General features: G+C 52.4%; 6 protein-coding genes across 7 annotated transcripts in view; 3 read left to right on the top strand and 3 right to left on the bottom strand.

Moving 5' to 3' along the window:
* Window positions 1-10989: 10989 nt before the first annotated feature.
* On the bottom strand, window positions 10990-13372 carry LOC131093011 (tetraspanin-18-like). Its single transcript, XM_058040011.1, has 7 exons — window positions 13316-13372; window positions 12876-13070; window positions 12256-12498; window positions 11924-11989; window positions 11663-11842; window positions 11377-11460; window positions 10990-11037 (listed from the first exon to the last, which is right to left on the bottom strand). The coding sequence occupies exons 1-7, from the start codon at window positions 13370-13372 to the stop codon at window positions 10990-10992; spliced, it is 873 nt and encodes a 290-aa protein (XP_057895994.1).
* Window positions 13373-14918: 1546 nt separating this feature from the next.
* On the top strand, window positions 14919-21488 carry ADIPOR1 (adiponectin receptor 1). Its single transcript, XM_058039689.1, has 7 exons — window positions 14919-15219; window positions 15866-15982; window positions 16606-16777; window positions 17699-17885; window positions 18882-19069; window positions 20260-20453; window positions 20747-21488. Exons 1-7 carry the CDS (start codon window positions 15058-15060, stop codon window positions 20873-20875), a joined length of 1149 nt encoding a protein of 382 aa, XP_057895672.1. The 5' UTR covers window positions 14919-15057; the 3' UTR covers window positions 20876-21488.
* Window positions 20962-34591, bottom strand: TIMM17A (translocase of inner mitochondrial membrane 17A). The gene is made up of 6 exons (XM_058039690.1): window positions 34504-34591; window positions 29976-30075; window positions 28530-28593; window positions 27641-27769; window positions 26990-27100; window positions 20962-22727 (listed from the first exon to the last, which is right to left on the bottom strand). Exons 1-6 carry the CDS (start codon window positions 34527-34529, stop codon window positions 22657-22659), a joined length of 501 nt encoding a protein of 166 aa, XP_057895673.1. The 5' UTR covers window positions 34530-34591; the 3' UTR covers window positions 20962-22656.
* Window positions 34592-41071: 6480 nt separating this feature from the next.
* Window positions 41072-61049, top strand: LMOD1 (leiomodin 1). 2 transcript variants are annotated; one of them, XM_058039893.1, is made up of 3 exons: window positions 41072-41454; window positions 58301-59890; window positions 61023-61049. In XM_058039893.1, exons 1-3 carry the CDS (start codon window positions 41194-41196, stop codon window positions 61047-61049), a joined length of 1878 nt encoding a protein of 625 aa, XP_057895876.1. In that variant the 5' UTR covers window positions 41072-41193. The 2 variants fall into 2 exon arrangements, with proteins under 2 accessions (XP_057895876.1, XP_057895875.1); XM_058039892.1 differs by lacking the exon at window positions 61023-61049 and having other exon boundaries at window positions 58301-59941.
* Window positions 61050-63095: 2046 nt separating this feature from the next.
* On the top strand, window positions 63096-66390 carry LOC131092839 (myb-related transcription factor, partner of profilin-like; the record flags this gene model as incomplete). The annotated part of the gene is made up of 2 exons (XM_058039765.1): window positions 63096-63555; window positions 65512-66390. Coding segments are annotated over 2 exons (987 nt in total), but the record flags the coding sequence as incomplete, so codon positions are not given.
* A 319-nt stretch (window positions 66391-66709) lies between these two features.
* Window positions 66710-68353, bottom strand: part of SHISA4 (shisa family member 4) — a 3976-nt gene continuing 2332 nt past the window's right edge. The window contains exons 3-5 of the mRNA XM_058039749.1: window positions 68152-68285; window positions 67186-67368; window positions 66710-67101 (exon numbers count right to left, since the gene is read on the bottom strand). Coding sequence (XP_057895732.1) covers window positions 67055-67101; window positions 67186-67368; window positions 68152-68285 — 364 coding nt within the window. The 3' untranslated portion in view covers window positions 66710-67054. The remainder of the gene's footprint in view (window positions 67102-67185; window positions 67369-68151; window positions 68286-68353) is intronic.

Here is a 68353-nt window from a genome sequence, read left to right as displayed (position 1 = left end):
AATTACATTAATTCTTCTAAGATCATGAAGCAATTTCCAAGAGTCAGAGTTTTTCTTGTGTATGAAAAATACTGGTGAATTCCAGGGGATGTTTTTTGGTTTGATGTGGCCCTTTTGCAGTTGTTCATGGACCAATTTTTTAAGAGGACTAAGTTTCTTATCTTCTAGGGGCCACAGGTCCACCCAAACAGGATCGTTGGTTTTCCACGACAGCTTTAGAGTGGTGAGTGCTGTCGTGGCCCCCATCAAAAACTCATTTCTATTTTTGTTCCCCGCTGGGACAGCAGGTCTCTTCCCCACACTTTGATGGGTTTTTGTATGACAAAAGGACACATGGCTGCTGTTTTCCTTTCAGGCCCTGTAACAGTAATCATATGTTCACTCTGTAGTCCTATTTTGGCTCCCCCAATCACTGTGAGAGAGTGTTATTAACTTCCAATCTCTCAGCCAAAACATGTGAGATATAATTGGGACATCTGTGCCAGTGTCTTACAGGCCTGTAATTGTAATTGTCTGGTTATTATGCGTCAGTAGCAGGTCATCTGTAGTTGATCACGGCCGATGCACTTTTTCCAAAAGACATCAGTCTCCATGTCAGAGCTTTCAGGTGGTGACTGGCATTTTGTTAACCAAACTCACTCAGCCAGGTTAGCTGGTAAAGCAGTAGCTGTTACTATTGGGATCTTTTCTGGAATTACTGATGGTGGTTGATATGCTTGAGTTAAGACTGTAAGTTCTTCATTACAGTTAGCTGAAACAATGGTTGGATAAACAACAAACCCTAGAAAGCAGTTTCTGTCTTTCCCCATAATTAAAAAATCTTGTCTTTTCTGTAATTTTCCAGTAACTCCTGTGGGAACTGCAACATGAATCTCATTTGTAAAAAGTATGAATTTGGAAGTTGCCAGTTCACTTTGTGCCTCTGGGAGCAACAACTTGGGGTTGCTTGCAAAATTACTGATGATTTCGCAAATGGTTTCTGGCCAAAGTTTCCAGTTTGATTCACCCTTATGAAGTTTTTGGGTTGTTGGGCTGCCACTAGTGGTGTCGTCACGCAGTGCTGCTGCACGTTCAGTTTTGAGTTTCCCAACAAAGGCCTCCCAGAATCATCAAACTTTGAGTGGCATTGACTCATAGTATCTTCCTTTCCTGCACTTAGGGCAAAGAGTATGTGGTTTTGTGCTTTCTGCGGGCTCTGAGCAGCTTTTTATTACATGTCCAGGCTTTGCACATCAGAAACCTACTTTTTTAACAGTCTCTGCTTGCATTACTGCCTTAAAAGTATTCTGTTGAGGTGTTAAGAGCAGTGAGGGTTTTTATAAGTTACTGGTCTATCACTTCCGCCTGTGGTGCAAAGCCTTCTTCAAATCTCTTTCCTAAAGTGTCTGCTTGGTTTGCAACTATATGCTGTGGACCGCCTATTTTACTACAGGCTTCAACCATCTGAGGCAGGTCTGGCTGTATATCAGCCAAGGCACAAATAATCTTTTTACGTTCTTCATTAGCATTTGCAAAGGCAAGATTACAAAGCATACAAGCATATGTGGAAGGACTAAATATCGTCATCAGATTGCCTTTCAATGGCCTGTGTTAAGTGATCTATGAAGGTGGTGAATGGCTCAGACGTTCCTTGCCTTCTTTGTGTGTTGACTCTTCAGGGCTCCCTGCCAGCTGAACTTGCAGAATAGCCTTGCGAGCAGCATCTTTAATGTCAGCAAGCACAACCCTAGGTAATTGAACTGCTTGATCCTCTGCTCTGTTGCGAGGCCGACCTCCAGCAGGAGGACAGAGATAGAGAGGAGACAGAGGGGGACAGAGAAAAAAAACAGAAATTATTGCAAGGGCAGGCCGCCCTGACCCAGGAATTCTTTTTGATAAAGAGGAACTGGCGATAAATGTCACGAGGAGTCCATAAGAATGAATATGTATGAACCTATTGTGAAACTGTATGCATGTGTATTTGGAAGGGGAGATAAAAGGAGATCTGAAGTTCTCAGAAGCACGCATGCACTTTTAGGGAGAGAAATCTCCGCATGCGTCCAGCGCTGCAATAAACAAACATACCAGCTTTACAGCTTTTACAAAGTTGTGGAGTTCTCTTCTTTTCTCCACAAAACACCTGTTCCCCAGAGCTCACCTGTGCTCTCTTTGCAGGTGATCCAAGTCGAGCTCAGGCCGGGCTTGATCCAGCAAGCACAGTTATACTGCTGCCTCTCAGCAGCCAATTAGAGCTCGACTCAACCTCATCTCAGGTGTACATATTCCACAGAATCTGCTTCCTTTCAGCAGCCTTTTAATTGTCCTCTGGGGTAGTCCCAAACTGAGACAAAATGTTCTTCCTCACATGGTGGGCAACAATTGTTTGCTCTACAGAGTACACAGGGTCAACTGATGAGGTGATTAAAATATGGTTTATTGCAAAATCAGTCTCATGAAGGTGAGACCATAAGGTTGTTGCATCCAACATCATCACACCAGAAGCTGTTTTAATTCTAGTTACAATGTCTTTTAGAAATTTCTTATCCAATCAGCTACTTCCACAAAGCTCACTAGCATCTTCATAAAATAATCATTCATTGCTATTTTTTATACTATTTTGCCGTAATGCGTCTTTTTTATCCAATCATATAACTCTACAGAAACTTATTGCTCTATCTTCTACTTTTTACTAGCTCTATAACAAGTTCCATTACTAGACTAAAATTTTCTACTATCTTGCTAACATATTTATTCACTTACATGAGGCATATTTCTCCTTGCATAAAACGTTTTTCTGCTTAAACTACAAATCTTTATTCTTACTTTGTGTCTGTTTCAATTTTTTATTCTAAATCTTCAAGCCTTCTCCAAGGTCTTAGGTCAAACACTGTATCCATCTCTATCTCCGAGCTTGTATGTTTGAGGCTTTGGGAGCTCTCTGTGCTTGCATTCCTCACATCAGAGTAACATCTCACCAGCAATCAAGATATAAGAGGGGCTCCACCAAGGAGAGGCACAGAGGGCTAACAGACAGACCTTGGGAGGAGCCAAATGTGCTTATAAGAATGAGGTCATGGACCCCAGGAGGAGCCAAGTATATATATATATTTATGTATGGGTAAAGCCACAGACTTTACCCACTGGGAAGTGCTGGGAGGACATAGAAGGACTGTGTATGACTACTAATGTGGCTGATGCAACCTGGAGTGCATAAAAGGCAAAGATGCCATTTTGTGAGCTGAGCCTCTGGTGAGCAGAGAGAGTGTCACTATGCTCCTAGCACTGTTTCCTCTTTGCTTTGTAACTTTAACAGATTCTAATTAAATTTTATTTAGTCATTCCCACCTGGGGTCTGAGTCATTTCTAACAATTTTGGGGAGACTCGTCTGGGATATTTCCACTGATTATGAGGACCCCTCAGGTCACTTACGTGGGGAGGCTGGCCTCACTGATTTCAGCAGCCCATCCCTGGCCTCTGGTGGGCCCTTGGACTCTAGCTGGATAACTGGGAATGAGGAGAACCCATAAAGCAAAGGTAAAAGTCCCTTTTTTTGCTGTGGTCATTTTTTTTTACATGGATGGAGACCCAACACGAGCGGACAGGAGAGGTTTGGCCAGTGCCCCTAATCCAGGTGTGGGAGCCACAGCTCCAGCAGCCTCACACAGGACCTGTACCAGAGTACATCGGAGCAAGGGGACACTGGACGGTTGGGCGGGTAGCTGGAGAGGCAGGAGCCTCTGGCGCTAGGTAATAGGGAGGTGGGGAAGCCCTGGGCAGCAGGACACTTGGGATGAAGGCAGGGAGACCCGAGGAGGCAGGACATTTGGGATGAAGGCAGGGAGACCCGAGGAGGCAGGACACTTGGGATGAAGACAGGGAGACCCCAGGCAGCAGGACATTTGGGATGAAGGCAGGGAGACCCGAGGAGGCAGGACACAAAGGACAAAGGTGGGCAGACCCTGGGAGGCAGGACACTCCAGATGGAGGCAGGGAGACCCCAGGAGGCTGGAGGCAGAAGACAGGGAGCGGGGAAACCCCAGTGGTGGGGAGGTAGAGGAGGCAAGGTGGTGGCCACTGCAGCGGGAACATGCGGGAAGTGCGGAGGGCACGGACGCGGGGAAGCGCGCAGGACGTGCAGAGCAAGCACAGCAGTGATCAAGCGCATGTCGGGAGGCAGAGGAGATAGGGCAAGCCACAGAGGGAGGAGTGCAGCCACAGGGGACCCCTGAAGAGGGGGCTTGGTTACCAGGCAAAGGGGCAGTGGTGGCGGAGGAGGATCCCAAGTGGGAAATCTTAACTGCTAGACAACAGGGCAGAGGCAGGAGGGGAAGCAGAAGGTAGTCTCAAACTAATAACATGGGGCAGCGAAAGAGCAAGGAAAGACTTAGGAAGAAATTAGGAGGGTACCTCGGAGTATACCATCTGACAGCCCCCTGGAACTAAAACTATCTCAATGGGAGCATCCTTCTGATACAAGGGGGAAGGATAAGGTAAAAATTATACGGTACTTCATGATAGAGTGGACAAAGGAGGAAATACGGCCCGATCATATCTTTTAGCCTCAGTATGGGTCACTTGAGGGGTGGATTTGCCAAGCCCTGCAAATACATGTTAATGCCAAAGAACCATACAATCAGGAGGAAGGTGAATAGGTGCCCTGCTGGAAAGAGGAGATTTTTTCTCCTAGAGGTCAAAACCTTTAGTCACAGAAAAAGGAATGGGATCCTCTAGATAACTTACCTCTGCCATTTCCCATGGCCCCGGATGCACTGGTACTTTCAGCAGTACCAGCCTGCCCTATTGCCCAAAGTGCACCAATATCCCCAGATGTACAAGTGTCCCCAGAGAAGGTGGTAACCCTAGATGGGCCTAGCCAGAATACCAGAAGTAAAGCAAAATCAAGGTGTGAGAATGAGAACAAGAATCATCAAGTCGGGGTATATCCCCTTAGAGAAGTACTGGTGGGTGGGGTGCAAGGGGGGGATGGGGTTTGTGAGTGCTCCTCTCAACCCTTCTGCAGTGCAGCCTTTTAGGAAAGAGTTTAAAGGATTGTTAGGTGACCCTATTGGTTTGTTGGAACAGGTGGATCAGTTTTTAGGATCAAACACGTATACTTGGGACAAAATGCAATCCTGGGCATACTATTTACCCCAGAGGAAAGGCAAATGATCAGGACAGCAGGTATAGGAATATGGGATAGAGAGCACCGGAATGGACCAGAATGGGGAAGAAAAGATGCCCATCCAACATCCCCCCTGGAACCACAACAACGAGGAGGGGAGATGAAATATGGAAGATTATAGAACATTGATAATTAGAGGAATAAAGGAGGCTGCTCCACAAAATCAAAATGTGAGTAAAGCTTTTGATGGAATGACAGTGGAAGGATGAAACACCCACAGAGGAAAGACTCAGAAGGAATGTGAGACAGTACTGTGGCATCAACCGGGAATCAGCAGCTGGCAAGACACTATTAAAGGTTAGTTTTGTCATGCATGCTTGGCCAGATATCCAAAGAAATTACAAAAGCTTGAGGTTTGGCAGGAACGAGGATTGAATGAACTGTTGAGAGAGGCTCAGAATGCTTATGTGGGAAGAGAAGAGGAGAAGGCAAAGACAAAAGCCAAGGTTATGGTGGAAGCAATAAGAGAAGGGAGTCGATCTGTTAGGAGTAGGACCCCTCGAAAGGATAGAGGGGGATGTCAACCGAGGATATTCAGGGACAGTGATAGGCAGGTGGAGCGGTAACGACAGAACAAGATCAAGGCTTCATGTTTTTTTTTTGTAAGGGAAAAGGACATCTAAAGAGGGATTGTCCTCAAAGAAATAGAGATCTGGATAGTGGAGTGAGAACAACAAACCAAGACCAGAATTTCAGGTGTTCTTATTGTAGGACAAAGGGACATTTGAGGAGGGACATTTGAGGACAAAGGGACTAGAGGTGTCAGGGGCTCTATCTTCTGGGGACAAAATACCATCATGAGCCCTTGATAACCCTATACTTAGGTCCCCTCAGAGAAGAAGTTTTTGAGTTTTTAGTTGACACAGGAGCTGAGAGAACATGTGTACAGAAGATTCAAAAAGGATGTGAGGAGAGCTGAGAGTCTTTGCAGGTAATAGGAGCAAAAGGAGAAGGCTTTCAGGTGCCTGTTATCAAACAGGTAACCTTTGATGTGAGTCATAAAACAGGAATGAGAGACATATTATTGGTACTGGGGGCAGGATCATCTCCTTGGGAGGGATTTGCAAGTACAATTAGGAATTGGGATGTTACCAAAAGAAGGAGAAATGGTAGTGAAACTGTTCAAATTAAAAGGAGATGATGAAAAGAAAATAAACCAAATTTTATGGGCAGGACTCAAGAATCAGGGAAAACTGGACATGATGCCCATTGCGATTACAATAACTGATGAAAGTTGCCCAATCCAAGTTCGTCAGTATCCTATCTCCTTGGAAGGGCAAGGAAGGTTACAACCCATTACTGACTCTCTGATCAGGATAAAACCCTGGAATCATGAATGTCTCCTCACATTACCCTGATTCAACCCATTCGGAAATCAGATGGTGTACCTACAGACCGGTACAGGATCTGAGAGAAGTGAATAAAAAGACTATTGACTGATATCCCATGGTTCCTAACATGTACACTCTCTAAAGTAAGATTCCACCTTCATATCAATGGTTCAGTGTAATAGATCTTAAAGATGATTTTTGGGTTTGTCCTTTGGCTGAGGAGAGTTGGGACGTCTTTTCTTTTGAGTGGGAGGATCCTACCATGGGAACAAAGCAACAACTGAGGTGGATGAGATTACCCCAAGGGTTTATGGAATGCCCGAATTTGTTTGGGCAGGCCGTAGAGGAGACCTGGCCCTCCTCTACCCTGAGTCCTGAAATTAAACTCATACAATACGTAGATGACTTGTTACTTTCTGGGACTGAGGAAGGAGAAGTTAAGGAAGCCACAATAGGCCTTTTAAATTTTCTAGGAACTCAGGGATTAAGGGTCTCAAAGAAAAAAATCCAATTTGTGGAACAGATTTGGGTCATAGAATTAGTAAAGGCAGCTGACAGTTACATCCAGGAAAGGAGAAAACCAAAAACAAAGAAAAGATAAGACAGATTTTAGGATTACTAGGATATTGTTGATTGTGGATTGAGGGATACACCAAGGCTGTTAAGTTTTTGTATGAAAAGTTAGTTGAAGAGGAGATAATCTGGACAGAGGAGGATGAAAACAGATTTGAAGAATTAAAACAAAAATTAGTAACTGCCCCCACCCTCAGCCTTCCTGCTATAAAAAAGCCCTTTCACCAATTTGTGAATGTGGACAATGGGGTGGCCCATGGGGTCCTAGCCCAGGATTGGGGAGGATCTAGAAACCTGTGGCATACTTGTCAAAGTTGTTGGATCCTATCAGCAGGGGGTGTCCCTTGTGCATTCAAGCTGTAGCTGCTGCATCACTGAGGGTAGAGGAGAGCTGGAAATTAACCTTTGAGGAAGAGTTACGAGTATATACTCCCCATTCAGTAAGAAATATCTTAAACCAAAAGGCTGAAAAGCAGCTTACAGACTCTTGGATACTCAAATATGAGGTCATATTAATAGATGGGGATGATTTGGAATAAGTTACAGATAGGTATTTAAATCCAGCTCAATGGGGAGCCAGTCAGAGAATTAGAACATGACTGTATGGACATAATTGAATACCAAACCAAGGTGAGGGAGGACCTGACTGACCAGCCCCTCCAAGGAGGAAAGATCCTGTCTATAGATGGCTCCTCAAGGTATATACAAGGGCAATGGAAATCCAGGTATGCCATCAAAAATGAACAAAAGATGATGGTAATTGAAAAAGGGAACTTGCCCTCTGCCTAGTCCTCTACCCTAAGCTTGTGAGTTGTATGCTTCAGTCCAGGCTTTAAAACTACTAGACCATGAAAAAAGGACAATCTATAGAGACTCAAAATATGCCTTTGGAGTAGTGCACACCTTTGGAAAAATAAGGGAAGAAAGAGGGCAGCTTAACTCAAGAGGCAAGGGACTGATACATGAAAAGTTGATCCCGGAAGTCTCAGAAGCCCTGAGGTTACCAGAAGATGTTGCTGCAGTCCATATTAAGGGGTCACCACAAGGGAATGGCCATAGAGAATCAGAGGAAACAATCTGGCCAATAGAGAAGCAAAGGATGCTGCAGAAAATAGGGAGGAGAGAGTGATGATAGTCCTAACATCAAAAGACAAAGAATCAGGGATTCCAAGGTTTAGTAAACCAGAAGAGGACAGATTGAAGGAGATAGGGGCAGAGAAGAATGATGCAGGTATCTGGAGGCTCCCAGAGAGAAGTCAAATGTTAAATAGACCCCTTACCAAAGAAGTATTAGACAGACTACACCAAAAGACCCATTGGGGTACCCAAGCCCTCTGTGATGAGTTTTTAAAGAATTATGGGTGTATAGGAGTCTTTGGAATAGCAAACAAGTAATTGGTAAGTGTGGAGTTTATCAAAAGGTGATCAAAAAGGCAATGAGAAAAGTAACCTTGGGAGGTCAGGAACTAGCCCTAAGACTCTTTCAAAGTATACAAGTGGACTTTACTGAACTTCCCAGATCCAGTGATGGAAATACTTACTGGTCTTAGTGACCATTTGACTCGCTGGGTTGAGGCTACACCTGCTGTGTGCTGTTGTATTGTCTCCAAGATGCTGTTAGAACAAATTACTCCCCTGTACAGGATGGTGAAGAGGATTGATTCAGATAGGGGGACACACTTCAGTTCCAAGGTTTTACAACAGATAGTCCAAGCAGTGGGAATAAAAAGGGATTCACATACACTATGGCACCCACAAAGTTTTGGATGGATTGAGAGGATGAATCAGGCCCTTAAAAGAACCTTGATTAAGTCAATGATAGAGACTCAAATGTCTTGGATAAGATGATAACCCCTAGCGTTACTATGGGCTAGCATATAACCTTGGTCCGACCTAGGTGTATCCCCTTATGAGATGATGTTTGGGTTACCCTTTTTAGCTTCAACCCATGAAGCTGCAACCTACGAAGAGGGGGAAGTAAATGTCATGAAATATGTTAAGACCATAGCCAAAACCTAGAGGACTTACGAAAACAAGGAATAATTCTCCAAGTTTCCCCTCTAGACTTCAAGATACATAAAACCTGGGGATTGGGTGTTAATTAAATCCTGGAATGAACAACCATTGATACCGTAATGGGAAGGTCCCTTTCAAGTGCTAATAACAACCAAGACGGGCGCCAGAACTGCTGCACGAGGGTGGACCCAAGCCGAGTCAAAGAACCTGTGGAAGACCCCAAGGAGAAGACTATAACATCTGAACCAGGTGATAAAACTGACTCTTAAACAGGGATTAAGAGGTAATGAACTGAGGTGATCCAAATAATCCAGAGAATGTTCCAAGGAGCACAGAAAATGGGGAAGGACAGCCAAGTTTGTATGGACTCTGAGACACCTTGATTTCACACCAGGGAAAGACACTTCAGCTCCCAGCAGCAAGACCAGGATTGTATTTGTCAAAAGGGAGGAGGTGTAACGTATTGACATTAGTATGTGACGTATTATTGTGGTTATCTCTCTCTGTGGATGGAAACTACTAGAGTCTGTTAAACGGGAAGGGCTCGGAGGACCAGGAAAAGATCATGATGGAAAAAGTACTAAAGGCAGCTAAAATTGTAAGGTGGCAAAATTGGGAGAAGTAACCAAGGGATGGAGGGCAAGACCGGGTTGGCCTCTGTACTTGCCACCAGGAAAATCATACACACCTGCTATAGGTAGTGACCCTATAAGGCATGTTGGGTGGAAGTAAAAGCCATACCAGACCTCTGTTACTCCCATTTTTGTCTGTCACTTGCCTTTTGTTACAGAGGACTACCCATGCCATGAGAGCCAGCAATCATTTTCTCAGGGAGACCCAAGGTTTTTGCTGCCCTCAACCATGTCAACAGATACTGTTAGGACTCATTCAAGTATAATCAGATACAAGGAGAACAAGTTAAGAGAAGTTGATTTTCCTAGACACTATATGAATTGGATGTTGTAATATGGTCGATATTGGGTTGGAAAATTTTAAATAAATACGGTTAATGTTGGGTTGGTCAATTTCAAGTGTTGTAATAAAATTGGAAATGAGACTCATTTGCATGAGCCAAATAAATGAGGTATCAAGAGACAAAGGGGGGGATTGTAATGAATAAGGTGTAGTGATTGGCTCATGCAAACAAGGAGTTATTAAGTACGGTAAGAAAAAGTTCTGTTAAGGTTTACAGTTCTTTTGACAGGTACTTTTGTTGTTCCAGTTTGGTTTTGAACCGTTTTCTGCTCTCCCTCCAAGCCTCCCCTCCCACAGTGTGGTTGCTGCCTGGCAGCTTTGGGCAACAGAGCTGTCAAAATGTGGGGCAGGGCCACACGGATACCTGCCCCTTGCAAGAGGTGGCAGGGACTGGGGGACACTTGTGGTGGGACTCTTGGCAGGATAACATCTCACCAGCAATCAAGATGTAAGAGGGGCTCCACCAAGGAGAGGCACAGAGGGCTAACAGACAGACCTTGGGAGGAGCCAAATAAAATATACTTGTAAGAATAAGGTCATGGGTCCTAGGAGGAGCCAAGTACATATATATATATATATATATATATATATATATATATATATATATATAGGTAAAGCCACGGACTGTGGGAAGTGCTGGGAGGACATAGAAGGACTGTGTATGACTACTAATGTGGCTGATGCAACCTGGAGTGTATAAAAGGCAAAGATGCCATTTTGTGAGCTGAGCCTCTGGTGAGCAGAGAGAGTGTCACTGTGCTCCTAGCGCTGTCCCCTCTTTGCTTTGTAACTTATCAGGTTCTAATTAAATTTTATTTAGTCATTCCCACCAGGGTCTGAGTCGTTTTTACAGTGATGAGCTGGTCTCTGCTGGGTGATGGAAGGCTGAGGCCTCGGCTGCTCCCAAAGCCCTGGGCGTGTCCCTGTCCCACTCAGTCGAAGTTGTAGTAAAGGCAGAAGGCGAAGAACATGGCAAAGATCTGGAATGATGGAGATGGGAAAGGGTCAACCCCACAGCATGGCCGGGCCAGGCCAGGGGCAGAGAGGGCCTGGAGGATCCCTGGCCTGGGGCCATCCTGTGCCCCTCGAGGGGTCTGGGCCAGTTCTCCTGGTGCTGCACAGGGACGCCAGGGCAAGGAGATCCAGGGGGAGTAAAACAAACCCTTCCTTGTTCCTTCCCCTGCCCTGTCTGCAGCAGAGAGCAGGCTCTGTACCCCAAGACAGACCTGAGCCCATTTGTGCTCTCTTTGCTCACTGAGCAACCCCCTGCCAAAAGGAGTGGATGTTCCTCCTGCCCTGTCCCCGGCCCCCCTCATTACCTCAATGCCCAGCACGGCTAAGCTGCAGATCCCAGGGAGGGAGATGTACCTCTGCAAGGTCCTGCCGAAGGTAGAGAAGCAGCCCTGGGGCAGAGAGAGGAGGGAACGGCTCTCTCATGTTCCCCATGGCCACAGGGAGCCCAGAGGACGAGCTGAAGACTTTGGGAGCCACTGGACTGTAGAACCACAACCAGGCAATGTCCCTGGTTTCTGTCCCTCGTGCTCTCCTCCGTGAGCCTGGCTGAGGCTGTGACACGTACACACACTCAGCAGAGTTGTGCCGTACCTGCTCATGGATGTAGCCAGGGCTTCTGTCCCGGCACTGCTCCCAGCCCAGGAGCTCTCCCGCCTGCAGAAGCCCATCCCGGGCACAGCATGCCCGTGGCCATGGCATCCCTGGGTGCAGCTCTTGGAAGCGGGAGCCATTCCCAAAATCTTCGGGTCCTAAAACACCACAGCACGAGAACTGGAACAGAAGGGAAACATCATCACCATGGTCACCCTTGGTGGATCCTGTGCATAGCCCAGGAGCCTCCCAGCTGCTCACCATGACCATGAGGGTGTTCCAGGTTGTGGAGAACACCTCAGCACCCTCGTCCCCACCATAGTTCCTCTGCAACTCAGACAGGAAGTGCTCAGGCTGGACCTGCGGAATTGGTGCCAGGGCTGGGACTGTTCCTCTCCCACTCTGCTCAGGAGTAGCTCCCTTTGAGGGGAATTGGGCACCCAGTGGATCCCCTCCACCTGCTTTGCAGTTTGTGTTGTGCTGCTGGTGAGGGGAAGGGTGTCCCTCCACCAGCCCCAGTTGCCTGGTGGACTCAGAGCCACGAACATGGCATGACAGAGGGAGGCTGGTGACACTGGGGATGGTGTTGGTACCTGTTTCCAGTGCACCAGGAAGAGAACGGCCCCAATGAGCTGCATGAGGAAGACGAGGCTGACGAGGATGAAGAACTGGAAGGCAGCAGGTGAAGGAGTCAGAGACCAGCGTGATCCCACCAGCAGCTTGCTCACGTCATCCCTGCCCTCCTCTGCACCATCCCTGCCTGTGCCCTGTGTCCCCGAGACCAGGGACATGAGTGCAGCTCCTGGGGATGGATGCCACATCTCTGACCACTGTGGCTGCAAGACAGGGGTTAAAAACAAGCAGGGTCTGCAAGGAACTGATGATGCCGAAGAAATGGGGGTCCTGGTGCTCAAACAGGTGTTTTTCTGCCCCTTACCAGCAGCGGGGTCATCTTGGAAATGCCGTGTGAGAGAAGCGAGTGGCTTCAGAGAGAATTGACCCTACTTGGTGGCTTTATAAATCCTCTGGGCTCTAAATTGAGACTCACGAGGTCAGGAGTGGATGGCAGGACATGTTGAGGATGAGGAGCACCAGCTCCTCGCTCCCACAGGAACACCTGCATCCCAGGAACGCCCCCATTCAGCCCGTGACTCCTGCCCCCAGTGCCCCTGGCATATCCTGCAGCCCTTCCCGCCCATCTCCCTTGTCTCACCAGCAGCAGGAGCGGGCGGCTCCGGCGCAGGGCCCCGCAGCAGCCCAGGAAGCCCAGCAGGGACAGGGCGATGCCCACGGCCAGCAGCAGCCACGCGCCCGCGCTCAGCACGGCCCTGGCGGCCACGATGCCCTGGAAACCAGCCGGGTCCACGGCCACCCAGACTCCCATGGTTGCCAGGCACGTTCCCCCAGCCTGCAGGGGAGGTCAGGAGATGATCACGGGCTCAGGGCATGTCCCAGGCTTGGTCCCCTCCCTGGGAATGGATGTCACCCACCCCTGAGCCAGGCAGAAATGTCACCCCATGTGGATGGGGGATGCTTCAGCCCTTGGTTCCCTCCCTGGGACTGGTGTCACCCACCCCTGAGCCAGCTGGAGTTACTGGTCCCCAGGCACAGTTCCCTCCACCCCTGCACTCCACAGGGCCCAGGGGGACTCACAAACACCAGCACGTTGAAGATGAACATCAGGTACTTCATGCAGCTCAAGACACCCATGGGGACACTGGGAGGGGACACACGGCAGTATTTGTCCCTATGGAGAGGAGAGCAGAGCCCTGACCACAGCCAACCCTGACTTGTCCTGGACCCCATGGCTCCAGCAGAATGTGGGGGGATGCAGCTTCCCAAAATTCCCACATCATCTTCTATTCCCACCATCTCCCATAACACCCCAAAAAGCCCCAAACCTGTGTCCTCTGCAAATCCGTGTCCCCTCCCAACCACATGTCCCCTTCAAACACCATGTCTCCAGTCTTCTGTCCCATCTAAACCCTGTGTCCCCTCCAAATCTTGTGTCCTCTACAAACCCATGTGCTCTACAGACCTTGTGTCCCCACCAAATCGTGTGTCCCCTACAAATTCCATGTCCCGTCCAAACCCAAGTCCCCTCTAAATCCTGTGTTCCTTTCAGCCCCCACATCACTCACCCTGCAGGGACAGTGGGCGACCCAGGTACCTCCAACCTTCCCAGGTGCTGCCAGCACCTATATAACATCACGAAGGTCGGAAAATCTCTCCCCCCTTGCTACTCCAGCAGTCCCCAAGAAATCTCTTCCAGCAGCAAGGCCATGAATGATTGATGGGGAACAGGATCCACCATTGTGCAGCCGGCGGCTGGGAGTCTCCTGCTCTTGTCAGCCAAGGAAATTAAACCTGTGGGCAGGGAAAGACGAGCCGCCCCACCAGGCCGGGGGTGACCTCGGCCTTTGATAATTGCTGTGGCCATTCGGGAAAGCCCACACGTGGGCGGGCAGGTGGTGCTGCAGGGCTATCGGCTGTTGGGACGCAGGGACATCCCAGGTGGATGACAGGGTCTGTTTCCTCTTGTTGCCTACTTTAGGAGCTCTCTAAACACAGAGTCACGTTAGAAAGGAAACATCATTTATTCTGCACCCGGAACAAAGAGGAGGTTTCCACAAATCAAGCACACCGAGGGGTAAAAGGTTAAATACAGCAAAATTCACATGAACTCGCATATCTAAAGCATATTCTTCACCTGCCTAATGCGTATTTGTTTTGGTGATGTGACTTTAGTCAATGCTTGAAACACAAAGTTCTTAATTACACATCTTCTGATAGAGAAATTGAATTATGACAGTTACGTTTGCAAGAGGTGAGAGAATCCATCCCGGGGGCCGATAATTCCTCTGGACGGCGGTGTCGGTGTCACCGCGGTGTCACCCGGGCCGCTCGGCGCTCCGTCCCCCCGCCGTACCCCGGGTTGCCACCAGGGGGCAACGGAGCGCGGAGCCACAGAGCTGCGCCGCGCGGCCAGAGCGGCTTCCGCCGGCACCCCAGCGGGGCGGCTCGGCCAATCGCAGCGGGCGGCGGCCGTTGGGGCGGGAGAAAAGAGAGACAGACAGTAATCTCGACCAATCATAGAGGGTTTTTCGGGGCGGGGCCCTGGTGGGGGCGTGGCCCCGAGGCCGGAACCAGCGCTGTGCGTTCCCGTTCCCTCAGCGTTGCTTCCGGTGCCGCCGCCGCCGCCCGCGGGATGTAGCGGCCGGTGAGGGACGGGCGGGGGAGCGGGGCGTCCGCTGCTTCCAGCCCCCGGGGAGAACCCTGCCGCCGGCCCCCTCCGTCCCGGTAACTGTGTGCTTCTTTCCCCCCCAGCGCGGCGGCAGAAGGACGCGGAGGGACCTTCACCGGCTGCCTCGGAGCCGCACGCAGCCGCCGCCCCGATGGCGTCCCGCAAGGCCCCCGCCGGGGCGGGCAGCGGGCTTGCGGCCGCCGGCCGAGACCGGGAGCGGGACCGGGAGCGGGAGCGGGCGCACCTGGAGCTCGCCGAGCTGGGGCCGCTCCTGGAAGAGAAGGGGGACCAAGGAGCCACCGGCGCGGCCAGCGTGAGCCCCTCCGAGAGCCCCGGGCGGGAGGGATCCCGAGCCACGCTCAGTCTCCGCGCTCCGTCTTCGCGGATTATGCCGGGAATCCGCCTGTTATCCCATTAAGAGCTAGAGGAGAAGGGCTCCGTGTTGCTCCTCGGGCCGGTCCGTTTTCCGAGCAGGCCTAAACTGCTCCTGCCAAGCAGGCATGGAGCCGGGATAGTCCTTCCCAGAGATGTCACCGGGATCGCTGTGTCTGTACCGGCTGTTTCCAGTGCCCCAGCATTTCCACAGGGCCGGGAATCGCCTTCCCGAATTCCTTCCCGGCTGAGGAGAGCGGGAGCTGTGCCGGGACCCAGAGCGTTCCCAGCTCGGAGCCGCCTCTGCTTGGGCGGGCTAGCTCGGGTCTCCCGGCTGGGCCAAGCGGCCGCTCCAGCCTTGGTTGTAGGGATGAAGATCCCTGGTGCTAATCCCACTTTTCGACAGGATAAATCTGGGATTAGCATGCCCGGGATGGGTCAGGCAGCAGTGTGTTGCATAAACGAGGGTGACAGGCGGGTCTTGCCCATCCCGTCAGAGGGATGAAGCGCCAGGTGCTCTCAGAAGGGCAGGGATGATTCCTCTCCCGGGGGCTGGAACGATTCCCTCCTGGCTCTTCTCGCTGCAGGCTGAGGACCCGCCATGCCCAGTGGCCCGCGAGGAGGAGGAGGAGGTGGTGCGGGTGCTGACCCTGCCTCTGCAGGCTCACCATGCCATGGAGAAGATGGAAGAGTTTGTGTACAAGGTACCAGAGCCTATGGCAGTCCCCCAGTCTTGATTTTGTAGCAGATGCTTCAATCCCTGGGTTTGGGGTGACAGGATGTGTCCACATAAAGCTCCACGTGGCTGCAGCTGGCTCCAGCTCTGCTGGGCTGCTTCCAGCAGCATCCCTGGGAATGGTGTAGGAAGGGGATGGCTGGATGATGGGGATTGGCCCAGCCATGGTGAGTGGAAACCTGGGAGCAATTCAGATGTTCCTGCAAGCCTGAGTGGGGCCCAGGGGTCCAGGTGCCAGCTGAGGTGTCACCCAATGCCTGCAGTCACTGTGGCTCCTGTGCTTCTTCCCTGATCAAATGGGAATTCCCACTGCAGGGAACAGTCTGTGGATAGGGAAGGGTTAAATCTGAGGGTATTAATCACCCCTGACTTCCTGGGGAGTCCTGGAATCACTCAGTCTTTGTGGGAGCTGAGGTGGGGGTACAGTCACTGCCTGGGAGGTTTTGGAGAGCAAAGGGCAGGATGTGGGTGAGTGCCTTACAGCGTCCCACCTGATGTCAGGGAAGCCAAACTTGCTCTCCCTGAGGAGCATCCCGGGGCTGGGCCGTTGCCGTGGGTTCGGGGCTGCCCTGACCCCCCGGTGCGTTGCAGGTGTGGGAAGGGCGCTGGCGCGTGATCCCGTACGACGTGCTGCCCGACTGGCTCAAGGACAACGATTACCTCCTGCACGGACACCGGCCCCCCATGCCCTCCTTCCGCGCCTGCTTCCGCAGCATTTTCCGCATTCACACTGAGACCGGCAACATCTGGACACACCTGCTGGGTGACTGTGGGGAAGGGGGAGCCCTGGGGCTGGAGGTACTCACATCCTGCATCAGGGTCACAACGGGCTTGGTGCCGGTTCCTCTCAATGCCCAGGGCTCCTGTGCAGATCCTGTGCGTGCATGAGGATCAGACATGGAGTGCCTGGAGCTCCTGGAGCCCTTTGGGAGAGAGGGACCAGGGCTGGCTCAGCCTCTGCAGGAGTGGGACAGGGAAATGTGTCCTGGGCAAAACAGGGGAGCCTCAGAGGATGTTCCTCTGAAATGAGTCAGAGGAGGCCACAGAGATGCTTTGAGGGCTGGAGCTCTTCTGTTGTGGAGCTGGGCTGGGAATGCTGGAAATACTTAGCCTGAAGAAAGCTCCAGGGAGACCTCAGAGTCCCTTCCAGTACCTAAAGGGGCTCCAGGAGAGCTGGAGAGGGACTTTGGACAAGGGCCAGGAGTCGCAGGACAAGAAGGAATGGCTTCCCACTGCCAGAGGGCAGGGATAGATGAGACAGTGGAAGAAATTCTTCCCTGTGAGGGTGGTGATGCCCCGGCCCAGGTTTCCCAGAACAGCTGTGGCTGCCCCATCCCTGGAAGTGTCCACAGCCACTTGGAGCAACCTGGGATAGTGGAAGGTGTTCCTGCCATGGCAGGGGGTGGAATGTGGTGAGCTTTAAGGTCTCTTCCCACCTAAACCAGTTTGTGATTCCATGACCCTGTGAAACAGCAGCTCAGCAACTCTTTGCCCTGTGCCTGCCCCTTCCCCTGACCCCAGCCCTTCTTGTTTGCACAAACAAAGGCCTCAGCCAAGGACCCCTTGGTGGGTTACTGAGCACCCCTGGGATACATCCAGCACCTCCAGGAGCATGGCCGGGGCTGTTCTTATCCTGGCTTTGCTAAAATTCCCCCCTGACTTCCCTCTCCATGTGTTCCTGCAGGGTTTGTTCTGTTCCTCTGCCTGGGGATCCTGACCATGCTGCGGCCCAACATGTACTTTATGGCTCCTCTCCAAGAGAAGGTGGTGTTTGGGATGTTCTTCCTGGGAGCAGTGCTGTGCCTCAGCTTCTCCTGGCTTTTCCACACTGTGTACTGTCACTCAGAGAAGGTCTCACGGACTTTTTCAAAGTGAGTCAGCATGAGTGTGGTTGTGTGGTTTCCTGGGAGGTTTTGGGTTTTTGCAGCACTTCCTCTTGGAAAGCACTGCATTCCCAAATGTTTTATCCCTGGGGGAAGAGAGCATCAACCCAATCCAGCATGGAACTGAGGGGAACCATGACAGGGTTCTGGAGGGTTCTGCCTGAGCACCTGAAATGTGCCAGGGCAGGGGCCTCGGGTGCATGATAAAGATCCTGGGACCCTGCAGCTCCCAAGGGAGCAGGATCCTGGCTCCCACAGGAATGGCCTCTGTGCTCCCAAGGGAACAGGCTCTATGCCCCTTACAGTAGTGAATTGAGGAGGGGTCTCGCTCTCACGGGGCAGCTGGGGGCCACAGCCAGTTTGGCAGGTTCCAGTTTACTGGGTGCTTTTAAAAACTTTTGGTTTGGATCCAGTTTGGACTGAAGCCAAATGGAAAGAAGAAACACAAACGGGATTCCCAGGAGAGTGGGAAGGCTGGTCAGTGGTTTATGCCTGTTCCTTGGCTGCTCCAAGGGTCAAGCTCCCATCAGCCTTTGCAGTGATGCTCTCAAGTGACATTCTGCTCCCATATGGCTGTTAAAGGCATTTATTTGGGTGCTGCTTGCTGGGAATCCTGCCCATCCCCTTTGCACAACCGCCAGAGATCCCATGGGATTCTGTCTCCAGAACAAATCCAGCAGGAATGCCCTAGTGTGGCTGGGAAGGCAATGGGGGCAGTTCAGGGGCCATGTTTCTGTGGTGAGATGAGTAGAGGATCACAGATCCATGTGCACAGGGATTTGTTCCCAGTGCTCCATCCTCCTCTTGCCACCCCCCAGCATTCCCACTGTGCCCAGGCCCTTTCTCCTGTCACACCTGCCCAGCACACCCCTCCTGCCCAGTGACTCCACTCAGGTGCAGGCTGGACAGTTCCCACACATGGAGGGGGTGGATTTTGGGGCTCACCTGTGGCTCTCTGTCATTGCACCCTTCCTGTCATTGCAGGTTGGATTATTCAGGAATTGCACTGCTGATCATGGGGAGCTTCGTCCCGTGGCTCTACTACTCGTTCTACTGCTCCCCACAGCCAAGACTCATCTACCTCTCCATCGTCTGTGTCTTGGGTATCTCTGCCATCATTGTGGCACAGTGGGACCGATTTGCTACCCCCAAGCACAGGCAGACCAGAGCAGGTAGGAGCTCCGTCCTCCCCCAAGACCTGGGAGGCACTTCGGGCCAATCCCATGTGGGAGAAGCTCTGGGCACCTGCAGGATTCATTCCCCCTGAGCAGCACACAGGACTGCAGGGAGTGGCCTCCTGTCTTGTCTTGCTGCACTGGGGATTCATCTCCTGAGCAGAGCCTGAGGCTTGGAGTTTAAAAATAGCCCTGGGCAGGCTGGGGCTGTGCCTTTTCTGCCTTCTCTGGGAAGCAGTTTAGCAGCAGGAACCTGCAGCTGGGGTGGAGCAGGAAGGCATTCCTGAGCTCTTGATACCAGGCTGGCTGGTCCCTGCCTTCCTGCCTTCCTGGGGGTGGAGTGGGGGGCTGCCTCCAGCCCTACACCCCAATTTACCCCAGTCTTAATGACAGATCCCATCAGACACCTCCCTCCCCAGCTCCCAGGGGTCCTGAAGCAAATGTCTCTCAGTACACTGTCCTGGCTACGTGAGTGAGGAAGGACCAAGCTGAGACAGATGCCACCTGAGAGCCCTCAGATGAGGGCAGGGGACAGACAGGACTCACATCCCCATGGCTCCTCCCCACTTTGTCTTGTGCCCCCAGCATGAGCAGGATGCAGCTGAATGCCACCCAGAGCCTCCCCAGGCCAGTGTCACTATGGTGCCCCTTGTTCTCTGCCAACTCATCAGGCGCCAGAGTTGAACATTTCAGCTACTGCTGAGCTCCTTCCTCAGGAGCTGCAAGAAATTACTTTCTTGGAAGGGGTGGCTGTGTTCCTGGTGCAATCCAAAAGGCTGGCACCTTCCAAAATGTCCATTCCCGTAGCCAGGAGCAGGAGCTGCTGCAGTCCTGCATAAGAAACACTGGGTGAGTTCTGCCCAGTGAGCATCGGGGCTGTTTACCTGGGATGTGGAGCTGTGGGCCCCTCATTTTGTGAAGGATAAGTGCCATGAGGACTGGAGAGGTTTAAGTGCTTGGACAACGCTTTCAGGCACTGGGTGAGATTGTTTGGGGGTCTCCAGTGCAGGGCTAAGAGTTGGACACAATGATCCATATGGGTCCTTTTCAGCTTGACATATTCTATGAATTCAGTGAAGAAAAGATGCTTTCCTAGCACAGGATGAGGGATCAAGGGGAGTTTGTGGGAGGAGTGGCTCCCCCTCCACACTTGAGCTCTTTTCCCTGACCTCCTCTCTGGGCCGCAGGCGTGTTCCTGGGGCTGGGACTGAGTGGGGTTGTGCCCACCATGCACTTCACCATTGCCGAGGGCTTTGTGAAGGCCACCACGGTGGGGCAGATGGGCTGGTTCTTCCTCATGGCTGTGATGTACATCACGGGCGCTGGGCTCTACGCTGCCCGCATCCCTGAGCGCTTCTTCCCGGGCAAGTTTGACATCTGGGTGAGTGTGGGGGTGAACAGGTTGTCTGGGGGCAGCTCTGGGGTCAGGGGAGGGGGCACTGAGGGGCTGGAGGCTGGGGGTGTCCAGCTGTGCCTCAGCACATGCTGGCAGCCAGACCTTGAACAGGTTCTGTGCGTGGGCAGGGCAAAGTACAGGGTGGAAATCGCTGCTGGGGGCAAGAGTGGGGAGCAGAGCACGGAGCGTGGTCCTGGAGCAGCGAAGCGGAGGAGGAGGTGTTGATAATGTGGCTGTCCCCTTTGATGTGGTCTGAAGGCTTTTTTGCTTCCCTGCAGTTCCAGTCTCATCAGATTTTCCACGTGCTGGTGGTGGCTGCAGCCTTTGTCCACTTCTACGGGGTGTCCAACCTGCAGGAATTCCGCTACGGCCTGGAAGGGGGGTGCACAGATGACTCTCTCCTCTGAGAGCGCCTGGTTTTAGTACAAGCTTCCTAAGTGCTTTTTAAACTCGTCTTTGCTAAAATCAAAGGAAGACTCAAAACCATTTGGGGTTGTTGGTTTGTTGTTTTTTTTTTAAAGAAACAAAAAAATAAGAAATGGATAAATCCTTTAGCAAAGTTGTTGACCAAATCCTCACCCCCTTCCCCACGCACTGTGCTGGGGCTGCAGGGGCACTCCCGACTCCTCCAGACAGTGTTTTAGCTGCACTGGGATCACCTGCTGCTCCGACAGCACAGGGAACAGCTCCCTGCTCCCACACAGCCGAGCACATCCCGCTCCTCACGCACCAGGAGTTCTGCATATCCCCCACAGCAGTGCCTGGCTGGGGCAGCCCCAGGCATAGGCACACACTCATGTAATTTAAAGTTTTAATTGTCCTTTTTGTTTTGTTCTGTTTTCCTTGACAAAGTAATGTAAACATAAATGAAAGAATATTTAATATTTAATACTAAGCTTTAAGACAACGCGCTGCCACCGCAGTCCTCGGCTCCCTCGCTGTCGGGAGGAAGGACAGTGTTGTAGGGAATGTAGAGCTGCTGTAGCTGATTGAAATAAAAAGGTCAATAGTTCAGTGTCACTGCTATGTCTCTGTCCATTTTTGAGGTGGGGAAGAGAGGGCTCTGGACACCCCAGGAGCAGAGCAGGAGTGCCCCAGGGCAGTGGGATCCCTCCAGCTGCGGTCGACTCTGAACTGGGCTGGAATAAACCAGGAAATTGGGCATTGTGGTGGTGACAGGGCAGGAAATGGCCCTGGTTGGTGACAGCTCCAAGACTGACTTCCCTTGGGGCTCAGTAGGGCAGAAGAGGTGTCACACACAGGTAGGGTGGGGGCAGTGCAGGACTGTGCTCCAGGCAGGGGCTTCTCCTGGTGCACAGGGGACAGTGATTATCAGGGGTTTGGAGAGGCAGAGGTCAGCACAGTAAAGCCCAGTTCAGGCAGTAGAAGGCCATTGCCTGGCCTAGGGGTGAAGGAGTGTAGGCAGAGCCGCTAGAGCCCCTGTGCCACCTGTCCCTGCCATCCCCCAGAGGTGAGGGTGTCCTTTGCTGAGCTGTTTGGATGTAGGCCAGCTTTGGAAATCCCCCAGGCTCCATACTGTATCAGGAACTGCCAGCAAGCAACGGTGTCAATTAGTTAATTAACAAGTTACAACAAAAAAACTCACTGGATGTGATTTCTGTAACTACTGGCAAGAGGGGAAGGGGTTTCTACAGCTGGAGTTTAAGGACAAAACCACAGAGCAGATATGGTCACTCTGCTCTGGCCAAGATCTAAGATGAAAAGCAGGAGGCCGTGCTGGCAGCAGGTGCAATGCTTCCCCCTCCAGCCCATAACCTAAATCTAACAGGGAAAAGGCTACATTCCAGCTGTGTTCACTGCAGGTACAACATCCCAGAGGAGACTCCAAGACTTTCACTCCAGTTTGTGTCCAAAGGATGACAAGACTCCATTTGGTCCTTGTCTCAAACTTCCTTGTATTCTACCAGACATGTGTAACATTACAGCAATGGAATATATCAGGAATAAATAGATTTTCTTTTCTAAAAGTTCTCCTGAGCAGTTTGACGTTGAGAAATGCTGCACGTCCTCCTCGTGTGGTGTGTAAGGGATGACCACTGGTGTTAGGTACAAACCCCCTCCACATCCTCCAGGTGGGACCACTCAGGGACAGGGAAGGAAAAGAAAAGAGGAGGAGGAAGAGGAGGAGGAGGAGGAGGAGGAGGGGGGAGGAGGTGGTCGGAGACCATCATTGATACTGTCGGTAGTCGCTGAATGGGGGTGGCTGGAGCTGGGATGGATCCTCTGACAACTGTGGGCCTGGAGGAGGGAGAGGGGAAAAGGCAAATAAATACCAAAATGCAGGCAATTCTTCCTATTAACAGAAATCACAGCTGGTTTGTTTATATAAATCCCTCTTAAAATGAATCATAAACCCTGGAATTGCTTGGGTTTCATAACAAGTTTCAAAAGTTGCATAGAATCAAAGACTGGTTGGGCTTGGAAAAGACCTCAAAGCTTACCCAATTCTACCCCCTGCCATGGCAGGGACGCCTTCCACTATCCCAGGTTGCTCCAAGCCCCAGCCAACATGGCCTTGGACACTTCCAGCATTGGGGGAGCCACAGCTTCTCTAGGAAACCTGAGCCACCACCCTCAGAGGAAGAATTTCTTCCCAATATCCCATCTCACTGTGCCTTCTGGCAGTGGGAAGCCATTCCCCCTTGTCCTGTCCCTCCAGGACCTTGTCTGAAACCCCTCTTCAGCTCTCTTTTAGGAAAGTACACTGTGCAAACTGCTCCAAAGACAAACCCCTTCTCTCTGAGTTTCAAAGAATCCATAGAATTGTGGAATGATTTGGGTTGTCGCAGCTGGTGGGCGAGCCCACCAGGGGAGGGACCATGTTAGATCTGTTATTTGTAACTAGAGATGGGTTGGTGGGAGATATGGTGGTTGGAGGCCACTGGGGGCATAGTGATCAAGAAATTATAGAATTCTCAATATTTGGTGAAGTCAAGAGGAACACTAATAAGACTTTTACACTGGACTTTCGGAGGGCAGACTTTGGTCTATTCAGGAGACTTACTGAGAGAGTTCCTTGGGAAGTAGTCCTTAAAAATAAAGGAGTTCAGGAAGGGTGGGTGTGCTTCAAAATGGAGATCTTGAGGGCACAGGAAGAGACTGGCCCTGTGTGCCAAAAGACAAGTCCACGAGGCAAATGCCCAGCCTAGATGGGCAGGGAGGTTTTGAAGGAACTCAGGAATCAAAAAAGGATGTATTATCTTTGGAAGGAGGGTCAGGTTTCTCAAGTAGTATTTAAGAGGGCTGCTAGAGCATGTAGGAAAAAATTAGAGACGCTAAAGCTCAGCTTGAACTTAAAATGGTGTCTTTCATAAAGGATAACAAAAAATGTTTTTATAAATATATTAGTGGTAAAAGGAAGAGTAAGACTAACGTTTGTTCTTTATTAGATGCAGAAGGGAACTTAGGAACTGCAGATGAGGAGAAGGCAGAGGTGCTTAATGCCTTCTTTGTCTCAGTTTTTAGTGAGAAGACTTGCCTTCAGGATAATTGTCCTCTTGGGTTGCTCAGGCATATCAGGGAGCAGAATGGTCCCCCCATTATCCAAGAGGAGGCAGTCAGAGAACTGCTGAGCTGCTTGGATATTTATAAATCCCTGGGAGCAGATAGGATCCACCCCAAGGTGATGAGGGAGCTGGCAGCTGAGCTTGCCAAGCCAGTCTCCATCATTCACCAACAGCCCTGGCTCACTGGGGAGGCTCCAGATGACTGGAAGCTGCCCAATGTGACACCCATTCACAACAAGGGTGGGAAGGAGGATCCTGGTAATTATAGGCCAGTCAGCTTGACCTCAGTATCCAGTTAGGTCATGGAACAGTTTACACTGAGTGTCATCACACAGCATTTACAGGATGGCCAGGGTATCAGACCCAGCCAGCAGGAGTTCAGGAGGGTTGGGTCATGTCTGAGCAACCTGGTCTCCTTCTATGACCAGGTGACCCTCCTGCTGGATGCAGGAAAGGCTGTGGATGTTGTGTACCTGGACTCCAGCAAGGCCTTTGGCACTGTCTCCCACAGCACACTCCTGGAAAAGCTGCAGCCATGGCTGGGACAGGAGCACTCTGTGCTGGGCTCAGAACTGGCCCAGAGAGTGGTGGTGAGTGGTGCTGCATCCAGCTGGCAGCCAATCACCAGTGGTGTCTCTCAGAGGTCTGTGCTGGGGCCAGTTCTGTTTAATATCTTTATTGACAACATGGATGAGGGAATTGAGTCCATCCTCAGTAAATCTGCACATGAGACCAAGCTGGGAGCATGTGTTGATCTGCTTGAAGGTAGGAGGGCACTGCAGAGAGACGTGGAACGGCTGGATGGATGGGTTTAGTCTAACAGGATGAAGTTTAATAAATCCAAGTGCCCAGCCCTGCATTTTGGCCACAATAACCCCTGCAGCATTATAGGCTGGGGACGGGGTGGCTGGACAGTGCCCAGGCAGAAAGGGCCCTGGGGGTGCTGGTGACAGCTGGCTGACCATGAGCCAGCAGAGTGCCCAGGTGGCCAAGAAGGCCAATGGCTCCTGGCCTGGGTCAGGAATGGTGTGGCCAGCAGGAGCAGGGAGTCATTCTTCCCCTGTACTTTGCACTGGCGAGGCCAAACCCTGAGTGTTGTCCAGTGCTGGCCCCTCAGTTTGGGAAGGATGTTGAGATGCTTGAGTGCGTCCGAAGGAGGTTAGTGAGGGGCTTGGAACACAAACCCTGTGAGGAACCACTGAGGGAGCTGGGGGTGCTCAGCCTGGAGAAAAGGAGACTCAGGGGTGACCTTATCACTTCTCTACAACTTCCTGAAAGGTGCCTGTGGTCAGGTGGGGCTGGTCTCTTTCACCAGGCAGCAACTGGCAGAATGAGAGGTCACAGTCTCAAGCTGCATCAAGGGAAATACAGGTTGGATATTAGGAAAAAGTTTTTTACAGAAAGGGTGATAAAGTTCTGGAATGGTCTGTCCGAGCAGACAGACCACTCCAGAACTGTCCCTGGATGTGTTTAAAAAAAGACTGGATGTGGCACTGGGTGCCATGGTTTAGTTGAGGTGTTGGGGCATGGGTTGGACTCGATCTTTAAGGTATCTTCCAACCTGGTCATTCTGTGAATTCTATGACCATAAAGCTCATCTTGCTCTACCCTCTGCCATGGGCAGGGACACCTAGCACTAGACAAAGTTTCTAACAGGGAAATCGACCAGAGGAGGGAGAGGGAAACCTTTCCAGTCATCTAAAGGATCTGGAAACTTGCACATCAGTGCTTTTGAGGTGACCTTGGCCCCTCTGGAAAGGTTTAACCATGCTGACTTGCCCGACAATAAAGCAATCAGTGAAATGGAACAAGTGTGGAGTCAGCTTCCTGATCCACTGCCTGCTGCTGGAGGGAGTAACAAAGCTGTGGTGGGACAATCCAGAGAGAATTAATTGTCATGGACAGATGATACACTTTCTCCAAGGCAAATTAATTTTCAAGCATCTTTAAAAAACAGAAATTGTCATAGGGTGGATGAAGAATATTGTTGAACAAACCCAGGAGAGGATTCACTTGGGAATTAGTGACCTGCTACTCATCCAACACTAGTGGTTTGTGCTCTTGCCAAAATAAGGTGGAGCATTTTCTCCTATGAGGAAAGGTTGGAAGAGCTGTCAATGTTAAACCTGGAGAGCAGAAAGCTTAGAGCCTCTTCCAGTGCGTGAAGAGGTTCCAAGAGAGCTGGAGAGGGACTTTGGACAAGGGCCTGGACTTTGGAGAAGGGCCTGGAATCCCCCAGAATAAGGGGGAATGGCTTCCAACTGACAGAGGGCAGGGTTAGGTGGGATATTGGGACAGAATTCTTCCCTATGAAAGTGGTGAGGCCTTGGCCCGGCTGCCCAGAGACACTGTGGCTGCCCCATGCTTGGCAGTGTCCAAGCCCATGTTGGACAGAGCTTGGAGCAACCTGGGATAGTGGAAGGTGTCCCTACCTATGTCAGGAGGTAGAATGAGATGGGCCTTGAGGTCTCTGCCACCCCAAACCAGTCTGGGATTCTTTGACAGACTATTTAGGATTTTCCACAGGAAGCATTCACACAACAGTCTGCGACTCAGTGAGATATTGAAGCAGTTTAGAAGAGAATCACCACCACCCTTTTTGGAAATCATGTATCTGTACCTGCCAGGTCTTCATCTTCTCATTTACCTGGGGTTCCCCACAGAGACCAGAGCCTGCCAGAACCACCCTTCTTTTGCACAATTTGCTGCCTGCCATTCCCTCAAACCATTGCGTCTCACCCCTGAGTAAAACCCTTCTGCCACCATGTGTGTGGCAGAAGCCAGGGACAGCAGGGACATCCCTGCTCTCAGCCATGCTACCTCCCATCTCCCAGCAGGAGATAATCTCATGTCATCAGCACCTGCAGCTCCTCCTTGGCTTTCCATAGCCACAGGAGCTGGCAGGGCAGTGCAGATTCACTCTAGGATAAGATGACTGCTAGGGGCCCATCAGCAAAGCAAATCCTTGTGACATATCCTCTGCCAGCTCCTTACCATTTGGGAATTGTGTGGAGGCAAATCTAGTCAGCAGAATTCCAGCTCCTTCGATCAGGGCCAGGAGAATTCCTCCCATTGCAGCAGATCCAACCATGGCAACAGGGCCATCTGGAAATGAAAAGCACAAACCAACACTTAATTTCTTTGCTGCATGTTAGAATCCATTGAATCCCAGGATGCTTTGGGCTGGAAGGGACCCTGAAGATCCTTTAGTTCCACGCCCTTCATGGGCAGGGATACCTTCCACTATTCTAGGTTGCTTCAAGCCCCATCATCCAATCCAGCCTTGGACACTTCTAGGGATGGGACAGCCACAGCTGCTCTGGGTAACCTGTGTCAGGGCCTCACCACCCTCTCCATGCCTTAATCTCTCCTAAAACACACTCAGAGCAGTAATTTTGCATTCATTAAGCTCCATTAAAGGATAATTACTGGGCAACTCCCCCCGTCCTTCCTTCAAGGAACACTGGGAACATTTGGGAGCCTGATTATTACTTTCCTAAGCACAGGGAAAAAGTTTCAGATTATTTTTCAGCATCTGAGACAGCAAATGCCAATTAGGGTGTCACAGACTGTTGCTTTGCTATACAATGAGAACTGAACATTTAGAGAATAGCAGATTTTCAACTGATATCCCCAGTTTCTTACTTCTTGCAGCTAAAATGGCTCCAGTCAGGGCTCCGCTTGTGATGGAATTCCAGGGATCTTCTTTCCCTCTCATTCTGACCATACTGCAGTCAATCATGGAGAAGAGACCTCCCCAGACAGCAAAGCTCCCTGCTCCAAATCAAACCAAAGCCACTTTGAAGAGAGCAGAGAAGCTAGTTATGCTGCACAACAGATGTTGTGGTGTTACTGGGCTCCCTTTAAGACATGAAGTAAATTCAAACTCATAAAGAGCCAAGTACAGGTTAAAATCAATACAGGGAAATTTCCAACTTGACATGGCATCATTGGCCTCTCATCCCATTTTATATATGATCTCACTAATCTACAATTAACTACAGAAGATTTATCAAACTGTGATTATAATGGACCTTTCATTCTAACAAAGTCAGATTAGCTAAGGGAACTTCCAGATTTATCCCTTTTTAACATACTTCCTTACAGACAATGATGGAGAGTCATGTCACACCTCACGCTTCACCCAACCCTGCTCCTGTGGCCTCAGGAGCTTGGCATTCTACAGCACATGAATGGATATCCCCAAGTTCTATTTTTCATCCAAGCTGGATCACTACTAGTAATGAGTTAGTTTTATCTTAACCCCTTCCACACCATGAAGAGGCTCCAGGGAGCTCTGCTGTTTAAGATATGACCAGTTATTACAGTTGTCTTATCATTCCAGGAACATGGACTGTTTCCTCCCCATCCAAACCACTTTTGGATATATCAGAACTGTATTTTCCCATTGCTTGGGCCAACAAACCTGCTGAGACTCAGCGCAGGTGTCAGTGTAGCTGCACCATGTTACATTCCCAAACTCTGTTATCTAGCAACAGTCAATTCTGTGTAACAAAACCCCAAAATTCATTACCTCCCAGTTGTGGAGCTCTGGTTTTAATAGCCGTCAAACTGCCCCGCAGCCGGTGGTTTACACCCTAAAATAAGAGAATTCAGTCAAAAGAAAACAGTCAAATCTTACAGCCAAGCTGAGTCTATATTGCAAAACCCTGCCACAGGCCCAACACATTTCTGAGCTCCCTCAGCAGCTGTAAGGAGCTGAGACAAAGTGTACTTTACACCTATTTCACTATTTATCATTCCCATACAATATTCCTGCCAGGTACAGATGGGAATTACAGTCACCAGGCAGGAAACAATCTGGGTTCACAGTCTCAGTGGGACTGAAGGAGGCATTACAGTAACATTTTATCAGGATAAGCAGTGATTTTTCACATGTATAATTTTTTCTTCCCAGATGCTGGGCAATCCCACTAGTTGTCCTACGTTCAGTCATTCCTGCAGGTGCAATTGTAGGTGTCTTTGTAGCCAAGAGAAGCAAAGTCATGCTGAGCCTTCCAGACTCCAACACTCAACATGTCACCCAGGACCCCACAGAACAACTGCACATTCTCCCAGACTTTAACACAGTTTAAAGAATATCCACCAAGTTTTATTTCTGTTACAATCACTCAGAAGTGGGGACAGGTATATTTAGCAAGTCTTAAGCAAAATTAAGACTCTAACTAAGCACACAGTCTTTTGCAAGTGAAGTGTCTGCAGGATCTGACTAGTCTGGAAACAGTTATTTATTAAACCCACCTCAAACCAACAGCTTATTGTCAGACTAATATCAAAAACACCTTATCTATGAAGTCAGAGAAATTTTAAAATTAATGTTCAAGCAGCAACTGAATCTTAATTCATCAAATGTCTCTGCAATGGGTTTATAGCCAAGATTTTGCAGCAGAGATCCCAAAAGTGAAAACCAATTTGTATCAGCAAAACTTCACTTCCATGTTTACTCACTCTTGCATTGAAACCAAATCTGAGCATTAAGAAATCAAGCTAATAAAAATGGCAATGATTAAAAAGAGATTAATTAAAGAAAAATATACCCTTTAATATAAATCTGAAAGAGAAAAAATTCTTTGAGTCATTCCATGTTTTAAAAAAAAAGGAAAAGGCCAGGAGAGGAAGGAGAGCTTAGGCTTCATGTCCCTCCATGCAGACAGAACCACAGGCAGATGAATCTTTCCTGCTGCACTTCCTATCCTGAGGGAAATGTTCATCAGTTAGGGAGGAACACATGACCAGTGTCCCACCACGGACACCAGAGCAAACGGGGGAGCAGCAATTTTATCCCAAAAGATGAAGAAAGGTCTTGAACCAGGACAGATTCTCACAGTGTGGATTAAGAATGTAGAGGTCTTTAATCAGCCCTGCTCCCTGCACAGGGATTTATTCCCCTTCCCCTTCACTGCCACACTCCCTGGGGAAGGACAGCGCAGTCAATGCACCTGCAGAGGATTTTACTCACCACTGGGGAATTTCGGAAGCCTTTGATAGCCTGGAAAATGCCCCCTCCTATGGCCCCCATGGTGAAGGCCCCTCCACAGTCATCCACTATCCTCCAGGGACTAGAAAGAAAAATAGAGATGAAAATATTAAATCCCATCATGTTAAACCATGTAAGTGAGTGGGATGGATCCAGCACTTCAGCTCTGGTATAACTGGGGTGAAGACTGACCTGGTGGCTACACCATCTCAGCTAACTGAGCAGGCAGCAACAAAAAATCAAGAATATTACAGCAAAACAGACTCAACCTTTGCCAGAGTCTCCTGGCCCACTTCCCTGGAGTGGGAAGTACCAAATATACAGAAATGCCTGAACTCCTCACACAAGGCAGAGAGACATACTTCCATCATGGAAAACTCCTGAAGAATTCCAGCTCTGCCCTACACTATTTACATAGTGTAAATAGCTTTAAATTCCCTGATCTCATTCTTCTCTTGACCTACAGAGAACTGAGGTACCAAATTCCATGAGACTCAGCTCCCAGGTGGCACAAAACACTTTTTCTTGAATCACTCGTCCTTTTCATTAGCTCTGCTTATTTAAGTGAGACTTCAAAGTCATCTTTGTTGAGCTGGAAAGGTTTTTCCTGGTGCATCCTGGATCTTTGAAGTCCATTCCAACAAGAGATCTCTCCTCAGAGGTACAGCACCCACAATTCCTGCTCCAACCCCACAGAGCAGCCAGGAAAACCTTGCATAGAACCTTCCTGCAGCACAGGCTGTCAGTATCTGACAAGGGACCCTTACTTACAGGTTCAGAACCTCTGCCAAGAACTGGAGCCTTGCAGCTCCAAACCAAACTCTTGAATTAGGTGAGCTTTAAGGTGCTATTAACTTCTGGTGTCACTGTGGGTAATTTCAGAGCACAGAATAACAAAGTTGTTTGGTTTCTTTCATCTTGCATTTAGATCTTCCAGCCAAGCACTCAGGTAATTTAACTCCTACACTGCCAATCATCAGAAAATGCAAAAATCAGCCTACAACAGCATGCAGGTCACAAACAGGAGCACCATGGCAAACTCAGTGTTTCTGTCAGGCAGGAGCATCAATGAGCACTTCCAATTTCACTTGTAACATCATGCTTCTGTTCCTGAGGAACCCCTACAGCTTCCAGCTCCTGCACAAGAGGACATCATCCCTGATGATCCCTTACAGACCTCCCCTAGCGAGGGGTGATCAATCCCCCTCACTGTGCTGCAGCATTTGCCACAAGGTGTTTTCTTCCTGGAGAAAGTATCTCTAATTTTCAGTCCCTCTCCCTGAGTGTTCTCCCAGGCTCTTCATGTTCACAACCTACTTCCAAAGCTCCTCCTCTGCAGCCAGCCCTGCCCCCTACAAAGAGAACCCCTGCGTGCACAGGTCACACTCAACGTTGGCTTTGCTTTTGCGCCTTGGATCACTGGGTAGTTCCCAAGATACCAGGACCACACCCAAATGTCACCACTGAGTGTCCCCAGAGACAGCCACATCCAGGCCCCAAACCCACAAGGCCTCAGGAAGCAGGGGGGGTGTATTTTACCCTCCACCACCTCCTGTTTGTCTGCCATGCCTGCATATGGTTTCATCTTATCTCACTACAACCCCCTCAGCCCTAACTGCATTCAATAATTCAACAGTTTATTTTCCTTCCACTTTTTTCTGCATCAGGAAAAGCTTCCAGACACACTCTTGTCCAAGATGCCAAGATGAAAAGAAACTCACATTTTTCTCAGGTTTTTTTTTGTTGTTTTGTTCTTACATCTCCTGTGCAGATTTTTATCTCCTCTGCTATGAATAAAACATCCCAACCCTCTTCCTTTGTTAACTCTCTGAGAGTGATCTCATTAAAAGGCTTTTTGGAAATCTAAATGGAGTATATAAAGTGGGTTTCCCTTATCCATAAAGTCAAGGAATTCCAAACTACAAATCATGGCTGCTTTGTTCTTGAAGCCTTGTTAATGAGACCCCAATCAGGGAATGCTTCCCTCTTTAACCTCATTAACTGTTACCTTCAGGGTTCCTAATTTTCCTTTTAAACTACTCTCCAAACTTTTCTGAGCAGCTTTTAAATGAGAACATCTTTGATGCCAGCACAGCCAGTCTGTGTCAGCTCCTCCAAACTCCCTCAGAGCTGATGCAAAATACCTCTAGCTCTGGCACTGCCTGACCTCATAAAGAACTGCGGGAGAAGAAAAGAGATTATTTCATTCTTAACCTGGCACTTATCTACAAGCAAAACATTCCTGTTAATTGTTTAACTGTACTCAGAGGGGAGCCCTGACTATAGGGAAATGACATGTGGATAAGGTTGGGTTCCTGCTCCTGATGGCACCAGAAATTTCTCAAAGATGAGCTGAGCAGAGGGCAAGACTTCACCTTTTCCCAAGGCTATGGGACAGCCACACACCAGCTCTGGCTGCCTGGGAGAGGGGTGAGTCCTCCCTCCAAGCCCCACAGCATCTTCCAGCCCTCCTGAAGGCTGCATAACAACTGGAAACAGAGGCTGCCACAGTTTAAAAGAGCAAAGGGGCCTTTTCTCTGCGCCAAGGGTTCACAGGGACCCAGCCTGAGCCCAGGACAGCTCCAGGGACTGGGTAACAGAAGGGACCAGAGGGTGACCAGCAGCCAGAACAATGGGGGACACCAAGAGCGCCACATGGCTTGGCAGCAAAGCACCCCAACTGCACAGCACTAAGGACACAGCTTCATGCTGTGCCTGGGGAGGGTGAGGACAACACTAGGAGGAATTTCTCAACAGAAAGGACTTTCAGGCAGGGGAAGGGACTGCCTAGGGAGGTGTTCAAGGAATGACTGGACATGGCACTCGGTGCTCTGGTCTGGTGACAAGGTGAGGTCATAGGTTGGACTTGATGGTCTGAGAGATCTTTTCCAACCTAAGTAATTCTGGGATTACCCGGAGCCCACAGCAATCTATTAATAAATACTATTTACTTTGCTCGTGTCCCAGATGTCATGCTGTGAAAAGGTGATGTTTATGGACAAACTTAACACATGTCAGCAGAGCAATCTGCAAAGTTTGGGAAAAGCCTCATGAACAGTCACAGGTCTCTTGTCTGCAAAGGTGAGCAGAATCTCACACTGGTTTGGGCTGGAAGAGACCTTGAAGCTCATCCTATTCCTCCCCCTGCCACGGGCAGGGACACCTTCCACCACCCTAGGCTGCTCCAAGCCCAGTGTCCAACCTGGCCCTGGACACTGCCAGGGATGGGCCAGCCACAGCTTCTCTGGGCAACCTGGGCCAAGGCCTCATGACACAGGCAAGAATTTTTTCCCACTATCCCATCTAACCTTGCCCTCTGGCAGTGGGATGCCATTCCCCTCTGTCCTGCCTGTGATTCCAGGTCCTCGTCCCAAGTTCCTCACCATGATGAGAAATTTCGCCCATGATTCAGTAACCCTGCACCTGAGCCTGCATTTAATCCTTTTACTACTACAAATACAACCTTGGACTTGCAACCAATGTGCCTGTGTAGGTCTACGAAGACAGTGCTGAACCATGACAGGATTCAGACATGGCCAGCTTGGCACGGAAGGGGCCAGGCTAGGCTTAGGAAATGGAGAGGGAGAAGGGCAGGGCCACGGGAGGCATGAGGGGAGCCTGGGGGGCCAAGGATGGGGGAGGACTTGGGGACTGAAGGGAAGTTGAAGATGAATTAAGGATGAGAGAAGGCTGAAGTGGCATGTGGGAGAGACTGAGCGAGGTGGGCTGTAGATGAAAGGAAGGCTGAGATGGGAGGGTGAAAATGGTAGCACTGAGAATTGGGAGGGCTTTGGATGAGAGGGAGAACTGAGGACGGGGGGACTGAGATGGTGGCTGAGGATAAACGGGGGACTGAGGATTGGAGGGGCTGTTCATCGGGGGAAGACAAGAGGCGAGCTGACAATGAGGGGCCATTGAGGACAGATGATCTGAGATGGGGAGCAGAGGGGGAGGGGAGCCTGTGGGGGACCGAGAATGTGAGGAGCTGAGGATAAGGGGGAATTGAGGACAGGGAAGCCGATGATGGGGGACTGAGGAGGCACTATGGATAAGGGAAGGCTGGAAGGGAAGCTGAGGATGAGGGACAGAGGCAAGGCTGCGAGGAAGGGGCTGCTGAAGGACCGAACGTGGGACCGCCAGTGCAGGCCCCGCCGCCCCCGGAGGCGCGTGAGCCGTGCAGGCCGCAGGACCCCGCCGGCCCCTCGCCGCTCCGGGAGGCCGCGCGGCGCTCGGTGGCGGAAAGGTTCGGCTGCCAGGCTCCGAACGGGCCCCGCGGCACGGCCGGCACGGCCTCCCCCGCCTCCCTCAGGGGGCCCCACCAAGGTCAACCCCGCCCCCCCGACGGGGAGCGGCCCCGAGGAGCGGCCGCGGGTGCGCCCGCACCGCTCCCTCGCACCGCCCCTTCCTGGCGCTCGCAGGTCCCGATCCCCGATCCCCGATCCCCGGTCCCCGGTCCCCGGTCCCCGATCCCCGGTCCCCGATCCCCGGTCCCCGGTCCGAATCCCCTCACCAGGGCTCGCGAGCGTACTCCTCCATCTTGCTCGGCCCCACCACCTCCCCGCGCTCGATTGGCTGCGGCGGCCCCGCGCCGGCCAATGGCAGCGGAGGGCGGGACGAGGCGACGATTAGGGACGTGTCTGCGCGTGCGCCATGCCCTGGCCCCGCCCTCAGCGCTGATTGACAGGCGCAGTGACGGTGTCAGCGCGAGGGATGCGTTGGGTGCGATGGCGCTGAAATTCCATCCAGTGCCGCGCCTCGCCATGGGCAAGGACACTTTGCACCATTCCAGGGCGCTCCACGCTCCGCCTGTCCTGACCTTGGACATTGCCAGGCATGGGGCAGCCACAGCTTCTCTGGGCAACCTGGGCCAGGGCCTCGCCATCCTCACAAGGAGAGGAATTCCTTCCCAAAACCCCATCTAACCCTTTTTCAGTGGGAAGTTCTTTGTCTTGTCACTCCAGGACTTTGTCCAAAGTCTCTCTCCAGCTCTTTTAGAAACTGTACCTGTGTAAGTTGCTCCAAGGACAAACCACTCTGCCCCAAATTTAATGGAATCAAGGAGTGGTTTGGGACCTTAAATCTCATTTCATTTTCCCCCCTACCATGGGCAGGAACATCTTCCACTAGACCAGGTTGCTCCAAGCCTGTCCAACCTGGCCTAGAACGTCAGGGTCCAAGCCCACGTTATTCCTGATGCTGCTGCATGAGCTGGGCTGACCTCACATGTCCCAGGGGATGCTCTTGTGGTCCTGCATGCAGCTGGAGCTGGGACTTGACATTCCTAATACCAGGTCAGTTTCCTGGGCAGGCAGAGCTGGAATCCAGGGAACAGTGTCTGTGCCTGCAGAAAATTCCCGGGCAGCTTGCAAAGCTCTCAGCACAAGATGAGGGTGTTCCCTCTTGTCCCATCACTTGTTCTCTGGAACCAGCTCTACCCCGACCTGGCTCCACCCTCCTGTCACGGAGCTGTGGAGAGTGAGGTCCCCCCTCATCCCCTTTCTGCCTTGAAGCCTTGCCCAAAGCAGTGGTTTGCAGCCTCTCTAAGTTGTAAAGTGCTTATTCTTTTCCACTCCTAATTTAACAGTACACACTCTGCTCTCTTTGAAGGGCAGCAAATCATTCGGTAGCAAAAACTGAATGCAAAACAAGTTGCTCTCCAGTGACTTAATTGTTTTAATAAGTAATGGTCTGAAGCACCATGAAGGAGCTAGAATGCTCCACCTGCTGTGCTGGGTTTTGATGCTTTAAAAGACTCCTACTGTTTCATGAGCAGATGTGTTTGGCCTCAGTTAAGGTGGGGGAGTAGAGGTGGTGCAATTTTGGAGATTCCTGGGAATCTCCAGGTATTGTGGTATTGTTGTTTCTGCTTTGACCAAAAGGAGAGATGGGAAAAGTAGGAAATATTGGCCTCTCTCAGCCACTGGAGCAGCTCTCCCTACTCCTGTGTCCTCTGGCACTGCCGTGACTTGATCCCCCTGTGCAGGGCAGTGGTGAGGCAACACCTCCAATCCTGGGGTCAGTTCTGGGCCCCTCAGTTCGGGAAGGACATTGAGGGGCTGGAGCGTGTTTAGGGAAGGGAACAGAGCTGAGGAAGGGTCTGGAGAACCAGGAGCAGCTGAGGGAGCTGGGGGGATCAGCCTGGAGAAAAGGAGTCTCAGAGAGGACCTGCTGGTTCTGCACAACTCCCTGACAGGAGAGGGGAGGAAGGGAGGTGTCAGGTGTCAGGCTCTGCTGCCAGGGGACAAGGGACAGGTCAAGAGGAAATGGCCTTAAACTGGGCCAGGGGAGGTTCAGTTTGGATACTGGGGAAAATTTCTTCCTGGAAAGGTTGGACAGGCACTGGCACAGCTGCCCAGGACAGTGGTGTGATCACCACTCCTGGAGGGATTCAAAAAACATATGGATGTGGCACTTGGGGACATGGGCTAGTCGTGGCCTTGGCAGTGCTGGGGGAACTTACGGGGCTTTTCCAAACTCAGCAATTCTATTATGTTGTGACTGATCCAACCCTTATCAGGGTGGCAATCCTTTGCTGTAGCCCTTATTATTTCCCCTAATGAGTGGTAGATTAAATCAGGCCAAATGATCATTCTGGTCCCACCTTTCACAAACTGTAGGAGAGCTGGTGAAATGTGATGAGTCCCTGAGGTGCAGGAGCTTCTGCATCACCCAAGGACTTTGTGCTACCCTCGGGCAGGCTCATGGAAGATATCCAAGGGCTTTCTGGGATTTCTGAGCTTCCCCATAGCCAGGATTTGGTTAGTTTCCCAAAATATATCACCTTCTCCACTCTTGTTGTCATGTAAGCATGTGTCTTACATGAGAGGAGGAGAGGAGGTTTTGCATAAAGATGCAGTGGGTTTGGGAGAGAAGAGATTTCTCTCACTGGCCACAAGACATCCACCACCTGTTGTGGCCAGGGGAAATGTCACTCTTCAGTGAACAGCTTAGAAAATGATAAAAAGATCAGTTTTCAGCTTCTCCTTCTGTGGGCTCTGAAGGAAAGAGAAAGATAACAGGCTAGAAAAATCCATTCAACGTTCAGTTGTCCTTTATCACCTAACAGGGAAGAATAAAAGCAGATGGATGGTCCCAGGTGGCGATGAGAGAGGTGCAGGCACAGAAAGTTTTCACAGCTCTACCAGAGTTTGTAAATATGCCTGGAAAAGCTGCTTAATCTGACTCTGCCTCTGTTCCTCATCTTTAATGGCTTGTTGTGGTCCTTCAAAGCCAGTGGTTTGGAAATACTCGTTAGTGCCCTCAAGGTATTGTTTGCTATGGAGATGGGACCCCAATAAATCCAGGACTAATGGATTCAGAGCTGCCAAGAGCTCCTGTGTGCCAAGCCACGCAGCATCCCAGTGCTCTGAACCACACAGGGCCTGGACCATCTCTCTGATGAGGAAAGACTGCAGGAGCTGGGCCTGGTGAGTCCAGAGAACACTGAGAGGGGATCCCATCAATCCAGACAAATACCTCCAAGGAGTGTCAGAGGATAGTGACAGACTCTTTTCAGTGGTGCCCAGTGATAGGGTGAGAAGCAATTGCCATAAACTAAACCCTAAGAAGTTCCACCTCAACATGAGGAAGAACTTCTTTGCACGGAGGAGGGCAGAGCACTGGAATAGCTGCGCAGGGAGTGTGTGAAGTCTCCTTCTCTGGAGATACTCCAAACCCACCTGGAAGTGTTCCTGTGTCACCAGGTGACCCTGCCTGGGCAAGGGGGCCAGACTGGATGATCTCCAGAGGTCCATTCCACCCCAGAAATTCTGGGGTTCTGGGATTCTGTATATCACTATTCCACACTGTGGTGGCTGGAACCAGCTTCAGAGCATGGCCCAAGGGTCTGTAAACACATCCCCCTTCCCAGTTGTTGATAGCCCATGAAAGACCAATTAGTGCAGACATATCCAAGCTTCTCTAATTATTGGGTGAAAACACAATATTTTTTTCCTGCTGTTTTCTTTATATAGCCCCAAGAACCCTGTGGGATATGGTCTAACAGAACTGTGCCAATATCCCAGTTAAAAAGGACTGTGTGACAGCCAACAAATCACAGTGAGACCATCCACTCCGAACCATGACAAGTTTGAGGTGTCCCCTGCTTCTCTCCCTGACTTTCTGCTAATGTAGGAATATTTCCCCACAAAATTATGCTCTGTGCTACCTCTGCCTGGCTCTGCAGTGCAGGGGAGGAGTGAGTGATCTTTTCCTAGATCAGGAGAGGATGGGTGATACTTCAGGAGAAACTTGGAGTCTCCCAGGCCACATTCACAGCTTCTTAGGAGTTTGATGTGCAGTACCTCTCATCACAAGAATCGAGGTTTGGGAACAACAAAATAGAGATTTTATCAAGGTCTTGATCGCAATTATATTCTGTTGAAAGCCTATTTACGACATGGGAAAGTTTGCAACAATTTACCACGAAGGAAAGGCAGACAGAGATAATTCAAGATTTCCCTTTTAAGCAGAAGGATTCTTTCCTAGCTTAGCACTGCAGATTGTCCCTGGGGCTGCCTACATGTCCTGTCCCTTGAGCCAGGGCTGGCACACCTGGGAATGCTTGGATTGTTCCAAGAAGAGGCTGACACAAAGATGTGATTCCTCACTACCTTTTTGTTGTGTGCTTTCCAGCTGGGAAATTACCTTCCAGTTTGTTGCTCACCTCTTATAAGCACTTGATGACTGAGCACAACAATACCGTAGAAATACTGGAGGGTTGGACATTTATAGAATACAATAATGGACTTGTATAGGTTGGAAAAGCCTTCTGAGATCATCAAGTCCAACTATTGCCCCAGGACTACCACTTACCCAGTAAATTCCTCCAAGGAATGGGGACTCCACCACTGCCCTGGGCAGCTCTGCCAAGACGGAGAAATCCTTTCAGGGAAGAAATTTTCACAATATCCAACCTAAACCTCTGCTGGTGCAACTTGAGGCCATTTTCTTTTGTCCTGTCTCTTGTTCCCTGGGAGAAGAGCCTGACACCCACCTAGGTCCACCCTAGGTCAGTTAATTTCTTCCACCCCCAGACTCTGTAACTCAAATTTCTCTTCCAAAATGCACAGTGTTAAAACATGTCCAGCCTTGTATCCTGAAAAGGGACCAGAGAGGACCTGAAAATAGATTCAGGGCTGTATTAAGGTGGAACAAACAAGACGCTCATCTGGCTTCTTCAGGCAAAGATGGCACCAAATGCCATCTTTCAGATAAATTCAGGCAATTTCAGGCAAGTTCAGGCAAATTCAGGCAAAGACTAAATTCATTGTGGTTTCTGTTGCCCTCAGCACTGTCACCACTGTGGCAGCATTGGGGAAGGAGAATTAGAGGAGATGGAGAGGAACTTTTCATCAGGAACTGGAGGGACAGGGCAAGGAGGAATGGCTTCCCACTGCCAGAGGGCAGGGTTACATGGGATATTGGGAGGAAACTGTTCCCTGTGAGGGTGGTGAGGCCCTGGCACAGGTTGCCCAGAGAAGCTGGGTCTGCCCCTAGATCCCTGGAAGTGTCCAAAGTCAGGCTGGATGGGGCTTGGAGCAACCTGGGATAGGTGGAAGGTGTCCCTGCCTATAGAAGGGGCTGGAACACGGTGAGCTTTAAGATCCCTTTCCAACCCAAACCATTCCATAATTCTGTGTGTGAGGCCAGCTGGGGAAGAGAATGCCTGCGTCCCTCCTAGTGCAAGCAAGCACCAAGACCCCCTGGTTGCAAGATCAGGGAAACAGAAGTAAGGGAGATGGAATTCACCACAGCAATGTTTAAGTTCGTGCACTTAGAGACTAAAACCAACAAGTTCTTTTACAATCTGGAAAAAATCTCAGCTGTGCTGATGAATCATAGGAAGGATATGAGCACGACCTGGGCACTGCTGTGCTGGAGATAAAGGAAATTCTGGAATTCACCAAGAATGTACATTTCCTGTCAGGACGGGGAATGTCTAATCTGTCACTAGGAGACTCACCTGGTGCTTGTGTGCAGGGTTGGATCTGGCCAGGAAGATGGGCAGAGGAGGTGATTAGGCTGAGGAAAATCCTAGGGGAGCTTGTTTAGTCAAAAAACACCAAAGGGTTCCTTGCTTGGATCAGCAGAGAGAGGCCTGGGAGCAGGCAGTAAATATTAGGAGGATGATAAAGGATGAAGAAAACCAGGATGAAGCTGGCAGGATGTGTACAAAATGCTGGACATGGGGTAAGGCTGCCTGTAAACTTGGAGAGAAAAGCCTGTCTCCTATCCCTATGGGAGAACTCCCACGTGCCAGTTAAGCTTCTGTATGGATTAGGGAAATGGAAAGTTGGTGCTGCCAGCCAAAGCCCAGGCTCAGGTCACTGCCTGGACCAGGAGCAGGGGAGATTCAGGAATTCCCTCTGTGCAGAAGAAAGGGATGTCTTTGGGGCTTGGTGAGGGCAAGTGGGAGTTATGTGAGGAAGAGCAGCTGCCGGCACAGCCCCTCAGGGTCTGCGGGTCGGGAGGAGCTCTGACAGTCCCGGGGAGTCCGGTCTGCAGAGCCGGAGCACTCGCTCCCCATCCCGCTGCCTCCATCCCTCCGGTGGCAGCCGTCTGCCAGCCCCTCCAGCCCTTTGCTGCGGGGCACGGCGCGAACAGCACCGACCGCAGGCTGCAGCGGGATAGGGAGGAAAACTTCCTCTGCAGTGGGTGCTTCCTTGCCGATTTCAGCCAAGAGCTGTCACCGCTACAGCAGAGGCTCCCCCCATCCCTTGGTGGCCACGCTGCCCACTTTAGCAGCCCCCTATCCTCCACGACACGGGCTGGGGCTGCCTCCTCCGCTCCCCATTCCCGGCCTGCCGGCTCGTGCATTTTTCCCTGTTTTCTCACTAGGTTGGCCCATTGCCTTTAAAAGGCGAAATGCTCCGGACTAAATTTGGTCATGTAGCTCTGCACGGTTCCCTGGAATGTCCTCGGGTTTCAGGCTCCTCTGATAGCACCATTCCCCGCCTCCCGCCGGGTTCCATTGGCTTCCCAGCGCCCGAACCGCCACTGGATCCTGTTATTGGCCAACTCTTGGGCCGAGGGGTGTCCCCTCTGGATAACCACCGTATCTCGGGCTGGAGAGCTGCTGAGATTTAACACTTCAGCACCTGCTGCCGTTCGGGAAGCAGCCTTGGAGCTTCGGCTTCTTTTTTTTTTCTCTTGCTTTGGGTACCACACAACCGCCACCGTGTCTCGCCAGCGAGCCAAGATGTCCAAAGTGGCCAAATACCGGCGACAAGTTAGTGAAGATCCAGATATAGACAATTTATTGTCTACTTTGTCTCCAGAGGAGATGGAGGAGCTGGAAAAGGAGCTGGATGTGGTGGATGCGGACGGGAGCATCCCTGTGGAGCGCAGTCAGACAAACCAATCAGAAAACTCCTTACCTGGCCCACAGAACTGTGACACGGCGCTCAACCACCACGACAAGGACACCAAGAGGCTCCTGCAGCGGGAGCACTCGATAGACGTAAGTCACGTCCCCACTGCTGCTGCGGGAAAAGTGGGAACACACCTCGAACCCCCCCTTCCCCCGGGCTGAGTGAGGGACGAGATGGAAAACACAAAACCTGAGAAGGGCTTGCGCTTGCTGAGGAGGAATAGCTGTCCTGGAGAGACCAGGGAGCTGGTCCTGGCACTCTGGGAGGAAACAGGGTGTCCCATAAAACCCTGGTGTTACTGGTAAAGCCAAATCCTGTGTTGGTGCCTGGGATTTTCTCCCTGCCCCTTCTCTAACATCCCTGGGCAGGGCTGGGAGCGGAGCTGGGATTCACAGGAGGCTGTTGGAGGGGCCGATGCAGTGACAGTGATGCCACGGGCTGCATTTTTTCTTTTCTTTTTTTTTTTTTTTCCCTCTCTCTCCTTTGGGGATCTTGATCCTTTCAGTACTTCTTATGCAAGAGATTAAACAGTCTCTGGTTCTTGTGGAATAAAAATGTTTCCTGCTCTGTGGAAATCACATCGAGAAGCAGGTTTTACCCTGTGACATTTGTTTAGCATTTATTGCTCACTTAAAATTCCTTCTTTTAGTTTGATTTGGGTATATTTATCTCCCTCTCTGCACCTGGCAAATTCTTTAAGAGTTTGCTTGGAGCTCGAGAGCTTCATGTCAGTCCTTTTCCTCTTTTTGTGTTGTGCCTTAGTGGGAGACAGTCCTGCTTTTCTGTAACATTTATTAACCTCAGTACTAAGAGTATTTGCTATGTGCTTTGTGCTTGGAAGCCTGGGAAGTGTCTGGTTTCCCTAGTTTTCATGGCAGGCTGAACCAAAAAATGAAAAACAGCGATTCTGCAGCAGCTGATCCATGTGGCCACGGGTGGTTTCATGTCGCAGGCAGGATTCACATCTGCTGTGCCGGAGCTGGAGAGTTCTGGCAGCACAAGCAGTGCCAAGTGTTGTGGGGCACTGCTCTGCTCTGGCTCTGATTCCAGATCTATCCCAGGTCACCCAGCTGTACCCTGGGTCTTCCAGCTGGGTGATCAATCTGTAACTACCCCAGACCATTTGGATATTTCTCTTTCTGGATATTTATGGAGTTTATTCAGGAGGGTCCTCTCCTGACTGTGGCATAGATACCCTTATTCCCTTCTAAATATTGGGATAAGTGGGAATGAAATTTGCACCAGTAGGAAAAATAACTGAAGCATGATTTTGGAGAGCTGAACAAGGGGTTAAATTGTTCCTTCCCACTCCTGTCCTGGGCAGCCTAGGAGCTCACTCTGGCTCTGAGGATAAAGGAGCAGCTTTCACCTTCTATATGTGGTGCTTGACATGGGCTGGGGGACAGTGAGTGCCGTGCCCCTCACCACAAGGGCTCTGCCTTGATTTCCTCACCAATGGAAAATTTCCCTGTGGTGGGGAAGTGCAGGTGCTGCAGGACAAACCTGCCTGGAGAGGGAAATGCTTTTATGTAGGACCAGTCATCCCAGTGACGACTGTTTTGCAGGTGATCCCAGGAGATGACACTAAAAAATTTACTTTTTCAGGTGGGAGGGAGACATTTCAGTTTGACATGATTTGTGTTGCTGTTTCAGTGTTAACTGTTGGAACATGAGGGCTTGCTTGGGAATTGGCATAGGGAAGTGTCCATGACCAGGAGGAAGTGAGGAGGAAATTTGTGAGTTTTGTTAAAAAGAGATCTGGCAAATTGCCTGATTTAACATAATGTTGTTTGGAAATGCCTGAGAGTGTATGTGCAGTGGGAGAAGAATTGGGTTGTGGAAAGGGTTGGCCTGGGGAGGAGAGACACCTGGGTTATGGTGCAGGGCACTGGCTGGAGGGGAGGGCAGTACAAGGGTCCTGGAAAATCTCCTGCTGCCCTCTGAGTTAAGGAGGTTCAGGCAGTGGAAGACAAAGCAAATTGGCAACAGGTCAAGTTTGTCAGTGAAAATGGCCCAGTTTGATTGTATTGCAGTAACTGGATAGGGCAGAACTGACTTTCATCTTCTATTTCAATCCCTGGAGGCCAAGGAAAAAAAGTATATCCTACACTCCTTCCTCCCTGCCATTGTTAGGATCTGGGATTAACACCTAGAAAATGCCAGTTTACAGCGCTGGCACAGCAAATCATGCTGGTGGTAGAGAAGGGCTGTCTTCTGCCATGGGGCTCAAGGATGGGATGGGGTGGGATGGGATGGGATGATCAAACCACATGAACAGTCAGAATAAAACAGTGCAGGAAGCCAACTCTCTCAGTTCCTCTGTCCAAGGAAGCCCCAGGGCTATGTTTTGCTGAAGGATGGAATGAGAACATGAAGCCATCCAGAGCACCCCAGGCAGGTGTTGAACTCTCCCCCAGCTGTTCAGGGCTCTGAGGTCTCCAATGACAAATCCCTCTCATGTGTCAGCAGATTCCATGTTGTGCCAGCCAGCACAGGCATGGTGGCTGCCCTCCCACGGGCTTGGCATCCCCCCAGGGTGTGTAGGCATCACCCCATACATGTCCCTCCCAGCCCCTCTCATCAACAGCTCCCAGTGTTCTGAAGCAAATCCAGGGGAGGTCACAGACATGCTCTGAGGGCTCCTCTGATCTGGAGACAGGCTGGGAGAGCAGGGGATGTCCAGCCTGGAGAAGAGAGGGCTCCAAGGAGATCTCCTGAAGAGGCATCACAGACACAGGATAACATCTTCTAGATGTTCACAGGTAATTCCCACTGGAATTACCTCCCATTCCTTCCCTGACCTTGTGCCTGTGCTTCACCACACCCCTTCCACCCCCTGGTCTGCTCACTTATCTGCTTCTAGCTTGTAAAAGTTTCTCTTGATGCCTTAAATTAGGAATGCCAGGCACTGTGTCTGTGATGTGTCTTCGGTAGGGAGAGAGAGGAGGGCAGATTCTCGTCCTTGGTTCATGGAATCATGGAATGGTTTGGGTGGAAAGGGACCTTAAAGTTCATCCCATTCTAACCCTGCATGGGCAAGGACACCTTCCACTATCCCAGGTTGCTCCAAGTCCCATCCAACCTGGCCTTGAACGCTGACAGGGATGGGACATCCACAGCTTCTCTGGTCACCCTGTGCCAGGGCCTGCCCACCCTCACAGGGAACAGTTTCCTCCCCATATCCCATCCAACCCTGCCCTCTGGCAGTGAAAAGCCATCCCCCCTTGTCCTGCCTGTCAGTCCAGGCCCTTGTCCCCTCTCCAGCTCTCCTGGAGCCCCTTTAGGCCCTGCAAGGGACTCTGAGGCCTCCTCGGAGCCTTCTCTGCTCCAGGTGAACACCCCCAGCTCTCCCAGTCTGTCTCCAGATAAGAGGGGCTCAAGCCCTCAGAGCACCTCTGTGGCCTCCTCTGGACTTGCTTCAGAAGTTCCATGTTCTTCTTATGTCCTCCCTGCTGTTCTTCCATACCTCCTGATGGGAATCTCTGTTGTGGGACATTGTGTGTTAGCTGGGATGTGCAGGAATCCCTCCAAAGTGCAAAATAAGGTATTTTGAAGGGAAATGTTGAGTTTCTGCCCATCTAACAATTCTTGCAGTCATTGCCCTGTTCTTGGACTGGTGCCAGGCACCTACATTTCCACCTAAATACTGGGAGAAGTGGATATATTTAGAAATATTGTTAACTACATAATAACACATCTTCTTAGTGATGAAAGGGGCAAACTAGGATAACTAGGAAGCAGATTATAAACAGCCCAAAATAGATGTGAGCTTTGCCCCTGACTTTCCACACTGGACAGCCAAATTCCCATCTTGGTGATGCAGTAATAAATTAATCTTAATTTTGTCTTGCTAATGAGTGGAAGTATAACCAAGCCCAAGGGCGGGGCTTGGGCCAGTGCCCCTCTCTGAATGTACTCAACATGGTCCATGTGTCACAGAGGCTGGTCATGAGTAGATAAATGAAGATATGATTTCTATTAGCTCATGGCTCTTTACTGTCACAGGCAAAGGCATAACAAGAAAAGTTCCAGTTAGAAACATGCTGTGAAGTTGGTGCTGTGGTATCAAACTGCCAGAGGGCAGAGTTAGATGGGATATTGGGAAGATATTCTTCGCTGTGAGGGTGGTGAGGCCCTGGCACAGAGAAGCTGGGGCTGCCCCATGCCTGGAAGTGTTCAAGGCTGGGTTGGATGGGGCTTGGAGCAACCTGGGATAGTGGAAGGTGTCCCTGCCCATGGCAGGGGGTGGGACTGGATGATCTTTAAGGTCCCTTTCCACCCAAACCAGTCTAGGATTCCATGAGTTACCTGGGGCACAGCTGACTTGCTGTCACTTGAAATCCTTGTATCATGCCTGGGATTTCTGTCCAGAAGAGGAAAAGCTGTGTGTGCCAGGGCACAGGGGTTCTGTGCAGCTGTCCCTGTGGGATAAGTTTCTCTGAGAGCTGAGCTGTGTGAGGAAATGTGGTCTGTGGGAGCTGGTCCAGTTCCTCTATTGCTGGTGACATCTATAAAAGCCATGTGTCTGTGCACAGAGCAGTTATACCCTGAGAGCACCCCATCCATGGGGTCTCTTCCATTATGGTCTTTAAGGGAGTGATCTTTAAAGTCCCTTCCAAGCATAACCATTCCATAATTCCATGACCTTTCCCACTGGCATTTGTTTAGCCCTAAACACTCTCGGGGAACCTCTGCCAGATGGGACCTAGATGAGAAGAGCTATATCATGGGAAGGATCTCCATGTGAACCACACGTGCCGTGGACTGGTGCTTTGGTGTATGAGTCCTCCTTAGCATTTGCCAAGTCCACAACAGGAAGTTTTACTTTCTGAAATATTCCACAAAATCCATCTGCAGCTGTTCTTGGCTTTCCTTGGATTCCCAACTTACCACAGCACCCTGGTGACTCCCAAAACACCAAGCCCCTGATGGCAGAGACAGCTGCTCCTCCTTGTGATTTCCCTTCTCTAGCATCACCATCTTCCCTGGAATGGATGGAGTCTTCTTCCCTCAGTTCACATAATCCTGGAATATCCTGAGTTGGAAGGGACCCGCGAGGATCACTGAGTCTAGCTCCTAGCCCTGCACAGGACAACCCCAAAATCCCACCCACCATGTGCCTCAGAGAGTTGTCCAAATGCTCTCTGAAGCTCACCTGTAAGAGGAGGGCACCTGCATGTCCCAGTCCCATCAGAGTTCCCAGTCCTGCCTCCCAACCAGGGCTTGCTTTGATTTGATTGCATGCAGCTTCAAGCAGGGATGGCTGGGAAGTGCAGGGAAGTTGCATGAGGGAGCATCATCGTGCTTATAGAGGGGAATCATTCCAGGGCCACAAAGCCAATTTTTTATGAAAATACTCATGTCAGGGGTGTCTCTTTCCATGGAAGCCCACTCACCAGCTTCCTTGAGGAGAAGACTGAACAGGGGATGCTGGATGTCGGGGCAGTTTTGCACAGCCAGAGCCAGATGTGCACAGTGCAGATGTCCCTGTATTTTTGTCTCATGAAGGCTGGACCCCCTTTGCACAGGAGAAGCTGAGGTGGTTCAGTTATCTTCCAGCACCTTTTTGCCTTCTCTCAGATATCCCACTCCTCTGCAGGCAAGACCTCCTCCTGTTCCAGGTCCATGCATCCTTATCCCTGCAGGCTCCTGGGAATGTCTCCATGTCCCCAGCCTCTCTTCTTGGAGGCTGGGCAGACTCCTTATAGCCTAGTCTGGATGCAGAGGGATAAACAGTGAGCTCAGAGAGGTTATTTAATCCAAATTCTGTGTATCTGAAGGATGCTGGTGGACAGCAGGCCCTGGAGAAGGATTTGTTTTTACAAGACCTTGGGAAGGTCTTGTAAAAACTCCTCCTGTCCTTTCTGACTCACTCAGGCTTGGAACTTGTTGCTGGGTGAGTTTTAATCCAGTCACCTGATTTCCCTCTATGGAAAGTGGGGCTCCTCAGCAGTGAGCCCTTCTTCAACACCACGGGCAAACAAGTCAGGATTTAAATTTTTTTATTAATGCTCAAAGCTTGTCATCTTTTCATTAAAATATCTGGAGGGAAGAAAGGAGCTCTTTATTTAACTTGCTGGCTCAGACTCAAGGGAATTTGCAAACAAAGGTACAGCAGGAGTTATATCATTCCTTGAGCATCTTTCCAGTTTTTCCCTAACATATGTACTGAAACTCTGCTCTTCTGTTTATCAGCCAGTTCTCAGTTCTCTTGACTGCCAAGACCATTCCTTCTCCCTTCCAAGAGTCTTCACTAATTCTCAGCTCTTGCCTTTCTTTTAGCCATGTCCTGACCTGGTCTCTTCTCCCTCATCAGAGAATCTTTATGATTGGAAAACGCCACTGAGATCATCAAGTTCAAAGAATCCCAGAATCCCAGACTGGTTTGGGTGGAAAGGAACATTGAAGCCCATCCCATTCCACCCAACCCTGCCATAGGTAGGGACACCTTCCACTACCCCAGGATGCTCCAAGCCCCATCCAACCAGGCCTTGGACACTTCCAGGCATGGAACAGCCACAGCTGCTCTGGGCACCCTGTGACAGGGTCTCATCTCTCTCACAGGAGAGAACAGACCATAATAAATTGTTCTGAACAGCTTCTGGCCCCCCAAAAGAGATGAAAGGGGTGGGTGACACTGGGACATCCATCCAGAGGCTTCTGCAGTGGCTTGCGGCCCATGGACTGAGCAGTGGGTAAAGCTGTGGGTGCTTTCACTGGCACACAGAGAGGAGTAGAGCTGGCAGCTTCCTGGGCTTTGCGTTCCTCCATGGATGATAGCCAGGATATCCAAACTAGTTGCACATTTGGAAAGAAACCAAAGGTATTGAGCCATTCCTATTTGGTCTTTAAAGGAGGGCACAGATGGTCCCTCCAGCTGCACAAGTCACTCTCCAACTCCCTGACAGGAGGGAGCAGCCAGGTGGGGGTCAGGCTCTGCTCCCAGGGTTCAAGTTGGACATCACAAGGAATTTCTCCATGGAAAGGGTGGTCATCTATTGAACAGGACAGGACTGCCCAGGGCAGTGGTGGAGTCCCCTTTCCTGGAGGTGTCCAAGGAATGCCTGGATGTGGCACTTAGTGCTCTGGGCTGGGTTACAAGGTGGGGGGATTGGTCACAGATCAGACTAGATGATCTCAGAGGCCTTTTCCAACCAAATTGATTCTGTAATTCTGTGAAGTCCAGGAGATCCCTTTCATTGCTCAGAAATGAAAACTGTTGTCTGTGCTCTGTATTTCATTCTGAGTTTCTGAAAAAGTCCCAACCCTGTCACAAGAGGGATGAGCAGCAGCAGCAGGAGCTGTTACCTGCAGCAGATGATAAAACAACCCTCCAAGGTTAACATAGAAGCAAGAACAATCCCATGACAGCTCCCAGAAGGATCTGCATTGTGGAGAACAGCTGAAAAATGGGAAGCGAGAACACAGGCATCTTTGAGCTGCATTCCTGAAAAAATGGTGTGAGAAAGACCTTCACAGCTGGATCAGTGTTTTTGTGATGCCCTTGGGGGCAGAAGCTTTGCTTTCCTTGTTTTTCCTTCTGTGACCCGGGTGAGTTGCAGCACAAATCGTTCCCAGTGACTTGGAGCTCATGCCAAAGGCACACACAAGTCTGGGAGATCCACGGTCCATCTAAGGGCACAAGCAGGGAAAGAAACCCGTGGATTTCTAGTCAATTGGAGAAAAAAGAGTAAAAATCCAAGTTCTATGTTTACATAAAGCACAACAGAGATGCAGATAAATCCATGGAAGTGTTTGGAGTGTTTAGCTTATATGGGCTGAGCTGCCCAGGAGGTTTAATATGTGTTTATGTTGAGCTGATAAATAGACATGGAGGAGGAGAAGAGCTGGGTCCGTTGTGTGTCTCTCTCTTTCGCAGCACTGTGACATCACTTGTGTGCTAAAACCATCTCAGTGACTCAGCTTCCAGCAGGACGCTGGGATTAACCGCTCCTGTTGCTCCAGCCCACCCTTTGCTGTGTGGGAATCGTGGCAGGATGGAGCAGGAGGATCTCAGTGGCAGGGCATACGTAGTCAAGGTGTGGCTGGCAGGATGGTGGGGGACAGACACACCATGGAGAATCAAGGGTCCTGCTCTGTCCTTTCCTCTGCCCAGAATGTGAGCAAACAGGGAAGAAAACAGAAAGGAATTGGAGCTGTGGAAGCAACAAGAGCCTGTCCCAGCCATGGTGTGGCAGCAGGACCAGGGCAGTGCCCATGCCCTGTGCTGGCACTACTGGTGTCACACCTTCAATCCCAGTAACAGTTTTGGGCTGCTCAGGAGAAGAAAGTCATTGAGGGGATGGAGCAGGACCAGAGAAGGGAACTGAGCTGAGGAAGAGTCTGGAGCCCCAGAAGTGGCTGAAGAAGCTGGGGGGGCTCAGCCTGGAGAAAAGAAGGCTCAGGGGGGACCTGGAGACCTTCTGGCTCTGCACAACTCCTGACAGGAGCCATGTGGGATTCAGGCTGAGCTGCCAGGGAACAGGAGGAGAGGAAACGGCCTCAAGCTGTGCCAGGGGAGGTTCAAGTTGGAAACAGGGGGTAATTTCCTGCATGGAAAGGATTGTAAAGCACTGGCATAGGCTGTCTAGGGCAGAGGTGGAGTCACCATCCCTGGAGGGATTTAAGAGCTGTGTGGATGTGGATGTGGCTGTTGTGGACGTGGGTTAGCAGTGAACATAGCAGTCCTGGGGGAATGGCTGGACATGATGAGCTTAGAGGGCTTTTCCAACCATAGTGATTCCATTATTCTGTGCTTTCCTGAAACACAACTGGAGAGGCGCCAGTCCACGTCAGAGAGGTGTCCTGTGCAACCTCTTGACCATGTGTTGAGCAGCCTAGGGCTTATGCACAGTATTTGGGTCAGGATTTATGCTGCATGCTGCTGAGGGCTCCAAGGGGTCCCTCCTCCTGACAGGGGCACCATGGCATATGTTGGACATGCCCAGCACAGGAATGAGCTCCTGCATAGCCATGGCAGACTCTGCCAAGGAGAGTGATTTGCCATTTTCTTCCTTGCAGGGAATTCCCCAGGTCCCAAGAACCAGAGATGGTGACCCCTGGCATGCCTGGCTGTATGCCTACTAAGTGCTCTGTCCTGGGATGCAGCTCCCATGTGGTGCCAGAGCCTGAGGAGCTGGTGCTCCTGTTTCCCACAAACTATTTAAGGGAATGACCAGCAAAACTGGTCTGATTTTCCAGGTAGGCACTTGGAGCTTGCCTCATCTCACCTGCTTCAAGAACCTGGGATCATCTTCCAGCAGCAGGTGCCCACTTCCAGGGGGTATCTGTGATGGTTCCATGGGCTGCTGGATGGAATCCATTGGATACTTGCACCAGCAAGAGGCCTGGATATGTGCCCATGTGTTGCCAAGAGGCTGGGAGCAGTGTCCTGTTCCTTGACCATCCAGCATTTATGACACAGAGGATGGAGATAGGATTAAGACTTGCTAGGACTGAATTGCAATTCTGCTGTTCCTAAAAATCCGGTGAATGCTTGATGTGGGCTTCCCACGAAGTGCACAGGGCAGAAATCCAGCCTAGAGGTGTTGTAGTGTTAATTGCTGGGATTCCCTGCTCTTTTCAATCGCTGATGAAGAGGAGACAACCAGGGAAAAGGTCTCATCTTGGAAATATCCAGTTCAGCCATGGCAGTGCCAGTAGAAGGGCTGGAAATACAGCAAATAGAAGAGAAAAACCCGGACTTGTAAAACTTGATTTTGTTAGATGAAAAAAGTTTCCATTTGCATAGTATTCAGTGGCTTTACAGCTTTCTGGAAAATGGCTGTGTCTCCATGGAAGGGCTGGAGCTCTTCTGTTAAAGGAAACCCAAGTTAAAACATTTATCGCCTTAATTCAGGGGAAAATAAGAGGAATAATCAGGGCCAGAAGCTGCTCAGTTTCTGGAGAACAGCTCTGCATCTCAGAAAGGGGACTTTTTAAAAACATTGGCCTGAGACATGCAAAGACCCAGTGATATTTGGGGTCAGAGAGATCTGGGCAGAAGGGAAGGGGAAAAGCCGAGTTCCTTGTTAAAATGACAGGATAATATGTGAAGCAGGACAGGGCAAGGAGTTGCTTACATCTCTCTGGGCTTTAGCACACAGACCATGGCCAGAGGTCATGTATGTCCCAGTGCTGAAAGCCGAGGTCCTTTCAACCTTCCTTCCTGCCAAAAGAGCCCAAATGTGCCAAGAGAAACTCTTGGCTGCCTGATCCTCTCAAGAAGCCCTGTGGATGTGAGCAGGGTCTCCCACAAATCTTTCCATGGTATTTGCTGAGGAGCAGGAGGGTTGTCCAGGGTGTCCCAGAGTCGGCAGAAGCCTCGCAATCCTGCTTCCTTTGCAGGTCGCTGGCAATCCAGATTCAGCAGCTCCCAGGACTCAGCCAAGGACACAGCATTCTTTCTGGGAATGTCCTTGGCTCTGAGTTGTCCCTAGGCTACTCAAAACTGGCTGAGGAATGGAGGAAAAGGCTTGGGCAGCTTGTTGTGGTTTGGCTTGCCTCTAGCAATCCTCTCCAGGAACAGGTACCCAAATACCAGGAACATCAAACAACCTGCAACCCCCCTGCTTTTGCCCCCAGCCCCCTCGATGGCTTCTCCATGCAGTGGGACAGTCTCAAAGGACATCCCTGTCCCTTTGGAGCTCCCACAGGCATCCTGCTCAGCCTCCTCAGCCCTAGGGTCACACTGAGGGGTGGAAGGATGCTGGTGCTTCACTCATGGGCTCTGGCTGGGATTTGGGGTAGGTGGGTGGGACAGAGGGAACATAGAAGTCCTCAGAGTCTGGCAGGTAGGCAGGGATCTCCAGAGAGTGATTCCCAAAGTTAGAGCTGTGGATTCAATCCTAGAGTCTTGTGGTAGCTTTGGAGACTTTATAGGGCTTGGCAGCAGCCCTATAAAGAGCTGTAAGACAGACTGAAACCCCCCAGGCAGTGAAAGAAGATTGGCTTGTTAGTCATGGATCATAATTCCCTAAATCTGCTAATTCAGGTAACTCAACACAGTTTCCTTCCCTCACCAGTGTGGTCTGGGACCCCCACAGCTGACCAAGAGATTTTGGTGAATTGTCTGTCTGTGTCTCAGAGATCCCACCTCATTCCTGGGCTTCCCCACTTCCCCAATTTTCCACCACCAAAAGCCGCTCAGAATTTGTGTGGGACCAATGGAATTGTGCTGGTGATGTCTAAGCCATGCCGTGCCAAGAGATAATCTGGAAAATATCTCACAGGCTGCAGGAGGAATTTATTATCCCAGCAAAGGCTGGGAGAGAGGAACAACCCCTTGGCCTGGGCGTTATTCCCAAGTGTGCAGCTCTGGAGGGATTACAGTTGCTTTGTAAGGAGCTTGGTTCTGGTGGGACAGTCTTTGCTGGTGGCCAAATCCACGTGCCAGACAGGCAGCATGGCCCTGCCTGGGGAGCTGCTGGAAAGGAGGGAGGCAGTGGGTCCCCAGAGGGGTCCCCAGAGGAGGCTCATGGTGGGCTGCAGTGCATGTGCAAAAACCATATTAGCCACCTTGGAGCTGACCCTAGATTTCCCAGCAGTACAGATGATTGGGATGGACCCGATCCTGGCTCAAGCTTCCCCTGTTGTCCTCCTGAGGTTCTCATATCATCACAGTCTCATACTCAGCTTCCAGAGGCCCCTAGAGCTGCAGGTGACATTAGAGACTGAGCCAGGGTCATGGCTGCAGGTTGAGTTGAGTTCACTGTTCCTGGAGCCACTTTCACAGGAGCTGCAAGGGTAGGTTTGGCCTTTCCTCATGGGCACCAGCACGATTCATGTCCCCAGCAGTCACCTGCACAGAGGAACCTCTGGACTCTTGAATCATGGCATGGTCTGGGTGGGAAGGGACCTTGAAGATCATCCCATTCCAGCCCTGCCATGGGACACCCTTCACTGTCCCAGGTTGCTCCAAGCCCTGTCCAGCCTGGCCTTGGACTCTTCCATGGATGGGACAGCCCCAGCTTCTTTGGGCAACCTGGGCCAGGGCCTCACCACCCTCACAAGGAGGAATTTCTTCCCAGTATCCCACCTATCCTTGCCCTCCAGCAGTGGGAAGCCATTGCCCCTAGTCTGTTTCTCCAGGCCCTTGTCCCAAGTCCCTCTCCAGCTCTCCTGGAGCCCCTTTAGGCACTGGAAGGGGTTCTAAGGTCTCCTCAAAGCCTTTTTTTCTCCAGGCTGGACACCCCCAGCTCTCCCAGTCTGTCTCCAGATAAGAGGGGCTCCAGCCCCCAGAGCATCTCTTGGCCTCCTCTGGACTCACTCCAAAAGCTCTGTGCCCTTCTGATCTTGGGAGTCTTCTGGCTTCCCAGCCAAGCCCTCTTTGAACCTCAATGGGGTACTCCTCCCTGGAGCCAGCATGGAGGTGCTCATGCTCCCAAGATTCCATCCTCACCTCTTGTTCTTTGCCTGAGCCAAGCACATCCTGCCATGGTGAGACCATGAGGGACTCTTCCCAGGACATACCTCTGAAAATAACTGCAGGCTGGGGAAAGCTGGCCCCTTGCAACGACTAAACTTGGGCAAATGCATTTCCATGTCTCCTCTGCCAGGGACTGATGTACCAGCAACTGCTGAGCCACCAAGTGCCCCTTCCCTCATCTTGGGTACAGGATTTGTGAATCCCTGGGTAACCTCTCCTCTCCTCTCCTCTCCTCTCCTCTCCTCTCCTCTCCTCTCCTCTCCTCTCCTCTCCTCTCCTCTCCTCTCCTCTCCTCTCCTCTCCTCTCCTCTCCTCTCCTCTCCTCTCCTCTCCTCTCCTCTCCTCTCCTCTCCTCTCCTCTCCTCTCCTCTCCTCTCCTCTCCTCTCCTCTCCTCTCCTCTCCTCTCCTCTCCTCTCCTCTCCTCTCCTCTCCTCTCCTCTCCTCTCCTCTCCTCTCCTCTCCTCTCCTCTCCTCTCCTCTCCTCTCCTCTCCTCTCCTCTCCTCTCCTCTCCCTTTTGCTTGGAATCTGCTCTGGGCACAGCAGGGTGACTGTGCCCACCTTCTGCCTGCTAAGCAAACAGCCAGATCAATAACTGCCATTAAACCAGCCGTTTTCCACCCCAAAATGAGCTGTGGGACTTTGGGGGCAGGAAGGGAGACCCTCACTCCACCTCCAGATTCATTTTCCCCATCCCCAGCTCTATCCCCAGCCCCATCCCTTGCTCAGTGCTGGAGCGAGTGCTTGGATTCCAGGCAAGAAGTTCCCAGTCTCCTTTGCCTTTTAAGGCAACATCTGAGTGGGTTTGAGGGTTACAAATGCTAACAAGCCATGGCAATGCTCATTTTAGTCTATTTAGAGGAAACGGGAAGGCATTTCAGTTCATCAAAACACTGGTGATTAATCAACCAACTACCAGGCTGTTTTCATTAGGCTTATTTTTAAAAGTCTGACATGCTGTGTAAAAATATTTCCCTAATAAATGTGCTTGTGGCAGAGGGAAAGGCACAGAGTGCATGCAGCAGCACTGGTTTCCAGGTACCCAAGGTAAATATGCCAGTGGGCAGAGAGAAATGAGCAGGCAGCACTTGGGATAGCCATGAAGAGGGGACAGCTGGCCCTGGGCTGCAGGAGAAGCTGTGCTGGTGGCCATGGGGGCAGCCAGGGGTTCCAGAGCAAGGGAAAGGTGCTTATCTCTCTCCTGAAACACAGCTCTGCCTCCGAGTTCCAGTTGCACTTCCAGCCTGGAGGTGAGGACTTTGGAATCATCAGCAGTGGTGGGCCGGTGACACCTGAGGCTGGCTGCTGCAGCATGTGCTGAGCCAGGGGGACACGCCGAGAGCCCTGGGGTGGTGCAAAGGCAGGAGGAGACAAGGACATGTTCCCTCTTGGGCACGCATGTGGCCTGCTTTGGAGATGACCCCAGGCTCCAGCAAGGGATGGAGCTGGCCCACAGTGACCCTTGGGTTTAGAAACACAGATCTGGTTTCTTGCCTGAACTTTTTTTCCTCCTGATTCCTGTCCCTCTGCTGCCACTAGAGCTGGGTGCCTGCCAAGGCTGTCCCAAGGCAGCTCCACAGGAGATGAAGCAGCTTGAGCCCCTCTCATCCCCTGCAACCATCCAGCACTTCTTCCAATAACCTGCATCTCTTAGATGGGATCTTCTGATGCATCCCAAATTTGCTGTAAGCAAATGATCCCACAAGTGCTACCCACAGTGGCAGGAACACCTGTGATGGTCACTGCATATCTGTGGCATTCCCTTGTTCCCATGCCTGGGGCCACAACTGGCTCCTTTTCCCCCAGCTTCTTTCCCCTGACTTCTCCCAGCTCTCTTTCTCCTGATTCCTTTGCCCTCACCTCTTTTCCCACATCCCATTCTCTGGCTCCAGATCTCTCCTCCCCCAAACTGCAGCACGTGGACATGTGGTCACACATCCATGAATGGAAGCTTGAACCACACAACAGTACACACTCAGCATGTGCTGCAGCACCTTTCCCAAGTACGGATTTTCCATGGATTTAATTTTCTTCTGGTTTAATGTGCCTGGACTAAACCATCACCTTCTTCAAGCATGGGAGAGGTTGCTGGTAATTTTCACCAGGGTCTTTCTCCCTCTCTCCAAGTTCTGTTCATCCCTGGCCAAAGCCTTTTTTCCTCTTTGTCTTGGATGTGCCCAGGGTGCTCAGGGGAGATTCAGAGCTCGCCAGTGTTAGGCTGGGTGAGCTTGGGCTGGGAAGGAGAAAGATTTCTGGAGCAGTTGGTATGGAGATGAGGCTGCTGGCTCTGACTCGATGGGTGCCAAAGTGTCACAGAGCCCTGGGGAGGATAAATGTCCCTTCTCAGAGGAACCTGCAACCTGGGCACTCCCAAACACCTTGGAGAGGCCCTCTTGAGGGCAGGGAAACACCAGTGTTCTCATCCCACAGTCCTCCTGCCAGGGCTCTTCCTCCACTGAGGTGCTTCAGGATATCGCTGAGCATCTGTGCACATTCAGGTGCTGGGAATAGAGCACAGCTTGGTGACAAGGACCCCTGGCTCAGTGCCAGAGGAGGTGGCATCACCTGGTCCCTGCAGCACCCAGGACTGGGGTGCATGGGAGCCCCATGCCCGGCCCCTGGGGTGGCAGCAGTGGGGACTGTGGGGCCCCCAGGCCAGGCCAGGCTCTACAGGGGTCTGGCAGGAGCCTTCCTGTCCCTGCTCAGCCCTGCGCCAGGAGCCAAGAAATCGCTTAACTAAACAAACAGCTCTCTCGTCCCTGATGGCATCTGTTTATACACCAGGTACAAACAGTCCCCAGGGCTGCCCATGCACAGCCAGTTCTTTCCACAAAAATCTGTCCCTGAGCGCTGGCAGTACTGCATGTGGGGAAAGTTCAGCCTTATGCTGCCCCAGCATGGACACTGTGGAGCACCAGGATGAAGAGGAGGAGGCCAGCCTGACTGCACACTCTGGTGTCAGGATTCAGGCCTGGGGGTTCCAGGCACTGGGTGAAGCCACAGTGCTGTCCTGATCATGAGAGGATCCAGGGAGATTGTAAGGGCATCACAGCTGCATCTCCCAGCGGCATCTTCCTTCCTCCTTTCCCTGGAGTCCTAAAATCCCTCCAGCCAAGGTGATGAACCAGGCCAGTGCTGAGGACCTGTGTGTTCCCTAGCTGTGGAAGAGGGAGAAGGGCATTTAAATTGCCAAACCTTGATGTTAAATTGATGGTAGCATCCTCCACTATGCAGCAAACTTGGTCCCCGTGTCAAGTTAATCTCCCTTCAGCCACATGAAGCATTGGTTCCTCTCCCTTGGAAATGGATGTGTTTCATGTCATGGAGTCCTAGACTAGTTTGGGCTGGAAGGAACCTTAAAGTTCATCCCAGTCCACCCCCTGCCATGTGCAGGGACACCTTCCACTATCCCAGGTTTCTCTAAGCCCTGTCCAGCCTGGCCTTGGACACTGACAGGGATCCAGGGGCAGCCACAGCTGCTCTGGGCATCCTGTGCCAGGGCCTGCCCACCCTCACAGGGAGAATTTCTTCCCAATATCCCACCTGACTCTGCCCTCTGTCAACTGCCAGAGAGAAGGATGGGAACCATATCAAAGGTTGTACCAATGCTGATGGGGACCCCTCCCAGCCCTTCAGCCTTGGTTGAAGGCTGTAACAAGGCATTGGCTGTGTCCCCAAACTGCTGGAGTTGGCTATGGCCAGCAGCAATGCCCAGGACAGGCTGTACCAAGGGCAAGGGTCACGTGCTTGTAAAAATGGCCAAAACTTCCTTCTGACTTTCCCCCAGACTCTCCAAGCCCTTCCTTCTTTTGATGTCTTTGGACACTGGGAGTAGATATGCTGGGAGAACCTCATGCATTAGAAAGCTATAAATGCCATGCTCCCATTTCCTCGGTTTTCTGCTCAAAAGTGCAAACTGCCATTGAAGGCAGAATGGTTTTGCAGAACCCAGGGTTGGAGTGACTGCTGGGTCAGCGGTGTCACTAGGGACACTGCTGTGGGCTCTCCCCTGCTTGCACACACATGCAGGACAGTGTGGAGAGTGTTGGGCTACAGACTGGGAAAAGCCACCAAGCTTCCAGCTGGAAACCATTTAGGAAAGGCGGGAAAGCAACCTGGGGCTCACAGGCACTACCTCCATCCCTAGTTAAAAAAATTATTAAAAAATTATAACTTAGAGGGGGTATCAGAGAAGGTGCCTCCTACACCTTGTTAGTTTGTGGCCTGTCAGGGAAGATGTCCTGCAGACCTCCAGAGCCCTTTGGGAGGGGGGACTGGAGGCAAAAGAGAGCAGAGCTGCCTTAGAGAGCTGCAGCAGGGCCTCATCACACCTGAGTCCTGCAGGCTCTGCCTACATTCAAGGCACTCACATGCTGAACCCTTCCCTGGAGCTGGGACCTCGGCTGGGCCAAACATTCCTCTTCAAAGGCCAGCCACAGGCTGGGACTGGGGTGGCAAGAGGTCAGAGGCACCTGTTCCTGTAATTCCCGGGTGTTTTTCTCTCACTAGGAAAGCAGGTTGAAAAAGAATGAGGGAGACAAAAATCAAGAAGAAAAAGGAAAAGAATCTCCTTCCAAAGAACTGGCCCAGAAACAAGATGCTAAAGTGGGGAAAGACTCTAAAAAGGAAGAAAGTGTTGAGAAAACAGACCTGAAAGGTAAAGCTGAGACTGAGACCAAGAGCAAAGAGAGCAATGCTATGAATGATAAAGTAAAGGCCATGGAAAAAAAGCTGATGGGGAAGGACAAGAAGGAGGAAGAGAAGGGTTCAGTGTTGAAGAAGGACACAGGGAAGAACAAAAAGGAGGAAGAGAAGAGCTCAGAGTTGAAGAAAGATGAAGGGGAGGATAAAAAGGAAGAAGAGAACAGCTCATGTCTTAAAAAGGAGGATGCAGGGAAGGATAAAAAGGAAAAAGAGAAGACCTCAGCAGCAAAGGAGGAGACTGAGAAGGAAAAGAAGCAAGAAGAGAAGGATTCAGCATCAAAGGACACAGGGAAGGACCAAAAGGAGGAGAACAGTTCAGAATCAAAGAAACAGACAAAAAAAGACACAAGAGGGGAAGATAAAAAAGAAAATGACAAAAAAGAAGAGGAAAAGGCTTCGGCTGTGAAAAAATCCAAGGCAGATGAGAATGATAAATCCCAGACAGAAGCAGAAAAGGCAGAAAAGGTGGAGGAAAAACAGGAGGCCAAGGCAGCAGCCGAGAGCAGCCCTTCCAAGTCTTCCTCCAGCAGCTCTGCAGATCAAGCCAAGGACGATGAAGCCTCCAGCATCTTTGACGAGCTCATCGAGAAGGTGAAGAACAATGACGCTGAGGTGACCGAGGTCAACGTGAACAACTCCGACTGCATCAACAACGAGACCCTGGTGCGCTTCACTGAGGCCCTGGAGTTCAACACTGTGGTCAAGGTGTTTGCCCTGGCAAACACCCGCGCTGATGACCACGTGGCCTTTGCCATTGCCATAATGCTCAAGTCCAACAAGGTGCTGACAAGCATCAACATGGACTCCAACCACATCACAGGCAAGGGTATCCTGGCCATTTTCCGGGCCCTGTTGCAGAACAACACACTAACAGAGCTACGTTTCCACAACCAGCGGCACATCTGTGGGGGGAAAACAGAGATGGAGATTGCCAAGCTCCTGAAAGAGAACACCACACTCCTGAAGCTGGGTTACCACTTCGAGCTGGCTGGGCCACGCATGACTGTCACCAACCTGCTGAGCCGAAACATGGACAGGCAGAGGCAGAAACGCCTCCAGGAGCAGAAACTGGCACAGGAACGGGGGGAGAAGAAAGACCTCCTGGAGGTGCCCAAGCCTGGAGCAGTGCCGAAGGGGTCCCCCAAGGCATCCCCGCAGCCATCGCCCAAGGCTTCCCCCAAAAGCTCTCCCAAGAAAGGAGGGGCACCCACCATACCACCCCCACCTCCTCCTCCGCTCGCCCCACCACTGATGATCAACGAGAACCTGAAGAACTCACTCTCGCCAGCCACACAGAGGAAGTTGGGAGACCGGGCGCTGCCAGTCCAGGAGAAGAACTCTCGAGACCAGCTCCTGGCAGCCATTCGCTCCAGCAACCTCAAACAACTCAAGAAGGCAAGTGCAGGGCCAGGTGGGGCCCATGCACAGGGTGGGGCTGGGGGCTGAGGTCATGGTGGCTGTCACTCTGGCAGTGTCCTTCTCTGGAGTGGGGCTGTGTCCAACCCCTGCACAGGGGCAGATCCATCCCTTTGCCAAGCACATGGGGAAGGAAGATCCATCCTTTAATCCCATCCTGCAGAGCAGATGAGGTCAGCAGGTCCAGCCTTTGGCAGAGTATCCAACAGGAGATCCATCCTTTGGCAAAGAGCATGACAGGTGCAGATCTATCCCTTGGCAGAGCTCCTGTGTTGGCCAGATCCACCAGGATCCAGGGGCTGGGACACAAGGAAAATCCCATCCGTAAGTTATAACTCACTGGGCTCTTGATATCTTCTTGTAGCTGAGCCCATGCCCCTGGGGTAGAAGGTGGCCCAGGATGGCTGGAGAGGTTTCATCTGCATTTAAACAACTGAAACATTTCTTGATGTCAGCCCCAGTCTGGACTTAACTAATCCTTTTGAACTCTTTACATATGAGTTAATGTTGCTCTGAGAGTACTGATACAGCACTTGGGGACCAGCAGACAGGTGTGGCCTACTTCTCAAACAGCTAGACTTAGCCAAGGGTGGCCTGGGTGCTTGAAAGCTGTGGCAGCAGCTGCCCTCCTAATACAGGAGGCCCATAAATTCACCCTTGGGCAGCACATTGTCAAACATGTACCCCATGCAGTAATAACTGCTGGAATAAAAGGGCCTAATGCTGGTCCCAGCATGGAGCCTTGAAACCTCTCACACACTCCAGGTGGTTTGTGTCCCTGCTAGGCTGTCCATGGGCAGCCTGGCCAAGAAAAAGCGGTCATTGAATGGTCTGGGTTGGAAGAGACCTTAGAGATCATCTCTATCCTGTCATGGGCAGGGACACCTTCCACTAGCCCAGGTTGCTCCAAACCCCATCCAACCTGGCCTTAGAACACTTCCAGGGATGGGGCAGCCCCAGCTCTCTGGGCAGTCTGTGCCAGGACCTCCCCACCTTCACAGGGAGGAATTTCTCCCCATCTAACCCTGCCATGGATGTCCCCACATCGTGTCAGTGCAGTCCTGCACCCCGTCCCATTGCTCGCCCAGTAATGGGGTGTGCTTCCCTGCAGGTGGAGTTGCCGAAGCTGCTGCAGTAGGGAGCGGGAGGATTTTTCCCCTGCAGCCCATGGCAGACCCCCAGACACTCACCTTTCTCGTGACAAGCCCTTTGGAACCTGCAGTGACCGACGCCGAGGAGCAGGGATCTCTCTGGGACACGGAGGATGGGCCGGGCCCAGCAGGACATGATGCAGGAGGTTGTATTTATTTTTTGATGGTTGTGAAGCCTTCAAGCTCACTCTTCTACCAGCACTGTGCCCCACCGGAGATGCCAAGAATAGAGCAGGGGTCTGCAGAGCTGATCCTCATGGAAATCCCCCGTCAGAGCTTAACAAAGGGGTTTGGCACCCCACTCTATCCAGGGTCCAGCCTGGGGTGAGCAAGAGTACCCCCAGCCGTGGGGGGGAGCAGGGGACACCCAGACCATCACCACATCACCACAAGGTTTCTGGGTGGCCAGCAGAGTTTTGGGATTCAGGCACAGCAGTGGCTGCAGAGCTGGGGGTTCAGGCTTGATGTCAGGAGGAATGGGAGGGTGGGAGAAGGGAGCAGCCAGGGAGAGAGGGGGCATGGAAGTGGGGGACACAGGGAGCCAGGCTGGGGCCAGGAGCTCGGGCATCTTGTTCGCACCCACAGTACTGCAGGGGGACCCCCAGGACCCTCAGAGCATGGAAACCAAATCCGCCTCAGAGACAGCAGGGAAAGCACCAGCTCAAGGGGGGCAGTGGGTTTTGGGGTCATGTGATGCCCATCCTCCTCCCCCCATCCTTCCCGTCGTGACACGTTGATCACGATTTGTATGACTGTGGCCACTGCATCAGCAATAAAGCTCACCCAAATGCTTCCTGTGCCTCTGGACAGGTCCACGCCCCCAGACCCCAAATTGAGGTGCAGGGGCTGTCTGGGAATGGAGTCAGCAACCTCAGCCAGGGGCAGCTTTTCCCTCTCCCACACCCATAGCCCACCCTGAACTGGGCACCCTGGGACCACCTGGACAAGCCAGTCTGGGTGTCCCTCGTCACCCACTCAGAACCCCTGAAAATGGGGCACCCAGGACCCCCCAAGTGAGACAGCCAAACCCCCCAAATGGGGCACCCTGCTGCTGCTGGACGCAGACAACCAGGCACACAGAGCCATGCAGACACCCCAAAACTCTGGAGTCATGAAGAACTGAACACCCCAGGACCACCCCACAGTCACCTAAAACCCTTTGAGTACACCCAGAACTGGGAATCCTGGGGCAGCCCCAGGGTCACCCCAAACTCCAAGGTAAAATCCGGAACTGGGTGCCTCAGGGTCACCCTAAAACTCCGGGGTGACCCCAAAACTGAGCACCCCAAACCCCTGGGGTCACCCAGAACTGTTCTCCCCCTGGCACCACGGGGCGAGGGCCGTTTTGGGATGCAGCAGCACACGGGTGTCCCCCGGGAGGCTCTCCCTGCTCCGGGACACCCACATGCGTGGCTGAGAGGCGGCTCCCGGTAGAGGTGAAACGCCGTGTTGGGGGGCATTTCTGCAGCCGCGCAAAGCCGTGGCCCCAGCGGGAGGAGCAGTATCCGCATCACGGGGTCCTCCTGCCCCTTGGGGCGGCGCCTGCTAACGCGGGCACCACGGGGCCATTGGGACATCCCACACCGAGCATCCGGCCGGCCCGGGGGTGAGAGCACCAGGGGCGTCTCCCGAGCACCGACGGCGTCACTAAAACCGGGGGGCCGGGGCGCAGCGGGGCGGCGCAGCCCCCGATGGGGAGGGAGCGCGCCCGGCAGGGGGCGCCGTTACCGAGCCGGGGCGCTGCTGTGCGCGGCGGGGCCGGCAGGGGGCGCCGCTGTCGCACCGGGGCCGCCGTTAACGCACCGGGGGCGGAGCGGCGCGCGGCGGGGCCGGCAGGGGGCCCGGTGCAGCCCCGGCCCGTCCGGTCCGTCCCGGATCCGGTTGCGGCAGCGCCCGACGGGGGCTGCCGGGGGTCTCCGGCTCCGCTTCCCCCGCTTAGTACCGGGGAACCGGTGCAGGGCACACGGCGGCGGCGATGGACGGCGGGGTGGCGGCATGAGGCGGCGGAGGCGGCGGGGAGCATGGCGGCGGCGGGCGGCGGCGGGGCGCGGCGGGGGCTGCTGAAGCGGAAGCCGAACTTCACGCTGCAGGAGCTGGAGGTGCTGATGAGCGAAGTGCTCCGGTACGAGCCGCTGCTGTTCGGCGCCGCCGCCGGTACCGTGAACGCGTACGAGAAGCAGAAGATCTGGTGGCGGATCACGCACAAGGTGAACGCCGCCGGCCGCCACCAGCGCGACATCGGCGAGGTGAAGAACCGCTGGCGGGGGCTGCGCCGCCGCGCCGGGGACAAGATCAGCCGGCACCGGCTGGAGCGGCAGGGCCCGGCCGGCAGGGCCGCCGCCAGGAACGGGAACACCGGGAGCACCGGGAATAACGGGAGCAACGGGAACGGCGCGGCCGAGCCCGGAGCGGGGCCCGCCCCCGTCTGGGGTCCTCGCAGCGCCGCCGGAACCGAGCCTTCGATGCGCAGCGCCGAGGGGTCGGCACAGCACGGTGAGTGCGCGGGCAGCGGCAGCGGGACAGGGCAGGGACACGAGGGTGCTGGCCCGGGACGGAAGAGTGGAGACACGTGCACGGAGGACATGGACACGCACATGCGGGACCGGGACTGGGACCGGGGAGAGCGGGGCAGGGTCGCGGGGGTGCTGGGACCGCGTTCCGGCGGGGACCGGCACAGGTATATGGTGGGACAGGGACATGAGGAACCAGGACAGACATGGGGCAGGGACTTGCTGGGTGACCGGGATGGGGGACGAAATGGGGGCCATGGATGAGTTGGAATGGGACATGGAGAAATGGGTTTAGGAAGTGGGGCAAGCAATAGGTACATAGGGACTCTGGGACCAGGACATATGCATGGAGGAATTTCTCCCCAGTATCCCATCTAACCCTGGTCTCAAGAGAGACGAGGACCAGCACCAGAACATGCAGGACCAGGACATGGACATGGGAAACCAGGACACAGACACAGGGCCACTGGGACTGGGAGAGGTTGGGAGGAAGAGGGACACAGGGGGACCAGGAAGTGAGGGGATCGGGATACAGGAGACCACGATAGTGACATGGAGATACTGTGACCAAGATGTGAGGGTCCAGGACATAGACATGGGTGACTGGGACTTGGATGCAAGAGAACTGAGCCTGAAACAGGTCACTGGGACCAGGACAGGTGCATGCAGGGACACAGGGGACTAGCACCAGCAAAGGGACACAGCCAGATCAGAACACGGGGGCAGGTGCATGGGGAGATGGGGATGGAGACTCAGGAGGCCTGGATCAGCACCTGGAGAACCAGGATACAGGGCATCAGGACAGGGACATGAGGAACTGGGACATGGACACAGAGGCACAAAGGCACAGAGGCACTGGTCCCTCCAGTAAAGGGACATGGAGTAACCAGGACACAGGGGACCAGGACAGAAACATGGTTCTGAGACAGGGACACAGGAGACCAGGAACAAGAGCACGGGATGAGGAGCAAGAAACTGGGAGCAGGACAAGTGTGTAGAGGGACCAGGACAGGAACACAGGAGATAAGGGCCAGGACAGGGACACTGGGGCCATGCCATGGGGGACAGGGACATGGATACAGGGGACAATGGCAGGGACATGGAGGATTGGGACAGGAACATGAGGGATATGGGGGCATCCTAAGGCATCACTAGGCCTGGGAAGATACATGGAGGGACTGGGACATAGATCCAGGCAAACAGAGCAGGGATGTGAGGGGACTGGGACCAAGATGTGGGAAAAACCAGGACCAGGACACTGGGACCACTACAGGTGCATGGAGGGACTGGGCAGGAACAGTGGGGCAGGGACACAGAGGGAACACAGAGTCAGGGCAAAGGGATACGAACATGGAATATTGGGACAGGTGACAGGGATGTTGGGAGGACCAGGACAGGGACATAGGAGACAGGGAGAGTAACAGGGGCACCTATACCAGGACAGAAGGGTACCAGGATCAGGAGAAGGATATGGGTGACTGGGATTAGGACAGGGACAAAAGGCACAGGGTACTGGGACCTGGACAGGGATAAGAAGGGGCTGGGAACAGGACAAAGATGTGGTGGGACTGGGGCAGTGACATGGGCCAGGACCAAGACAGAGACAAAGAACCTTCCAGTACTGGGACCAGGACAGGGACATGGGGGTTAGTGGGGTGAGAACTGGGACGTGGTGGTACCAGGACCAAACAAGGACGTAGAGGCACCATGTTCAGGACAGGGATATGGGAGTACTGGAGACAGTAGAGGGACAAGGGACTGAACTATCATGAGGGACACGGAACTATGGAGATAGGTATAGATGGAACTGGGGCTGGGTGCAGGAGAGGGGATGTATGAGCACAGGGATGGAGACAACAGGGTCTGTCACTTGGTCCGTGGGGCACCGGGAACACGAGAGATCCCTGCAGCTGCCCTGTGCTCGCCCTCGGTCCCACAGGTGTAAAGGAGGAGCCAGTAAAGGAGGAGCCTTTGGAGGTGAAGACTGAGCCCTTCCACGGTCCCGCTGCCGACGGCGCTCCCGGCCGCGGCTCAGACTGTCGGCTGCCCCGCACCGGCATCTGCCCGCCCAGCGAGCTGTGCGAGGGCTGGAGCCGGAGCCCCCCGCGCTCCGCACCCTCCGAACTCCCCCTCGGCGACCTCCGCGGGCCGCAGGAGCCGCTGGGCTCCGACTTCCCGAGTCTGCTGTTGGAGCAGGAGGCCGAGCAGCTCAGTCACTGCAGCGCGGGAGAGGCGGGGCCCCCCGGGGGGCTGGACGGGACCCCCGAGCGCCCCCAGCTCAGCCTCGTGCAGTCCAACGAGCGGCTGGTGCAGGAGCTGCGGGCGTTCCGCCGCGAATACGCCGAGAGCCGCCGGGAGACCGCGGCCGTGCTGCGCGGCATCGCCCAGGCGCTGGGCGGGCTCGGCCGCAGCCTGGCCGAAATCCGTGACCTCTACCTCCGGGAGCGGGGGGTCCCCGAATCCTGAGCCTCCCACGCAGCTGGCTGTGTACACACACCCCAGAACCCACGTCGCTGCTTTTATTTCTTTTCCTGTCCATCCCACTTCAATAAAACTCGGAGCTGCTCCCCCGTGGCTCCCCCCACTCCGGGCACCTCAGACGGCTTTTGGGGATGATGCAGAGGGCTGGGAGATGGAACAGCGGTTTGTCCTTCCAGGCGGCTCTGCCTGGCTGTTCTCCTGGACTGATGGACTCTGGTCCCAGATTTAGCCAGCAGTGCTGGCAGGGATGAATCCCACCAGGAACAACCATCGGGGTCACACACCACCCACCCTCCCCTGCTTATTCCTGTCCAGGGGAGGGGGCATGGATAAAGGAATTGTTCACACGCCCAGAGTCTCAATCCCGGCGCAGAATTTACTGTTTTCTCACCTGAAATATTCCAGGGGTGGTTTCACACTCCGTTTTGAGTGACGGGGGCTGAGTGGGCGGCCAGCACTCCAGGCTGGCTCATCCAAGCGGCTGATTTGGTGGGAATTACCCATCCCAACACAATTTTGGGAGGGAGAAGTCTCGGGAGCAGAAGGGACAGAGCAGAATTCATGTTTCCCCACATAACAATTCGCGGGAAGGGTTTGGGGGCGTTGCCCTTCCTTTTTTCCCCATTAGAATCACCGAGACAACACCAGGCTGTGGGCACAAGACGTGGTTTAATGCCAACCCCGGAGGGAAGAGCCGGGGGTGAATCCGGGGGTAGTGTGCAGGGAGGCAGCGGTGCACGGCCCTCGGAGGACCCCCCGGGAACCCCTCCGCGGCTGCTCGGGGCCACTGGCACCCGGAGCCGGGGGAGAAGGCGCCCACAAAGGGCCCAGTGTGCGGCACAAGGGCCGCCCTGTTCTGCTGGCACCGGATCACCGCAGGATGGCTGGGAAGAGCCCGATCCAGCGCTGGCTAAGGCAGCCCCCCGGCGCCAGGGGGGGTCCCTGGGGTCCCCAGCCCGGCCCCGCTGGCCGGCGGCGGGTACGGGGGTCCCCGCGGGGACTCATGCTCCAGGGTAGCTGGGCTGCGCCGGGACGTAGGGCGGCGGTGCTGCAGGCAGAGCAGGTGCGGTGTCACCAGGCCGCCAGGCCCCCCGGGGAATAGGGAGGGTCCCCGTTCCCCCCCGGTGCTCACCTGTGGGGTTGTAGACGGGGGGCCCGGAGGGGTACATGGGGTACTGGGCGGCAGGGCCGGGCGGGGGGTACATGGCCATGGGGGTGAAGCCAGGCTGGGGAGGTGTAGGGCCGGCTTTGGGGTCCACGGGGAAGGGAGCTGGGGGAGCTGCGGGGTGGTAGCTGGACAGGGGAATTTCCGGGCCTGTGGGAGAGATTGGGGAGGTCTGCAGCACCCCGACACAGGGACAGGGATGGTGCCTAAGAGTGGTGGTGGCCCTCAGGTTGGTGGCCGCTGGGGTGTCAGCCAGACCCTCACCACAGTGCACAATTTTCCCCCCCGCAATCCCTCCACCGTGTACCTCAGCACCTCTCCTTCTCCCCACCCCCGTACCCTACCCCTCCTCCTACACCTTCATTCCTGCAGTCCACCCCCCACCCTCCTGATCCCCCCCTTCATTCCAACAGCTGCCCTTCTCTTTGCCTCCCCTACCATTCCCCCCACCCCACACCTACAGGATTCTTCTGCTCCCTCTCATCTCTCATCTGTTCAGCTTCCACCTTTTACCCCAACACCCTCCCTGCCTCTTCCCAAACCCCTCCACTCTCTACCTACAGGACCCTCCTGCACCTCCCACCCCTACAGCCCACAGACACACACCAATTCCCACAGGCCTCTGTCCAGGCTCCCCCAATCCCCCACCCTGTACCTACAGCATCATCATTCACCAAGCCTCCTCCTGCACCCCCGTCCGTGCATCCCCCATTCCTGCACCCTCCCATTCCCCCAGGTCCTCCTAACCCTGCACCTCCTGACCTGCAGGACCCTCTTGATCCTCTCCTCCTGCACACCCTGCATCCCCCATCCCTACAGCCCCTCACCAGACCCCCCTTCCCCCTGAAATCCTCTAGGCCCCCTCAACCCCACTCCACCCACTTTTCCTACAGGATCCTCCTGCACCCCCATCCCAGCCCCCCAGCCCCGCACCTTGCAGGGGTGTGCGGGAGTGCTGCCGGCGCTGGTACAGGTAGCAGCAGGAGCACATGAAGCAGCAGACGATGGTGGTGACGATGGCGATGAAAAGCACCACGGCTGAGGCGATGCCCGCGATGGTCTTGGGGCTGTGGGACCCCCGGGCGTGGGGAGCAGGGCCAGGGAGGCACCCGCAGCACACACCCCCAGCCAGCAC

Source organism: Melospiza georgiana, chromosome 23 (genome assembly GCF_028018845.1).
Source record: "Melospiza georgiana isolate bMelGeo1 chromosome 23, bMelGeo1.pri, whole genome shotgun sequence".
NCBI lineage: Eukaryota > Metazoa > Chordata > Aves > Passeriformes > Passerellidae > Melospiza > Melospiza georgiana.
Note: the sequence above shows the minus strand (reverse complement) of the source record. Positions and strands in the feature narration are given on the sequence as shown.

What these genes read in the sequence shown, in the direction of transcription:
- LOC131093011 (XM_058040011.1), bottom strand. Translation starts at nt 13,372, where the DNA reads ATGGGTGTCTTGAGCTGCATGAAGTACCTGATGTTCATCTTCAACGTG. An exon ending in TCCTGGTGCACTGGAAACAG is followed by an intron (nt 11,990 to 12,255) that starts GTACCAACACCA and finishes TCTGAGTTGCAG; the next exon opens with AGGAACTATGGTGGGGACGA. An exon ending in TAGCCGTGCTGGGCATTGAG is followed by an intron (nt 11,038 to 11,376) that starts GTAATGAGGGGG and finishes CCATCATTCCAG; the next exon opens with ATCTTTGCCATGTTCTTCGC.
- ADIPOR1 (XM_058039689.1), top strand. Translation starts at nt 15,058, where the DNA reads ATGGCGTCCCGCAAGGCCCCCGCCGGGGCGGGCAGCGGGCTTGCGGCC. An exon ending in GAGCCACCGGCGCGGCCAGC is followed by an intron (nt 15,220 to 15,865) that starts GTGAGCCCCTCC and finishes TTCTCGCTGCAG; the next exon opens with GCTGAGGACCCGCCATGCCC. An exon ending in CATCTGGACACACCTGCTGG is followed by an intron (nt 16,778 to 17,698) that starts GTGACTGTGGGG and finishes GTGTTCCTGCAG; the next exon opens with GGTTTGTTCTGTTCCTCTGC.
- TIMM17A (XM_058039690.1), bottom strand. Translation starts at nt 34,529, where the DNA reads ATGGAGGAGTACGCTCGCGAGCCCTG. An exon ending in CAGAGCTCCACAACTGGGAG is followed by an intron (nt 27,770 to 28,529) that starts GTAATGAATTTT and finishes GATTTGGAGCAG; the next exon opens with GGAGCTTTGCTGTCTGGGGA. An exon ending in CTCCACACAATTCCCAAATG is followed by an intron (nt 22,728 to 26,989) that starts GTAAGGAGCTGG and finishes TCCCTCCTCCAG; the next exon opens with GCCCACAGTTGTCAGAGGAT.
- LMOD1 (XM_058039892.1), top strand. Translation starts at nt 41,194, where the DNA reads ATGTCCAAAGTGGCCAAATACCGGCGACAAGTTAGTGAAGATCCAGAT. An exon ending in AGCGGGAGCACTCGATAGAC is followed by an intron (nt 41,455 to 58,300) that starts GTAAGTCACGTC and finishes TTCTCTCACTAG; the next exon opens with GAAAGCAGGTTGAAAAAGAA.